The sequence below is a fragment of the Pelodiscus sinensis genome, chromosome 4, assembly GCF_049634645.1.
Source record: "Pelodiscus sinensis isolate JC-2024 chromosome 4, ASM4963464v1, whole genome shotgun sequence".
Taxonomy (NCBI): domain Eukaryota; kingdom Metazoa; phylum Chordata; order Testudines; family Trionychidae; genus Pelodiscus; species Pelodiscus sinensis.
Genome location: NC_134714.1, coordinates 86,361,144 through 86,429,372, shown reverse-complemented (window position 1 = coordinate 86,429,372; position 68,229 = coordinate 86,361,144).

Here is a 68,229-nt window from a genome sequence, read left to right as displayed (position 1 = left end):
GGTGTCTTGGGAGGGGGAGAGTACGTCTGTGTGCGCCGTAAGGTGAGGTAAGCTCGAGTGTAGTATCCGCCCGGGGTCCTGTTTGAAGATCGCCTGATTAAGCAACCGCCTGGGATCGAATCCTTTGCTCCCTGGGACCCGGTCTGATCCAGCCCTTTTTAGGGCTTCTGACACCAAAACTCTGCAATCAACAGCCTTATTTCTAGGCCCCTTGGAAACCGCTCCGGAGCCTTAAAGGCTCCAGTTGTGTGCGGTTTCTTTTTTTTAGCCTGGAAGGGATTTAAACCCCTACCGCGGTTTTTCTGCCGGCCGCTCTACAGCTGATCTGCAATCAGCTGTTCAGGCCCCGCCCAGGCACGTCCTTTGAGACTGCCTATTGGCGGAGGCTCTTCTGTTGCCTTAAAGCAACAGCTGCTCTTTCCTTTTTGCTGCACTGGATCCTCTGCTATCGGCTGTGGATCTGCTCCGTTGAATCTGGATCTGGATCTGGATCTGGACATTTGCTCTGCGTCTGCCTGGTCTACTGGCCCCCTGCCGCCCCCCCCCCCGTCTGCTGCCCCCCCAGCAGACCAGGGAGACTCCGAGCAATGCTGCAGGGAGCAAAGCCACTCCGCGTCTCCCTGGTCCGCTGGGGGGAACCCCCAGCGGACCAGGGAGACGCGGAGCGTACTTTCTCGCTGCGGCATTGCTCTGCCTCTCCCTGGTCTCCTGGGGGAGGTTTTTCCAAAGGCAGCATTGGCAAGCCGCCGCTTTTTTTCATTTTCATTTTCCTTTTTTTTTTTTTTTTTTTTTTTTTTTAAATCAGGAACGGGAGTGAGGGCTCGGAAGAGCAGAGGCAAAGACAAAAAGACTGTGGGGAGAGGGGGCGGAGCCTGTCTGCAGATGAGCCCCGGGGGCTGCCGGGAAGGGAGGAAGGCAGGAGGGAGGGAGGGAGGAGAGCTGGGCGCCGCCCAGAGGGACCCCGGCGCCCCACCACCACCTGGGCCTCCCTGGGGCGAGGGAGGGTAGGCCGGAAGAGGCACGCGGGGTGGGTGAGTCGGTCGGTCTTGCTCCGGTCGCCGTGAGCCAGGAGAGGGTGGCGGACGGTGAGCGAGCGGGCGGGACTTAGAAAATTTCTATTCCCCCGCGCTGGGGGGTGTCTTGGGAGGGGGAGAGTACGTCTGTGTGCGCCGTAAGGTGAGGTAAGCTCGAGTGTAGTATCCGCCCGGGGTCCTGTTTGAAGATCGCCTGATTAAGCGACCGCCTGGGATCGAATCCTTTGCTCCCTGGGACCCGGTCTGATCCAGCCCTTTTTAGGGCTTCTGACACCAAAACTCTGCAATCAACAGCCTTATTTCTAGGCCCCTTGGAAACCGCTCCGGAGCCTTAAAGGCTCCAGTTGTGTGCGGTTTCTTTTTTTTAGCCTGGAAGGGATTTAAACCCCTACCGCGGTTTTTCTGCCGGCCGCTCTACAGCTGATCTGCAATCAGCTGTTCAGGCCCCGCCCAGGCACGTCCTTTGAGACTGCCTATTGGCGGAGGCTCTTCTGTTGCCTTAAAGCAACAGCTGCTCTTTCCTTTTTGCTGCACTGGATCCTCTGCTATCGGCTGTGGATCTGCTCCGTTGGATCTGGATCTGGATCTGGATCTGGACATTTGCTCTGCGTCTGCCTGGTCTACTGGCCCCCTGCCGCCCCCCCCCCGTCTGCTGCCCCCCCAGCAGACCAGGGAGACTCCGAGCAATGCTGCAGGGAGCAAAGCCACTCCGCGTCTCCCTGGTCCGCTGGGGGGAACCCCCAGCGGACCAGGGAGACGCGGAGCGTACTTTCTCGCTGCGGCATTGCTCTGCCTCTCCCTGGTCTCCTGGGGGAGGTTTTTCCAAAGGCAGCATTGGCAAGCCGCCGCTTTTTTTCATTTTCATTTTCCTTTTTTTTTTTTTTTTTTTTTTTTTTTTTTTTAAATCAGGAACGGGAGTGAGGGCTCGGAAGAGCAGAGGCAAAGACAAAAAGACTGTGGGGAGAGGGGGCGGAGCCTGTCTGCAGATGAGCCCCGGGGGCTGCCGGGAAGGGAGGAAGGCAGGAGGGAGGGAGGGAGGAGAGCTGGGCGCCGCCCAGAGGGACCCCGGCGCCCCACCACCACCTGGGCCTCCCTGGGGCGAGGGAGGGTAGGCCGGAAGAGGCACGCGGGGTGGGTGAGTCGGTCGGTCTTGCTCCGGTCGCCGTGAGCCAGGAGAGGGTGGCGGACGGTGAGCGAGCGGGCGGGACTTAGAAAATTTCTATTCCCCCGCGCTGGGGGGTGTCTTGGGAGGGGGAGAGTACGTCTGTGTGCGCCGTAAGGTGAGGTAAGCTCGAGTGTAGTATCCGCCCGGGGTCCTGTTTGAAGATCGCCTGATTAAGCAACCGCCTGGGATCGAATCCTTTGCTCCCTGGGACCCGGTCTGATCCAGCCCTTTTTAGGGCTTCTGACACCAAAACTCTGCAATCAACAGCCTTATTTCTAGGCCCCTTGGAAACCGCTCCGGAGCCTTAAAGGCTCCAGTTGTGTGCGGTTTCTTTTTTTTAGCCTGGAAGGGATTTAAACCCCTACCGCGGTTTTTCTGCCGGCCGCTCTACAGCTGATCTGCAATCAGCTGTTCAGGCCCCGCCCAGGCACGTCCTTTGAGACTGCCTATTGGCGGAGGCTCTTCTGTTGCCTTAAAGCAACAGCTGCTCTTTCCTTTTTGCTGCACTGGATCCTCTGCTATCGGCTGTGGATCTGCTCCGTTGGATCTGGATCTGGATCTGGATCTGGATCTGGATCTGGACATTTGCTCTGCGTCTGCCTGGTCTACTGGCCCCCTGCCGCCCCCCCCCCCCCGTCTGCTGCCCCCCCAGCAGACCAGGGAGACTCCGAGCAATGCTGCAGGGAGCAAAGCCACTCCGCGTCTCCCTGGTCCGCTGGGGGGAACCCCCAGCGGACCAGGGAGACGCGGAGCGTACTTTCTCGCTACGGCATTGCTCTGCCTCTCCCTGGTCTCCTGGGGGAGGTTTTTCCAAAGGCAGCATTGGCAAGCCGCCGCTTTTTTTCATTTTCCATTTTTTTTTTTTTTAAATCAGGAACGGGAGTGAGGGCTCGGAAGAGCAGAGGCAAAGACAAAAAGACTGTGGGGAGAGGGGGCGGAGCCTGTCTGCAGATGAGCCCCGGGGGCTGCCGGGAAGGGAGGAAGGCAGGAGGGAGGGAGGGAGGAGAGCTGGGCGCCGCCCAGAGGGACCCCGGCGCCCCACCACCACCTGGGCCTCCCTGGGGCGAGGGAGGGTAGGCCGGAAGAGGCACGCGGGGTGGGTGAGTCGGTCGGTCTTGCTCCGGTCGCCGTGAGCCAGGAGAGGGTGGCGGACGGTGAGCGAGCGGGCGGGACTTAGAAAATTTCTATTCCCCCGCGCTGGGGGGTGTCTTGGGAGGGGGAGAGTACGTCTGTGTGCGCCGTAAGGTGAGGTAAGCTCGAGTGTAGTATCCGCCCGGGGTCCTGTTTGAAGATCGCCTGATTAAGCAACCGCCTGGGATCGAATCCTTTGCTCCCTGGGACCCGGTCTGATCCAGCCCTTTTTAGGGCTTCTGACACCAAAACTCTGCAATCAACAGCCTTATTTCTAGGCCCCTTGGAAACCGCTCCGGAGCCTTAAAGGCTCCAGTTGTGTGCGGTTTCTTTTTTTTAGCCTGGAAGGGATTTAAACCCCTACCGCGGTTTTTCTGCCGGCCGCTCTACAGCTGATCTGCAATCAGCTGTTCAGGCCCCGCCCAGGCACGTCCTTTGAGACTGCCTATTGGCGGAGGCTCTTCTGTTGCCTTAAAGCAACAGCTGCTCTTTCCTTTTTGCTGCACTGGATCCTCTGCTATCGGCTGTGGATCTGCTCCGTTGGATCTGGATCTGGATCTGGATCTGGATCTGGACATTTGCTCTGCGTCTGCCTGGTCTACTGGCCCCCTGCCGCCCCCCCCCCCCGTCTGCTGCCCCCCCCAGCAGACCAGGGAGACTCCGAGCAATGCTGCAGGGAGCAAAGCCACTCCGCGTCTCCCTGGTCCGCTGGGGGGAACCCCCAGCGGACCAGGGAGACGCGGAGCGTACTTTCTCGCTGCGGCATTGCTCTGCCTCTCCCTGGTCTCCTGGGGGAGGTTTTTCCAAAGGCAGCATTGGCAAGCCGCCGCTTTTTTTCATTTTCCATTTTTTTTTTTTTAAATCAGGAACGGGAGTGAGGGCTCGGAAGAGCAGAGGCAAAGACAAAAAGACTGTGGGGAGAGGGGGCGGAGCCTGTCTGCAGATGAGCCCCGGGGGCTGCCGGGAAGGGAGGAAGGCAGGAGGGAGGGAGGGAGGAGAGCTGGGCGCCGCCCAGAGGGACCCCGGCGCCCCACCACCACCTGGGCCTCCCTGGGGCGAGGGAGGGTAGGCCGGAAGAGGCACGCGGGGTGGGTGAGTCGGTCGGTCTTGCTCCGGTCGCCGTGAGCCAGGAGAGGGTGGCGGACGGTGAGCGAGCGGGCGGGACTTAGAAAATTTCTATTCCCCCGCGCTGGGGGGTGTCTTGGGAGGGGGAGAGTACGTCTGTGTGCGCCGTAAGGTGAGGTAAGCTCGAGTGTAGTATCCGCCCGGGGTCCTGTTTGAAGATCGCCTGATTAAGCAACCGCCTGGGATCGAATCCTTTGCTCCCTGGGACCCGGTCTGATCCAGCCCTTTTTAGGGCTTCTGACACCAAAACTCTGCAATCAACAGCCTTATTTCTAGGCCCCTTGGAAACCGCTCCGGAGCCTTAAAGGCTCCAGTTGTGTGCGGTTTCTTTTTTTTAGCCTGGAAGGGATTTAAACCCCTACCGCGGTTTTTCTGCCGGCCGCTCTACAGCTGATCTGCAATCAGCTGTTCAGGCCCCGCCCAGGCACGTCCTTTGAGACTGCCTATTGGCGGAGGCTCTTCTGTTGCCTTAAAGCAACAGCTGCTCTTTCCTTTTTGCTGCACTGGATCCTCTGCTATCGGCTGTGGATCTGCTCCGTTGGATCTGGATCTGGATCTGGATCTGGACATTTGCTCTGCGTCTGCCTGGTCTACTGGCCCCCTGCCGCCCTCCCCCCCGTCTGCTGCCCCCCCAGCAGACCAGGGAGACTCCGAGCAATGCTGCAGGGAGCAAAGCCACTCCGCGTCTCCCTGGTCCGCTGGGGGAAACCCCCAGCGGACCAGGGAGACGCGGAGCGTACTTTCTCGCTGCGGCATTGCTCTGCCTCTCCCTGGTCTCCTGGGGGAGGTTTTTCCAAAGGCAGCATTGGCAAGCCGCCGCTTTTTTTCATTTTCATTTTCCTTTTTTTTTTTTTTTTTAAAATCAGGAACGGGAGTGAGGGCTCGGAAGAGCAGAGGCAAAGACAAAAAGACTGTGGGGAGAGGGGGCGGAGCCTGTCTGCAGATGAGCCCCGGGGGCTGCCGGGAAGGGAGGAAGGCAGGAGGGAGGGAGGGAGGAGAGCTGGGCGCCGCCCAGAGGGACCCCGGCGCCCCACCACCACCTGGGCCTCCCTGGGGCGAGGGAGGGTAGGCCGGAAGAGGCACGCGGGGTGGGTGAGTCGGTCGGTCTTGCTCCGGTCGCCGTGAGCCAGGAGAGGGTGGCGGACGGTGAGCGAGCGGGCGGGACTTAGAAAATTTCTATTCCCCCGCGCTGGGGGGTGTCTTGGGAGGGGGAGAGTACGTCTGTGTGCGCCGTAAGGTGAGGTAAGCTCGAGTGTAGTATCCGCCCGGGGTCCTGTTTGAAGATCGCCTGATTAAGCAACCGCCTGGGATCGAATCCTTTGCTCCCTGGGACCCGGTCTGATCCAGCCCTTTTTAGGGCTTCTGACACCAAAACTCTGCAATCAACAGCCTTATTTCTAGGCCCCTTGGAAACCGCTCCGGAGCCTTAAAGGCTCCAGTTGTGTGCGGTTTCTTTTTTTTAGCCTGGAAGGGATTTAAACCCCTACCGCGGTTTTTCTGCCGGCCGCTCTACAGCTGATCTGCAATCAGCTGTTCAGGCCCCGCCCAGGCACGTCCTTTGAGACTGCCTATTGGCGGAGGCTCTTCTGTTGCCTTAAAGCAACAGCTGCTCTTTCCTTTTTGCTGCACTGGATCCTCTGCTATCGGCTGTGGATCTGCTCCGTTGGATCTGGATCTGGATCTGGATCTGGATCTGGATCTGGACATTTGCTCTGCGTCTGCCTGGTCTACTGGCCCCCTGCCGCCCCCCCCCCCCCGTCTGCTGCCCCCCCAGCAGACCAGGGAGACTCCGAGCAATGCTGCAGGGAGCAAAGCCACTCCGCGTCTCCCTGGTCCGCTGGGGGGAACCCCCAGCGGACCAGGGAGACACGGAGCGTACTTTCTCGCTGCGGCATTGCTCTGCCTCTCCCTGGTCTCCTGGGGGAGGTTTTTCCAAAGGCAGCATTGGCAAGCCGCCGCTTTTTTTCATTTTCATTTTCCTTTTTTTTTTTTTTTTTTTAAATCAGGAACGGGAGTGAGGGCTCGGAAGAGCAGAGGCAAAGACAAAAAGACTGTGGGGAGAGGGGGCGGAGCCTGTCTGCAGATGAGCCCCGGGGGCTGCCGGGAAGGGAGGAAGGCAGGAGGGAGGGAGGGAGGAGAGCTGGGCGCCGCCCAGAGGGACCCCGGCGCCCCACCACCACCTGGGCCTCCCTGGGGCGAGGGAGGGTAGGCCGGAAGAGGCACGCGGGGTGGGTGAGTCGGTCGGTCTTGCTCCGGTCGCCGTGAGCCAGGAGAGGGTGGCGGACGGTGAGCGAGCGGGCGGGACTTAGAAAATTTCTATTCCCCCGCGCTGGGGGGTGTCTTGGGAGGGGGAGAGTACGTCTGTGTGCGCCGTAAGGTGAGGTAAGCTCGAGTGTAGTATCCGCCCGGGGTCCTGTTTGAAGATCGCCTGATTAAGCAACCGCCTGGGATCGAATCCTTTGCTCCCTGGGACCCGGTCTGATCCAGCCCTTTTTAGGGCTTCTGACACCAAAACTCTGCAATCAACAGCCTTATTTCTAGGCCCCTTGGAAACCGCTCCGGAGCCTTAAAGGCTCCAGTTGTGTGCGGTTTCTTTTTTTTAGCCTGGAAGGGATTTAAACCCCTACCGCGGTTTTTCTGCCGGCCGCTCTACAGCTGATCTGCAATCAGCTGTTCAGGCCCCGCCCAGGCACGTCCTTTGAGACTGCCTATTGGCGGAGGCTCTTCTGTTGCCTTAAAGCAACAGCTGCTCTTTCCTTTTTGCTGCACTGGATCCTCTGCTATCGGCTGTGGATCTGCTCCGTTGGATCTGGATCTGGATCTGGATCTGGATCTGGACATTTGCTCTGCGTCTGCCTGGTCTACTGGCCCCCTGCCGCCCCCCCCCCCCCGTCTGCTGCCCCCCCCAGCAGACCAGGGAGACTCCGAGCAATGCTGCAGGGAGCAAAGCCACTCCGCGTCTCCCTGGTCCGCTGGGGGGAACCCCCAGCGGACCAGGGAGACGCGGAGCGTACTTTCTCGCTGCGGCATTGCTCTGCCTCTCCCTGGTCTCCTGGGGGAGGTTTTTCCAAAGGCAGCATTGGCAAGCCGCCGCTTTTTTTCATTTTCCATTTTTTTTTTTTTTAAATCAGGAACGGGAGTGAGGGCTCGGAAGAGCAGAGGCAAAGACAAAAAGACTGTGGGGAGAGGGGGCGGAGCCTGTCTGCAGATGAGCCCCGGGGGCTGCCGGGAAGGGAGGAAGGCAGGAGGGAGGGAGGGAGGAGAGCTGGGCGCCGCCCAGAGGGACCCCGGCGCCCCACCACCACCTGGGCCTCCCTGGGGCGAGGGAGGGTAGGCCGGAAGAGGCACGCGGGGTGGGTGAGTCGGTCGGTCTTGCTCCGGTCGCCGTGAGCCAGGAGAGGGTGGCGGACGGTGAGCGAGCGGGCGGGACTTAGAAAATTTCTATTCCCCCGCGCTGGGGGGTGTCTTGGGAGGGGGAGAGTACGTCTGTGTGCGCCGTAAGGTGAGGTAAGCTCGAGTGTAGTATCCGCCCGGGGTCCTGTTTGAAGATCGCCTGATTAAGCAACCGCCTGGGATCGAATCCTTTGCTCCCTGGGACCCGGTCTGATCCAGCCCTTTTTAGGGCTTCTGACACCAAAACTCTGCAATCAACAGCCTTATTTCTAGGCCCCTTGGAAACCGCTCCGGAGCCTTAAAGGCTCCAGTTGTGTGCGGTTTCTTTTTTTTAGCCTGGAAGGGATTTAAACCCCTACCGCGGTTTTTCTGCCGGCCGCTCTACAGCTGATCTGCAATCAGCTGTTCAGGCCCCGCCCAGGCACGTCCTTTGAGACTGCCTATTGGCGGAGGCTCTTCTGTTGCCTTAAAGCAACAGCTGCTCTTTCCTTTTTGCTGCACTGGATCCTCTGCTATCGGCTGTGGATCTGCTCCGTTGGATCTGGATCTGGATCTGGATCTGGATCTGGACATTTGCTCTGCGTCTGCCTGGTCTACTGGCCCCCTGCCGCCCCCCCCCCCCCCCGTCTGCTGCCCCCCCAGCAGACCAGGGAGACTCCGAGCAATGCTGCAGGGAGCAAAGCCACTCCGCGTCTCCCTGGTCCGCTGGGGGGAACCCCCAGCGGACCAGGGAGACGCGGAGCGTACTTTCTCGCTGCGGCATTGCTCTGCCTCTCCCTGGTCTCCTGGGGGAGGTTTTTCCAAAGGCAGCATTGGCAAGCCGCCGCTTTTTTTCATTTTCATTTTCCTTTTTTTTTTTTTTTTTTTAAATCAGGAACGGGAGTGAGGGCTCGGAAGAGCAGAGGCAAAGACAAAAAGACTGTGGGGAGAGGGGGCGGAGCCTGTCTGCAGATGAGCCCCGGGGGCTGCCGGGAAGGGAGGAAGGCAGGAGGGAGGGAGGGAGGAGAGCTGGGCGCCGCCCAGAGGGACCCCGGCGCCCCACCACCACCTGGGCCTCCCTGGGGCGAGGGAGGGTAGGCCGGAAGAGGCACGCGGGGTGGGTGAGTCGGTCGGTCTTGCTCCGGTCGCCGTGAGCCAGGAGAGGGTGGCGGACGGTGAGCGAGCGGGCGGGACTTAGAAAATTTCTATTCCCCCGCGCTGGGGGGTGTCTTGGGAGGGGGAGAGTACGTCTGTGTGCGCCGTAAGGTGAGGTAAGCTCGAGTGTAGTATCCGCCCGGGGTCCTGTTTGAAGATCGCCTGATTAAGCGACCGCCTGGGATCGAATCCTTTGCTCCCTGGGACCCGGTCTGATCCAGCCATTTTTAGGGCTTCTGACACCAAAACTCTGCAATCAACAGCCTTATTTCTAGGCCCCTTGGAAACCGCTCCGGAGCCTTAAAGGCTCCAGTTGTGTGCGGTTTCTTTTTTTTAGCCTGGAAGGGATTTAAACCCCTACCGCGGTTTTTCTGCCGGCCGCTCTACAGCTGATCTGCAATCAGCTGTTCAGGCCCCGCCCAGGCACGTCCTTTGAGACTGCCTATTGGCGGAGGCTCTTCTGTTGCCTTAAAGCAACAGCTGCTCTTTCCTTTTTGCTGCACTGGATCCTCTGCTATCGGCTGTGGATCTGCTCCGTTGGATCTGGATCTGGATCTGGATCTGGACATTTGCTCTGCGTCTGCCTGGTCTACTGGCCCCCTGCCGCCCCCCCCCGTCTGCTGCCCCCCCCAGCAGACCAGGGAGACTCCGAGCAATGCTGCAGGGAGCAAAGCCACTCCGCGTCTCCCTGGTCCGCTGGGGGGAACCCCCAGCGGACCAGGGAGACGCGGAGCGTACTTTCTCGCTGCGGCATTGCTCTGCCTCTCCCTGGTCTCCTGGGGGAGGTTTTTCCAAAGGCAGCATTGGCAAGCCGCCGCTTTTTTTCATTTTCCATTTTTTTTTTTTTTAAATCAGGAACGGGAGTGAGGGCTCGGAAGAGCAGAGGCAAAGACAAAAAGACTGTGGGGAGAGGGGGCGGAGCCTGTCTGCAGATGAGCCCCGGGGGCTGCCGGGAAGGGAGGAAGGCAGGAGGGAGGGAGGGAGGAGAGCTGGGCGCCGCCCAGAGGGACCCCGGCGCCCCACCACCACCTGGGCCTCCCTGGGGCGAGGGAGGGTAGGCCGGAAGAGGCACGCGGGGTGGGTGAGTCGGTCGGTCTTGCTCCGGTCGCCGTGAGCCAGGAGAGGGTGGCGGACGGTGAGCGAGCGGGCGGGACTTAGAAAATTTCTATTCCCCCGCGCTGGGGGGTGTCTTGGGAGGGGGAGAGTACGTCTGTGTGCGCCGTAAGGTGAGGTAAGCTCGAGTGTAGTATCCGCCCGGGGTCCTGTTTGAAGATCGCCTGATTAAGCAACCGCCTGGGATCGAATCCTTTGCTCCCTGGGACCCGGTCTGATCCAGCCCTTTTTAGGGCTTCTGACACCAAAACTCTGCAATCAACAGCCTTATTTCTAGGCCCCTTGGAAACCGCTCCGGAGCCTTAAAGGCTCCAGTTGTGTGCGGTTTCTTTTTTTTAGCCTGGAAGGGATTTAAACCCCTACCGCGGTTTTTCTGCCGGCCGCTCTACAGCTGATCTGCAATCAGCTGTTCAGGCCCCGCCCAGGCACGTCCTTTGAGACTGCCTATTGGCGGAGGCTCTTCTGTTGCCTTAAAGCAACAGCTGCTCTTTCCTTTTTGCTGCACTGGATCCTCTGCTATCGGCTGTGGATCTGCTCCGTTGGATCTGGATCTGGATCTGGATCTGGATCTGGACATTTGCTCTGCGTCTGCCTGGTCTACTGGCCCCCTGCCGCCCCCCCCCCCGTCTGCTGCCCCCCCCAGCAGACCAGGGAGACTCCGAGCAATGCTGCAGGGAGCAAAGCCACTCCGCGTCTCCCTGGTCCGCTGGGGGGAACCCCCAGCGGACCAGGGAGACGCGGAGCGTACTTTCTCGCTGCGGCATTGCTCTGCCTCTCCCTGGTCTCCTGGGGGAGGTTTTTCCAAAGGCAGCATTGGCAAGCCGCCGCTTTTTTTCATTTTCCATTTTTTTTTTTTTTAAATCAGGAACGGGAGTGAGGGCTCGGAAGAGCAGAGGCAAAGACAAAAAGACTGTGGGGAGAGGGGGCGGAGCCTGTCTGCAGATGAGCCCCGGGGGCTGCCGGGAAGGGAGGAAGGCAGGAGGGAGGGAGGGAGGAGAGCTGGGCGCCGCCCAGAGGGACCCCGGCGCCCCACCACCACCTGGGCCTCCCTGGGGCGAGGGAGGGTAGGCCGGAAGAGGCACGCGGGGTGGGTGAGTCGGTCGGTCTTGCTCCGGTCGCCGTGAGCCAGGAGAGGGTGGCGGACGGTGAGCGAGCGGGCGGGACTTAGAAAATTTCTATTCCCCCGCGCTGGGGGGTGTCTTGGGAGGGGGAGAGTACGTCTGTGTGCGCCGTAAGGTGAGGTAAGCTCGAGTGTAGTATCCGCCCGGGGTCCTGTTTGAAGATCGCCTGATTAAGCAACCGCCTGGGATCGAATCCTTTGCTCCCTGGGACCCGGTCTGATCCAGCCCTTTTTAGGGCTTCTGACACCAAAACTCTGCAATCAACAGCCTTATTTCTAGGCCCCTTGGAAACCGCTCCGGAGCCTTAAAGGCTCCAGTTGTGTGCGGTTTCTTTTTTTTAGCCTGGAAGGGATTTAAACCCCTACCGCGGTTTTTCTGCCGGCCGCTCTACAGCTGATCTGCAATCAGCTGTTCAGGCCCCGCCCAGGCACGTCCTTTGAGACTGCCTATTGGCGGAGGCTCTTCTGTTGCCTTAAAGCAACAGCTGCTCTTTCCTTTTTGCTGCACTGGATCCTCTGCTATCGGCTGTGGATCTGCTCCGTTGAATCTGGATCTGGATCTGGATCTGGACATTTGCTCTGCGTCTGCCTGGTCTACTGGCCCCCTGCCGCCCCCCCCCCCGTCTGCTGCCCCCCCAGCAGACCAGGGAGACTCCGAGCAATGCTGCAGGGAGCAAAGCCACTCCGCGTCTCCCTGGTCCGCTGGGGGGAACCCCCAGCGGACCAGGGAGACGCGGAGCGTACTTTCTCGCTGCGGCATTGCTCTGCCTCTCCCTGGTCTCCTGGGGGAGGTTTTTCCAAAGGCAGCATTGGCAAGCCGCCGCTTTTTTTCATTTTCATTTTCCTTTTTTTTTTTTTTTTTTTTTTTTTTTAAATCAGGAACGGGAGTGAGGGCTCGGAAGAGCAGAGGCAAAGACAAAAAGACTGTGGGGAGAGGGGGCGGAGCCTGTCTGCAGATGAGCCCCGGGGGCTGCCGGGAAGGGAGGAAGGCAGGAGGGAGGGAGGGAGGAGAGCTGGGCGCCGCCCAGAGGGACCCCGGCGCCCCACCACCACCTGGGCCTCCCTGGGGCGAGGGAGGGTAGGCCGGAAGAGGCACGCGGGGTGGGTGAGTCGGTCGGTCTTGCTCCGGTCGCCGTGAGCCAGGAGAGGGTGGCGGACGGTGAGCGAGCGGGCGGGACTTAGAAAATTTCTATTCCCCCGCGCTGGGGGGTGTCTTGGGAGGGGGAGAGTACGTCTGTGTGCGCCGTAAGGTGAGGTAAGCTCGAGTGTAGTATCCGCCCGGGGTCCTGTTTGAAGATCGCCTGATTAAGCGACCGCCTGGGATCGAATCCTTTGCTCCCTGGGACCCGGTCTGATCCAGCCCTTTTTAGGGCTTCTGACACCAAAACTCTGCAATCAACAGCCTTATTTCTAGGCCCCTTGGAAACCGCTCCGGAGCCTTAAAGGCTCCAGTTGTGTGCGGTTTCTTTTTTTTAGCCTGGAAGGGATTTAAACCCCTACCGCGGTTTTTCTGCCGGCCGCTCTACAGCTGATCTGCAATCAGCTGTTCAGGCCCCGCCCAGGCACGTCCTTTGAGACTGCCTATTGGCGGAGGCTCTTCTGTTGCCTTAAAGCAACAGCTGCTCTTTCCTTTTTGCTGCACTGGATCCTCTGCTATCGGCTGTGGATCTGCTCCGTTGGATCTGGATCTGGATCTGGATCTGGACATTTGCTCTGCGTCTGCCTGGTCTACTGGCCCCCTGCCGCCCCCCCCCCCCCCGTCTGCTGCCCCCCCCAGCAGACCAGGGAGACTCCGAGCAATGCTGCAGGGAGCAAAGCCACTCCGCGTCTCCCTGGTCCGCTGGGGGGAACCCCCAGCGGACCAGGGAGACGCGGAGCGTACTTTCTCGCTGCGGCATTGCTCTGCCTCTCCCTGGTCTCCTGGGGGAGGTTTTTCCAAAGGCAGCATTGGCAAGCCGCCGCTTTTTTTCATTTTCCATTTTTTTTTTTTTAAATCAGGAACGGGAGTGAGGGCTCGGAAGAGCAGAGGCAAAGACAAAAAGACTGTGGGGAGAGGGGGCGGAGCCTGTCTGCAGATGAGCCCCGGGGGCTGCCGGGAAGGGAGGAAGGCAGGAGGGAGGGAGGGAGGAGAGCTGGGCGCCGCCCAGAGGGACCCCGGCGCCCCACCACCACCTGGGCCTCCCTGGGGCGAGGGAGGGTAGGCCGGAAGAGGCACGCGGGGTGGGTGAGTCGGTCGGTCTTGCTCCGGTCGCCGTGAGCCAGGAGAGGGTGGCGGACGGTGAGCGAGCGGGCGGGACTTAGAAAATTTCTATTCCCCCGCGCTGGGGGGTGTCTTGGGAGGGGGAGAGTACGTCTGTGTGCGCCGTAAGGTGAGGTAAGCTCGAGTGTAGTATCCGCCCGGGGTCCTGTTTGAAGATCGCCTGATTAAGCGACCGCCTGGGATCGAATCCTTTGCTCCCTGGGACCCGGTCTGATCCAGCCCTTTTTAGGGCTTCTGACACCAAAACTCTGCAATCAACAGCCTTATTTCTAGGCCCCTTGGAAACCGCTCCGGAGCCTTAAAGGCTCCAGTTGTGTGCGGTTTTTTTTTTTTAGCCTGGAAGGGATTTAAACCCCTACCGCGGTTTTTCTGCCGGCCGCTCTACAGCTGATCTGCAATCAGCTGTTCAGGCCCCGCCCAGGCACGTCCTTTGAGACTGCCTATTGGCGGAGGCTCTTCTGTTGCCTTAAAGCAACAGCTGCTCTTTCCTTTTTGCTGCACTGGATCCTCTGCTATCGGCTGTGGATCTGCTCCGTTGGATCTGGATCTGGATCTGGATCTGGACATTTGCTCTGCGTCTGCCTGGTCTACTGGCCCCCTGCCGCCCCCCCCCCCCCGTCTGCTGCCCCCCCCAGCAGACCAGGGAGACTCCGAGCAATGCTGCAGGGAGCAAAGCCACTCCGCGTCTCCCTGGTCCGCTGGGGGGAACCCCCAGCGGACCAGGGAGACGCGGAGCGTACTTTCTCGCTGCGGCATTGCTCTGCCTCTCCCTAGTCTCCTGGGGGAGGTTTTTCCAAAGGCAGCATTGGCAAGCCGCCGCTTTTTTTCATTTTCCATTTTTTTTTTTTTAAATCAGGAACGGGAGTGAGGGCTCGGAAGAGCAGAGGCAAAGACAAAAAGACTGTGGGGAGAGGGGGCGGAGCCTGTCTGCAGATGAGCCCCGGGGGCTGCCGGGAAGGGAGGAAGGCAGGAGGGAGGGAGGGAGGAGAGCTGGGCGCCGCCCAGAGGGACCCCGGCGCCCCACCACCACCTGGGCCTCCCTGGGGCGAGGGAGGGTAGGCCGGAAGAGGCACGCGGGGTGGGTGAGTCGGTCGGTCTTGCTCCGGTCGCCGTGAGCCAGGAGAGGGTGGCGGACGGTGAGCGAGCGGGCGGGACTTAGAAAATTTCTATTCCCCCGCGCTGGGGGGTGTCTTGGGAGGGGGAGAGTACGTCTGTGTGCGCCGTAAGGTGAGGTAAGCTCGAGTGTAGTATCCGCCCGGGGTCCTGTTTGAAGATCGCCTGATTAAGCAACCGCCTGGGATCGAATCCTTTGCTCCCTGGGACCCGGTCTGATCCAGCCCTTTTTAGGGCTTCTGACACCAAAACTCTGCAATCAACAGCCTTATTTCTAGGCCCCTTGGAAACCGCTCCGGAGCCTTAAAGGCTCCAGTTGTGTGCGGTTTCTTTTTTTTAGCCTGGAAGGGATTTAAACCCCTACCGCGGTTTTTCTGCCGGCCGCTCTACAGCTGATCTGCAATCAGCTGTTCAGGCCCCGCCCAGGCACGTCCTTTGAGACTGCCTATTGGCGGAGGCTCTTCTGTTGCCTTAAAGCAACAGCTGCTCTTTCCTTTTTGCTGCACTGGATCCTCTGCTATCGGCTGTGGATCTGCTCCGTTGGATCTGGATCTGGATCTGGATCTGGACATTTGCTCTGCGTCTGCCTGGTCTACTGGCCCCCTGCCGCCCTCCCCCCCGTCTGCTGCCCCCCCAGCAGACCAGGGAGACTCCGAGCAATGCTGCAGGGAGCAAAGCCACTCCGCGTCTCCCTGGTCCGCTGGGGGAAACCCCCAGCGGACCAGGGAGACGCGGAGCGTACTTTCTCGCTGCGGCATTGCTCTGCCTCTCCCTGGTCTCCTGGGGGAGGTTTTTCCAAAGGCAGCATTGGCAAGCCGCCGCTTTTTTTCATTTTCATTTTCCTTTTTTTTTTTTTTTTTAAAATCAGGAACGGGAGTGAGGGCTCGGAAGAGCAGAGGCAAAGACAAAAAGACTGTGGGGAGAGGGGGCGGAGCCTGTCTGCAGATGAGCCCCGGGGGCTGCCGGGAAGGGAGGAAGGCAGGAGGGAGGGAGGGAGGAGAGCTGGGCGCCGCCCAGAGGGACCCCGGCGCCCCACCACCACCTGGGCCTCCCTGGGGCGAGGGAGGGTAGGCCGGAAGAGGCACGCGGGGTGGGTGAGTCGGTCGGTCTTGCTCCGGTCGCCGTGAGCCAGGAGAGGGTGGCGGACGGTGAGCGAGCGGGCGGGACTTAGAAAATTTCTATTCCCCCGCGCTGGGGGGTGTCTTGGGAGGGGGAGAGTACGTCTGTGTGCGCCGTAAGGTGAGGTAAGCTCGAGTGTAGTATCCGCCCGGGGTCCTGTTTGAAGATCGCCTGATTAAGCAACCGCCTGGGATCGAATCCTTTGCTCCCTGGGACCCGGTCTGATCCAGCCCTTTTTAGGGCTTCTGACACCAAAACTCTGCAATCAACAGCCTTATTTCTAGGCCCCTTGGAAACCGCTCCGGAGCCTTAAAGGCTCCAGTTGTGTGCGGTTTCTTTTTTTTAGCCTGGAAGGGATTTAAACCCCTACCGCGGTTTTTCTGCCGGCCGCTCTACAGCTGATCTGCAATCAGCTGTTCAGGCCCCGCCCAGGCACGTCCTTTGAGACTGCCTATTGGCGGAGGCTCTTCTGTTGCCTTAAAGCAACAGCTGCTCTTTCCTTTTTGCTGCACTGGATCCTCTGCTATCGGCTGTGGATCTGCTCCGTTGGATCTGGATCTGGATCTGGATCTGGACATTTGCTCTGCGTCTGCCTGGTCTACTGGCCCCCTGCCGCCCCCCCCCCCCCCCGTCTGCTGCCCCCCCCAGCAGACCAGGGAGACTCCGAGCAATGCTGCAGGGAGCAAAGCCACTCCGCGTCTCCCTGGTCCGCTGGGGGGAACCCCCAGCGGACCAGGGAGACGCGGAGCGTACTTTCTCGCTGCGGCATTGCTCTGCCTCTCCCTGGTCTCCTGGGGGAGGTTTTTCCAAAGGCAGCATTGGCAAGCCGCCGCTTTTTTTCATTTTCCATTTTTTTTTTTTTAAATCAGGAACGGGAGTGAGGGCTCGGAAGAGCAGAGGCAAAGACAAAAAGACTGTGGGGAGAGGGGGCGGAGCCTGTCTGCAGATGAGCCCCGGGGGCTGCCGGGAAGGGAGGAAGGCAGGAGGGAGGGAGGGAGGAGAGCTGGGCGCCGCCCAGAGGGACCCCGGCGCCCCACCACCACCTGGGCCTCCCTGGGGCGAGGGAGGGTAGGCCGGAAGAGGCACGCGGGGTGGGTGAGTCGGTCGGTCTTGCTCCGGTCGCCGTGAGCCAGGAGAGGGTGGCGGACGGTGAGCGAGCGGGCGGGACTTAGAAAATTTCTATTCCCCCGCGCTGGGGGGTGTCTTGGGAGGGGGAGAGTACGTCTGTGTGCGCCGTAAGGTGAGGTAAGCTCGAGTGTAGTATCCGCCCGGGGTCCTGTTTGAAGATCGCCTGATTAAGCGACCGCCTGGGATCGAATCCTTTGCTCCCTGGGACCCGGTCTGATCCAGCCCTTTTTAGGGCTTCTGACACCAAAACTCTGCAATCAACAGCCTTATTTCTAGGCCCCTTGGAAACCGCTCCGGAGCCTTAAAGGCTCCAGTTGTGTGCGGTTTTTTTTTTTTAGCCTGGAAGGGATTTAAACCCCTACCGCGGTTTTTCTGCCGGCCGCTCTACAGCTGATCTGCAATCAGCTGTTCAGGCCCCGCCCAGGCACGTCCTTTGAGACTGCCTATTGGCGGAGGCTCTTCTGTTGCCTTAAAGCAACAGCTGCTCTTTCCTTTTTGCTGCACTGGATCCTCTGCTATCGGCTGTGGATCTGCTCCGTTGGATCTGGATCTGGATCTGGATCTGGACATTTGCTCTGCGTCTGCCTGGTCTACTGGCCCCCTGCCGCCCCCCCCCCCCGTCTGCTGCCCCCCCCAGCAGACCAGGGAGACTCCGAGCAATGCTGCAGGGAGCAAAGCCACTCCGCGTCTCCCTGGTCCGCTGGGGGGAACCCCCAGCGGACCAGGGAGACGCGGAGCGTACTTTCTCGCTGCGGCATTGCTCTGCCTCTCCCTAGTCTCCTGGGGGAGGTTTTTCCAAAGGCAGCATTGGCAAGCCGCCGCTTTTTTTCATTTTCCATTTTTTTTTTTTTAAATCAGGAACGGGAGTGAGGGCTCGGAAGAGCAGAGGCAAAGACAAAAAGACTGTGGGGAGAGGGGGCGGAGCCTGTCTGCAGATGAGCCCCGGGGGCTGCCGGGAAGGGAGGAAGGCAGGAGGGAGGGAGGGAGGAGAGCTGGGCGCCGCCCAGAGGGACCCCGGCGCCCCACCACCACCTGGGCCTCCCTGGGGCGAGGGAGGGTAGGCCGGAAGAGGCACGCGGGGTGGGTGAGTCGGTCGGTCTTGCTCCGGTCGCCGTGAGCCAGGAGAGGGTGGCGGACGGTGAGCGAGCGGGCGGGACTTAGAAAATTTCTATTCCCCCGCGCTGGGGGGTGTCTTGGGAGGGGGAGAGTACGTCTGTGTGCGCCGTAAGGTGAGGTAAGCTCGAGTGTAGTATCCGCCCGGGGTCCTGTTTGAAGATCGCCTGATTAAGCAACCGCCTGGGATCGAATCCTTTGCTCCCTGGGACCCGGTCTGATCCAGCCCTTTTTAGGGCTTCTGACACCAAAACTCTGCAATCAACAGCCTTATTTCTAGGCCCCTTGGAAACCGCTCCGGAGCCTTAAAGGCTCCAGTTGTGTGCGGTTTCTTTTTTTTAGCCTGGAAGGGATTTAAACCCCTACCGCGGTTTTTCTGCCGGCCGCTCTACAGCTGATCTGCAATCAGCTGTTCAGGCCCCGCCCAGGCACGTCCTTTGAGACTGCCTATTGGCGGAGGCTCTTCTGTTGCCTTAAAGCAACAGCTGCTCTTTCCTTTTTGCTGCACTGGATCCTCTGCTATCGGCTGTGGATCTGCTCCGTTGGATCTGGATCTGGATCTGGATCTGGACATTTGCTCTGCGTCTGCCTGGTCTACTGGCCCCCTGCCGCCCTCCCCCCCGTCTGCTGCCCCCCCAGCAGACCAGGGAGACTCCGAGCAATGCTGCAGGGAGCAAAGCCACTCCGCGTCTCCCTGGTCCGCTGGGGGAAACCCCCAGCGGACCAGGGAGACGCGGAGCGTACTTTCTCGCTGCGGCATTGCTCTGCCTCTCCCTGGTCTCCTGGGGGAGGTTTTTCCAAAGGCAGCATTGGCAAGCCGCCGCTTTTTTTCATTTTCATTTTCCTTTTTTTTTTTTTTTTTAAAATCAGGAACGGGAGTGAGGGCTCGGAAGAGCAGAGGCAAAGACAAAAAGACTGTGGGGAGAGGGGGCGGAGCCTGTCTGCAGATGAGCCCCGGGGGCTGCCGGGAAGGGAGGAAGGCAGGAGGGAGGGAGGGAGGAGAGCTGGGCGCCGCCCAGAGGGACCCCGGCGCCCCACCACCACCTGGGCCTCCCTGGGGCGAGGGAGGGTAGGCCGGAAGAGGCACGCGGGGTGGGTGAGTCGGTCGGTCTTGCTCCGGTCGCCGTGAGCCAGGAGAGGGTGGCGGACGGTGAGCGAGCGGGCGGGACTTAGAAAATTTCTATTCCCCCGCGCTGGGGGGTGTCTTGGGAGGGGGAGAGTACGTCTGTGTGCGCCGTAAGGTGAGGTAAGCTCGAGTGTAGTATCCGCCCGGGGTCCTGTTTGAAGATCGCCTGATTAAGCAACCGCCTGGGATCGAATCCTTTGCTCCCTGGGACCCGGTCTGATCCAGCCCTTTTTAGGGCTTCTGACACCAAAACTCTGCAATCAACAGCCTTATTTCTAGGCCCCTTGGAAACCGCTCCGGAGCCTTAAAGGCTCCAGTTGTGTGCGGTTTCTTTTTTTTAGCCTGGAAGGGATTTAAACCCCTACCGCGGTTTTTCTGCCGGCCGCTCTACAGCTGATCTGCAATCAGCTGTTCAGGCCCCGCCCAGGCACGTCCTTTGAGACTGCCTATTGGCGGAGGCTCTTCTGTTGCCTTAAAGCAACAGCTGCTCTTTCCTTTTTGCTGCACTGGATCCTCTGCTATCGGCTGTGGATCTGCTCCGTTGGATCTGGATCTGGATCTGGATCTGGACATTTGCTCTGCGTCTGCCTGGTCTACTGGCCCCCTGCCGCCCCCCCCCCCCCCGTCTGCTGCCCCCCCAGCAGACCAGGGAGACTCCGAGCAATGCTGCAGGGAGCAAAGCCACTCCGCGTCTCCCTGGTCCGCTGGGGGGAACCCCCAGCGGACCAGGGAGACGCGGAGCGTACTTTCTCGCTGCGGCATTGCTCTGCCTCTCCCTGGTCTCCTGGGGGAGGTTTTTCCAAAGGCAGCATTGGCAAGCCGCCGCTTTTTTTCATTTTCATTTTCCTTTTTTTTTTTTTTTTTTTTTTTTAAAATCAGGAACGGGAGTGAGGGCTCGGAAGAGCAGAGGCAAAGACAAAAAGACTGTGGGGAGAGGGGGCGGAGCCTGTCTGCAGATGAGCCCCGGGGGCTGCCGGGAAGGGAGGAAGGCAGGAGGGAGGGAGGGAGGAGAGCTGGGCGCCGCCCAGAGGGACCCCGGCGCCCCACCACCACCTGGGCCTCCCTGGGGCGAGGGAGGGTAGGCCGGAAGAGGCACGCGGGGTGGGTGAGTCGGTCGGTCTTGCTCCGGTCGCCGTGAGCCAGGAGAGGGTGGCGGACGGTGAGCGAGCGGGCGGGACTTAGAAAATTTCTATTCCCCCGCGCTGGGGGGTGTCTTGGGAGGGGGAGAGTACGTCTGTGTGTGCCGTAAGGTGAGGTAAGCTCGAGTGTAGTATCCGCCCGGGGTCCTGTTTGAAGATCGCCTGATTAAGCAACCGCCTGGGATCGAATCCTTTGCTCCCTGGGACCCGGTCTGATCCAGCCCTTTTTAGGGCTTCTGACACCAAAACTCTGCAATCAACAGCCTTATTTCTAGGCCCCTTGGAAACCGCTCCGGAGCCTTAAAGGCTCCAGTTGTGTGCGGTTTCTTTTTTTTAGCCTGGAAGGGATTTAAACCCCTACCGCGGTTTTTCTGCCGGCCGCTCTACAGCTGATCTGCAATCAGCTGTTCAGGCCCCGCCCAGGCACGTCCTTTGAGACTGCCTATTGGCGGAGGCTCTTCTGTTGCCTTAAAGCAACAGCTGCTCTTTCCTTTTTGCTGCACTGGATCCTCTGCTATCGGCTGTGGATCTGCTCCGTTGGATCTGGATCTGGATCTGGATCTGGACATTTGCTCTGCGTCTGCCTGGTCTACTGGCCCCCTGCCGCCCCCCCCCCCCCCGTCTGCTGCCCCCCCAGCAGACCAGGGAGACTCCGAGCAATGCTGCAGGGAGCAAAGCCACTCCGCGTCTCCCTGGTCCGCTGGGGGGAACCCCCAGCGGACCAGGGAGACGCGGAGCGTACTTTCTCGCTGCGGCATTGCTCTGCCTCTCCCTGGTCTCCTGGGGGAGGTTTTTCCAAAGGCAGCATTGGCAAGCCGCCGCTTTTTTTCATTTTCATTTTCCTTTTTTTTTTTTTTAAATCAGGAACGGGAGTGAGGGCTCGGAAGAGCAGAGGCAAAGACAAAAAGACTGTGGGGAGAGGGGGCGGAGCCTGTCTGCAGATGAGCCCCGGGGGCTGCCGGGAAGGGAGGAAGGCAGGAGGGAGGGAGGGAGGAGAGCTGGGCGCCGCCCAGAGGGACCCCGGCGCCCCACCACCACCTGGGCCTCCCTGGGGCGAGGGAGGGTAGGCCGGAAGAGGCACGCGGGGTGGGTGAGTCGGTCGGTCTTGCTCCGGTCGCCGTGAGCCAGGAGAGGGTGGCGGACGGTGAGCGAGCGGGCGGGACTTAGAAAATTTCTATTCCCCCGCGCTGGGGGGTGTCTTGGGAGGGGGAGAGTACGTCTGTGTGCGCCGTAAGGTGAGGTAAGCTCGAGTGTAGTATCCGCCCGGGGTCCTGTTTGAAGATCGCCTGATTAAGCAACCGCCTGGGATCGAATCCTTTGCTCCCTGGGACCCGGTCTGATCCAGCCCTTTTTAGGGCTTCTGACACCAAAACTCTGCAATCAACAGCCTTATTTCTAGGCCCCTTGGAAACCGCTCCGGAGCCTTAAAGGCTCCAGTTGTGTGCGGTTTCTTTTTTTTAGCCTGGAAGGGATTTAAACCCCTACCGCGGTTTTTCTGCCGGCCGCTCTACAGCTGATCTGCAATCAGCTGTTCAGGCCCCGCCCAGGCACGTCCTTTGAGACTGCCTATTGGCGGAGGCTCTTCTGTTGCCTTAAAGCAACAGCTGCTCTTTCCTTTTTGCTGCACTGGATCCTCTGCTATCGGCTGTGGATCTGCTCCGTTGGATCTGGATCTGGATCTGGATCTGGACATTAGCTCTGCGTCTGCCTGGTCTACTGGCCCCCTGCCGCCCCCCCCACCCCCGTCTGCTGCCCCCCCAGCAGACCAGGGAGACTCCGAGCAATGCTGCAGGGAGCAAAGCCACTCCGCGTCTCCCTGGTCCGCTGGGGGGAACCCCCAGCGGACCAGGGAGACGCGGAGCGTACTTTCTCGCTGCGGCATTGCTCTGCCTCTCCCTGGTCTCCTGGGGGAGGTTTTTCCAAAGGCAGCATTGGCAAGCCGCCGCTTTTTTTCATTTTCATTTTCCTTTTTTTTTTTTTTTTTTTTTTTTTTAAATCAGGAACGGGAGTGAGGGCTCGGAAGAGCAGAGGCAAAGACAAAAAGACTGTGGGGAGAGGGGGCGGAGCCTGTCTGCAGATGAGCCCCGGGGGCTGCCGGGAAGGGAGGAAGGCAGGAGGGAGGGAGGGAGGAGAGCTGGGCGCCGCCCAGAGGGACCCCGGCGCCCCACCACCACCTGGGCCTCCCTGGGGCGAGGGAGGGTAGGCCGGAAGAGGCACGCGGGGTGGGTGAGTCGGTCGGTCTTGCTCCGGTCGCCGTGAGCCAGGAGAGGGTGGCGGACGGTGAGCGAGCGGGCGGGACTTAGAAAATTTCTATTCCCCCGCGCTGGGGGGTGTCTTGGGAGCGGGAGAGTACGTCTGTGTGCGCCGTAAGGTGAGGTAAGCTCGAGTGTAGTATCCGCCCGGGGTCCTGTTTGAAGATCGCCTGATTAAGCGACCGCCTGGGATCGAATCCTTTGCTCCCTGGGACCCGGTCTGATCCAGCCCTTTTTAGGGCTTCTGACACCAAAACTCTGCAATCAACAGCCTTATTTCTAGGCCCCTTGGAAACCGCTCCGGAGCCTTAAAGGCTCCAGTTGTGTGCGGTTTCTTTTTTTTAGCCTGGAAGGGATTTAAACCCCTACCGCGGTTTTTCTGCCGGCCGCTCTACAGCTGATCTGCAATCAGCTGTTCAGGCCCCGCCCAGGCATGTCCTTTGAGACTGCCTATTGGCGGAGGCTCTTCTGTTGCCTTAAAGCAACAGCTGCTCTTTCCTTTTTGCTGCACTGGATCCTCTGCTATCGGCTGTGGATCTGCTCCGTTGGATCTGGATCTGGATCTGGATCTGGATCTGGACATTTGCTCTGCGTCTGCCTGGTCTACTGGCCCCCTGCCGCCCCCCCCCCGTCTGCTGCCCCCCCAGCAGACCAGGGAGACTCCGAGCAATGCTGCAGGGAGCAAAGCCACTCCGCGTCTCCCTGGTCCGATGGGGGGAACCCCCAGCGGACCAGGGAGACGCGGAGCGTACTTTCTCGCTGCGGCATTGCTCTGCCTCTCCCTGGTCTCCTGGGGGAGGTTTTTCCAAAGGCAGCATTGGCAAGCCGCCGCTTTTTTTCATTTTCATTTTCCTTTTTTTTTTTTTTTTTTTTTTTTTTTTTTTTTTTTTTTAAATCAGGAACGGGAGTGAGGGCTCGGAAGAGCAGAGGCAAAGACAAAAAGACTGTGGGGAGAGGGGGCGGAGCCTGTCTGCAGATGAGCCCCGGGGGCTGCCGGGAAGGGAGGAAGGCAGGAGGGAGGGAGGGAGGAGAGCTGGGCGCCGCCCAGAGGGACCCCGGCACCCCACCACCACCTGGGCCTCCCTGGGGCGAGGGAGGGTAGGCCGGAAGAGGCACGCGGGGTGGGTGAGTCGGTCGGTCTTGCTCCGGTCGCCGTGAGCCAGGAGAGGGTGGCGGACGGTGAGCGAGCGGGCGGGACTTAGAAAATTTCTATTCCCCCGCACTGGGGGGTGTCTTGGGAGGGGGAGAGTACGTCTGTGTGCGCCGTAAGGTGAGGTAAGCTCGAGTGTAGTATCCGCCCGGGGTCCTGTTTGAAAATCGCCTGATTAAGCAACCGCCTGGGATCGAATCCTTTGCTCCCTGGGACCCAGTCTGATCCAGCCCTTTTTAGGGCTTCTGACACCAAAACTCTGCAATCAACAGCCTTATTTCTAGGCCCCTTAGAAACCGCTCCGGAGCCTTAAAGGCTCCAGTTGTGTGCGGTTTCTTTTTTTTAGCCTGGAAGGGATTTAAACCCCTACCGCGGTTTTTCTGCCGGCCGCTCTACAGCTGATCTGCAATCAGCTATTCAGGCCCCGCCCAGGCACGTCCTTTGAGACTGCCTATTGGCGGAGGCTCTTCTGTTGCCTTAAAGCAACAGCTGCTCTTTCCTTTTTGCTGCACTGGATCCTCTGCTATCGGCTGTGGATCTGCTCCGTTGGATCTGGATCTGGATCTGGATCTGGACATTTGCTCTGCGTCTGCCTGGTCTACTGGCCCCCTGCCGCCCCCCCCCCGTCTGCTGCCCCCCCAGCAGACCAGGGAGACTCCGAGCAATGCTGCAGGGAGCAAAGCCACTCCGCGTCTCCCTGGTCCGCTGGGGGGAACCCCCAGCGGACCAGGGAGACGCGGAGCGTACTTTCTCGCTGCGGCATTGCTCTGCCTCTCCCTGGTCTCCTGGGGGAGGTTTTTCCAAAGGCAGCATTGGCAAGCCGCCGCTTTTTTTCATTTTCATTTTCATTTTCCTTTTTTTTTTTTTTTTTTTTTTTAAATCAGGAACGGGAGTGAGGGCTCGGAAGAGCAGAGGCAAAGACAAAAAGACTGTGGGGAGAGGGGGCGGAGCCTGTCTGCAGATGAGCCCCGGGGGCTGCCGGGAAGGGAGGAAGGCAGGAGGGAGGGAGGGAGGAGAGCTGTGCGCCGCCCAGAGGGACCCCGGCGCCCCACCACCACCTGGGCCTCCCTGGGGCGAGGGAGGGTAGGCCGGAAGAGGCACGCGGGGTGGGTGAGTCGGTCGGTCTTGCTCCGGTCGCCGTGAGCCAGGAGAGGGTGGCGGACGGTGAGCGAGCGGGCGGGACTTAGAAAATTTCTATTCCCCCGCGCTGGGGGGTGTCTTGGGAGGGGGAGAGTACGTCTGTGTGCGCCGTAAGGTGAGGTAAGCTCGAGTGTAGTATCTGCCCGGGGTCCTGTTTGAAGATCGCCTGATTAAGCAACCGCCTGGGATCGAATCCTTTGCTCCCTGGGACCCGGTCTGATCCAGCCCTTTTTAGGGCTTCTGACACCAAAACTCTGCAATCAACAGCCTTATTTCTAGGCCCCTTGGAAACCGCTCCGGAGCCTTAAAGGCTCCAGTTGTGTGCGGTTTCTTTTTTTTAGCCTGGAAGGGATTTAAACCCCTACCGCGGTTTTTCTGCCGGCCGCTCTACAGCTGATCTGCAATCAGCTGTTCAGGCCCCGCCCAGGCACGTCCTTTGAGACTGCCTATTGGCGGAGGCTCTTCTGTTGCCTTAAAGCAACAGCTGCTCTTTCCTTTTTGCTGCACTGGATCCTCTGCTATCGGCTGTGGATCTGCTCCGTTGGATCTGGATCTGGATCTGGATCTGGATCTGGACATTTGCTCTGCGTCTGCCTGGTCTACTGGCCCCCTGCCGCCCCCCCCCCCCGTCTGCTGCCCCCCCCAGCAGACCAGGGAGACTCCGAGCAATGCTGCAGGGAGCAAAGCCACTCCGCGTCTCCCTGGTCCGCTGGGGGGAACCCCCAGCGGACCAGGGAGACGCGGAGCGTACTTTCTCGCTGCGGCATTGCTCTGCCTCTCCCTGGTCTCCTGGGGGAGGTTTTTCCAAAGGCAGCATTGGCAAGCCGCCGCTTTTTTTCATTTTCATTTTCCTTTTTTTTTTTTTTTTTTTTTTTAAATCAGGAACGGGAGTGAGGGCTCGGAAGAGCAGAGGCAAAGACAAAAAGACTGTGGGGAGAGGGGGCGGAGCCTGTCTGCAGATGAGCCCCGGGGGCTGCCGGGAAGGGAGGAAGGCAGGAGGGAGGGAGGGAGGAGAGCTGGGCGCCGCCCAGAGGGACCCCGGTGCCCCACCACCACCTGGGCCTCCCTGGGGCGAGGGAGGGTAGGCCGGAAGAGGCACGCGGGGTGGGTGAGTCGGTCGGTCTTGCTCCGGTCGCCGTGAGCCAGGAGAGGGTGGCGGACGGTGAGCGAGCGGGCGGGACTTAGAAAATTTCTATTCCCCCGCGCTGGGGGGTGTCTTGGGAGGGGGAGAGTACGTCTGTGTGCGCCGTAAGGTGAGGTAAGCTCGAGTGTAGTATCCGCCCGGGGTCCTGTTTGAAGATCGCCTGATTAAGCAACCGCCTGGGATCGAATCCTTTGCTCCCTGGGACCCGGTCTGATCCAGCCCTTTTTAGGGCTTCTGACACCAAAACTCTGCAATCAACAGCCTTATTTCTAGGCCCCTTGGAAACCGCTCCGGAGCCTTAAAGGCTCCAGTTGTGTGCGGTTTCTTTTTTTTAGCCTGGAAGGGATTTAAACCCCTACCGCGGTTTTTCTGCCGGCCGCTCTACAGCTGATCTGCAATCAGCTGTTCAGGCCCCGCCCAGGCACGTCCTTTGAGACTGCCTATTGGCGGAGGCTCTTCTGTTGCCTTAAAGCAACAGCTGCTCTTTCCTTTTTGCTGCACTGGATCCTCTGCTATCGGCTGTGGATCTGCTCCGTTGGATCTGGATCTGGATCTGGATCTGGACATTTGCTCTGCGTCTGCCTGGTCTACTGGCCCCCTGCCGCCCCCCCCCGTCTGCTGCCCCCCCAGCAGACCAGGGAGACTCCGAGCAATGCTGCAGGGAGCAAAGCCACTCCGCGTCTCCCTGGTCCGCTGGGGGGAACCCCCAGCGGACCAGGGAGACGCGGAGCGTACTTTCTCGCTGCGGCATTGCTCTGCCTCTCCCTGGTCTCCTGGGGGAGGTTTTTCCAAAGGCAGCATTGGCAAGCCGCCGCTTTTTTTCATTTTCATTTTCCTTTTTTTTTTTTTTTTTTTTTTTTTAAATCAGGAACGGGAGTGAGGGCTCGGAAGAGCAGAGGCAAAGACAAAAAGACTGTGGGGAGAGGGGGCGGAGCCTGTCTGCAGATGAGCCCCGGGGGCTGCCGGGAAGGGAGGAAGGCAGGAGGGAGGGAGGGAGGAGAGCTGGGCGCCGCCCAGAGGGACCCCGGCGCCCCACCACCACCTGGGCCTCCCTGGGGCGAGGGAGGGTAGGCCGGAAGAGGCACGCGGGGTGGGTGAGTCGGTCGGTCTTGCTCCGGTCGCCGTGAGCCAGGAGAGGGTGGCGGACGGTGAGCGAGCGGGCGGGACTTAGAAAATTTCTATTCCCCCGCGCTGGGGGGTGTCTTGGGAGGGGGAGAGTACGTCTGTGTGCGCCGTAAGGTGAGGTAAGCTCGAGTGTAGTATCCGCCCGGGGTCCTGTTTGAAGATCGCCTGATTAAGCAACCGCCTGGGATCGAATCCTTTGCTCCCTGGGACCCGGTCTGATCCAGCCCTTTTTAGGGCTTCTGACACCAAAACTCTGCAATCAACAGCCTTATTTCTAGGCCCCTTGGAAACCGCTCCGGAGCCTTAAAGGCTCCAGTTGTGTGCGGTTTCTTTTTTTTAGCCTGGAAGGGATTTAAACCCCTACCGCGGTTTTTCTGCCGGCCGCTCTACAGCTGATCTGCAATCAGCTGTTCAGGCCCCGCCCAGGCACGTCCTTTGAGACTGCCTATTGGCGGAGGCTCTTCTGTTGCCTTAAAGCAACAGCTGCTCTTTCCTTTTTGCTGCACTGGATCCTCTGCTATCGGCTGTGGATCTGCTCCGTTGGATCTGGATCTGGATCTGGATCTGGATCTGGATCTGGACATTTGCTCTGCGTCTGCCTGGTCTACTGGCCCCCTGCCGCCCCCCCCCCCCGTCTGCTGCCCCCCCCAGCAGACCAGGGAGACTCCGAGCAATGCTGCAGGGAGCAAAGCCACTCCGCGTCTCCCTGGTCCGCTGGGGGGAACCCCCAGCGGACCAGGGAGACGCGGAGCGTACTTTCTCGCTGCGGCATTGCTCTGCCTCTCCCTGGTCTCCTGGGGGAGGTTTTTCCAAAGGCAGCATTGGCAAGCCGCCGCTTTTTTTCATTTTCATTTTCCTTTTTTTTTTTTTTTTTTTTTTTTTTTAAATCAGGAACGGGAGTGAGGGCTCGGAAGAGCAGAGGCAAAGACAAAAAGACTGTGGGGAGAGGGGGCGGAGCCTGTCTGCAGATGAGCCCCGGGGGCTGCCGGGAAGGGAGGAAGGCAGGAGGGAGGGAGGGAGGAGAGCTGGGCGCCGCCCAGAGGGACCCCGGCGCCCCACCACCACCTGGGCCTCCCTGGGGCGAGGGAGGGTAGGCCGGAAGAGGCACGCGGGGTGGGTGAGTCGGTCGGTCTTGCTCCGGTCGCCGTGAGCCAGGAGAGGGTGGCGGACGGTGAGCGAGCGGGCGGGACTTAGAAAATTTCTATTCCCCCGCGCTGGGGGGTGTCTTGGGAGGGGGAGAGTACGTCTGTGTGCGCCGTAAGGTGAGGTAAGCTCGAGTGTAGTATCCGCCCGGGGTCCTGTTTGAAGATCGCCTGATTAAGCAACCGCCTGGGATCGAATCCTTTGCTCCCTGGGACCCGGTCTGATCCAGCCCTTTTTAGGGCTTCTGACACCAAAACTCTGCAATCAACAGCCTTATTTCTAGGCCCCTTGGAAACCGCTCCGGAGCCTTAAAGGCTCCAGTTGTGTGCGGTTTCTTTTTTTTAGCCTGGAAGGGATTTAAACCCCTACCGCGGTTTTTCTGCCGGCCGCTCTACAGCTGATCTGCAATCAGCTGTTCAGGCCCCGCCCAGGCACGTCCTTTGAGACTGCCTATTGGCGGAGGCTCTTCTGTTGCCTTAAAGCAACAGCTGCTCTTTCCTTTTTGCTGCACTGGATCCTCTGCTATCGGCTGTGGATCTGCTCCGTTGGATCTGGATCTGGATCTGGATCTGGACATTTGCTCTGCGTCTGCCTGGTCTACTGGCCCCCTGCCGCCCCCCCCCGTCTGCTGCCCCCCCAGCAGACCAGGGAGACTCCGAGCAATGCTGCAGGGAGCAAAGCCACTCCGCGTCTCCCTGGTCCGCTGGGGGGAACCCCCAGCGGACCAGGGAGACGCGGAGCGTACTTTCTCGCTGCGGCATTGCTCTGCCTCTCCCTGGTCTCCTGGGGGAGGTTTTTCCAAAGGCAGCATTGGCAAGCCGCCGCTTTTTTTCATTTTCATTTTCCTTTTTTTTTTTTTTTTTTTTTTAAATCAGGAACGGGAGTGAGGGCTCGGAAGAGCAGAGGCAAAGACAAAAAGACTGTGGGGAGAGGGGGCGGAGCCTGTCTGCAGATGAGCCCCGGGGGCTGCCGGGAAGGGAGGAAGGCAGGAGGGAGGGAGGGAGGAGAGCTGGGCGCCGCCCAGAGGGACCCCGGCGCCCCACCACCACCTGGGCCTCCCTGGGGCGAGGGAGGGTAGGCCGGAAGAGGCACGCGGGGTGGGTGAGTCGGTCGGTCTTGCTCCGGTCGCCGTGAGCCAGGAGAGGGTGGCGGACGGTGAGCGAGCGGGCGGGACTTAGAAAATTTCTATTCCCCCGCGCTGGGGGGTGTCTTGGGAGGGGGAGAGTACGTCTGTGTGCGCCGTAAGGTGAGGTAAGCTCGAGTGTAGTATCCGCCCGGGGTCCTGTTTGAAGATCGCCTGATTAAGCAACCGCCTGGGATCGAATCCTTTGCTCCCTGGGACCCGGTCTGATCCAGCCCTTTTTAGGGCTTCTGACACCAAAACTCTGCAATCAACAGCCTTATTTCTAGGCCCCTTGGAAACCGCTCCGGAGCCTTAAAGGCTCCAGTTGTGTGCGGTTTCTTTTTTTTAGCCTGGAAGGGATTTAAACCCCTACCGCGGTTTTTCTGCCGGCCGCTCTACAGCTGATCTGCAATCAGCTGTTCAGGCCCCGCCCAGGCACGTCCTTTGAGACTGCCTATTGGCGGAGGCTCTTCTGTTGCCTTAAAGCAACAGCTGCTCTTTCCTTTTTGCTGCACTGGATCCTCTGCTATCGGCTGTGGATCTGCTCCGTTGGATCTGGATCTGGATCTGGATCTGGACATTTGCTCTGCGTCTGCCTGGTCTACTGGCCCCCTGCCGCCCCCCCCCCCGTCTGCTGCCCCCCCAGCAGACCAGGGAGACTCCGAGCAATGCTGCAGGGAGCAAAGCCACTCCGCGTCTCCCTGGTCCGCTGGGGGGAACCCCCAGCGGACCAGGGAGACGCGGAGCGTACTTTCTCGCTGCGGCATTGCTCTGCCTCTCCCTGGTCTCCTGGGGGAGGTTTTTCCAAAGGCAGCATTGGCAAGCCGCCGCTTTTTTTCATTTTCATTTTCCTTTTTTTTTTTTTTTTTTTTTTTTAAATCAGGAACGGGAGTGAGGGCTCGGAAGAGCAGAGGCAAAGACAAAAAGACTGTGGGGAGAGGGGGCGGAGCCTGTCTGCAGATGAGCCCCGGGGGCTGCCGGGAAGGGAGGAAGACAGGAGGGAGGGAGGGAGGAGAGCTGGGCGCCGCCCAGAGGGACCCCGGCGCCCCACCACCACCTGGGCCTCCCTGGGGCGAGGGAGGGTAGGCCGGAAGAGGCACGCGGGGTGGGTGAGTCGGTCGGTCTTGCTCCGGTCGCCGTGAGCCAGGAGAGGGTGGCGGACGGTGAGCGAGCGGGCGGGACTTAGAAAATTTCTATTCCCCCGCGCTGGGGGGTGTCTTGGGAGGGGGAGAGTACGTCTGTGTGCGCCGTAAGGTGAGGTAAGCTCGAGTGTAGTATCCGCCCGGGGTCCTGTTTGAAGATCGCCTGATTAAGCAACCGCCTGGGATCGAATCCTTTGCTCCCTGGGACCCGGTCTGATCCAGCCCTTTTTAGGGCTTCTGACACCAAAACTCTGCAATCAACAGCCTTATTTCTAGGCCCCTTGGAAACCGCTCCGGAGCCTTAAAGGCTCCAGTTGTGTGCGGTTTCTTTTTTTTAGCCTGGAAGGGATTTAAACCCCTACCGCGGTTTTTCTGCCGGCCGCTCTACAGCTGATCTGCAATCAGCTGTTAAGGCCCCGCCCAGGCACGTCCTTTGAGACTGCCTATTGGCGGAGGCTCTTCTGTTGCCTTAAAGCAACAGCTGCTCTTTCCTTTTTGCTGCACTGGATCCTCTGCTATCGGCTGTGGATCTGCTCCGTTGGATCTGGATCTGGATCTGGATCTGGATCTGGACATTTGCTCTGCGTCTGCCTGGTCTACTGGCCCCCTGCCGCCCCCCCCCCCCCGTCTGCTGCCCCCCCCAGCAGACCAGGGAGACTCCGAGCAATGCTGCAGGGAGCAAAGCCACTCCGCGTCTCCCTGGTCCGCTGGGGGGAACCCCCAGCGGACCAGGGAGACGCGGAGCGTACTTTCTCGCTGCGGCATTGCTCTGCCTCTCCCTGGTCTCCTGGGGGAGGTTTTTCCAAAGGCAGCATTGGCAAGCCGCCGCTTTTTTTCATTTTCATTTTCCTTTTTTTTTTTTTTTTTTTTTTTTTAAATCAGGAACGGGAGTGAGGGCTCGGAAGAGCAGAGGCAAAGACAAAAAGACTGTGGGGAGAGGGGGCGGAGCCTGTCTGCAGATGAGCCCCGGGGGCTGCCGGGAAGGGAGGAAGGCAGGAGGGAGGGAGGGAGGAGAGCTGGGCGCCGCCCAGAGGGACCCCGGCGCCCCACCACCACCTGGGCCTCCCTGGGGCGAGGGAGGGTAGGCCGGAAGAGGCACGCGGGGTGGGTGAGTCGGTCGGTCTTGCTCCGGTCGCCGTGAGCCAGGAGAGGGTGGCGGACGGTGAGCGAGCGGGCGGGACTTAGAAAATTTCTATTCCCCCGCGCTGGGGGGTGTCTTGGGAGGGGGAGAGTACGTCTGTGTGCGCCGTAAGGTGAGGTAAGCTCGAGTGTAGTATCCGCCCGGGGTCCTGTTTGAAGATCGCCTGATTAAGCAACCGCCTGGGATCGAATCCTTTGCTCCCTGGGACCCGGTCTGATCCAGCCCTTTTTAGGGCTTCTGACACCAAAACTCTGCAATCAACAGCCTTATTTCTAGGCCCCTTGGAAACCGCTCCGGAGCCTTAAAGGCTCCAGTTGTGTGCGGTTTCTTTTTTTTAGCCTGGAAGGGATTTAAACCCCTACCGCGGTTTTTCTGCCGGCCGCTCTACAGCTGATCTGCAATCAGCTGTTCAGGCCCCGCCCAGGCACGTCCTTTGAGACTGCCTATTGGCGGAGGCTCTTCTGTTGCCTTAAAGCAACAGCTGCTCTTTCCTTTTTGCTGCACTGGATCCTCTGCTATCGGCTGTGGATCTGCTCCGTTGGATCTGGATCTGGATCTGGATCTGGACATTTGCTCTGCGTCTGCCTGGTCTACTGGCCCCCTGCCGCCCCCCCCCCCCGTCTGCTGCCCCCCCAGCAGACCAGGGAGACTCCGAGCAATGCTGCAGGGAGCAAAGCCACTCCGCGTCTCCCTGGTCCGCTGGGGGGAACCCCCAGCGGACCAGGGAGACGCGGAGCGTACTTTCTCGCTGCGGCATTGCTCTGCCTCTCCCTGGTCTCCTGGGGGAGGTTTTTCCAAAGGCAGCATTGGCAAGCCGCCGCTTTTTTTCATTTTCATTTTCCTTTTTTTTTAAATCAGGAACGGGAGTGAGGGCTCGGAAGAGCAGAGGCAAAGACAAAAAGACTGTGGGGAGAGGGGGCGGAGCCTGTCTGCAGATGAGCCCCGGGGGCTGCCGGGAAGGGAGGAAGGCAGGAGGGAGGGAGGGAGGAGAGCTGGGCGCCGCCCAGAGGGACCCCGGCGCCCCACCACCACCTGGGCCTCCCTGGGGCGAGGGAGGGTAGGCCGGAAGAGGCACGCGGGGTGGGTGAGTCGGTCGGTCTTGCTCCGGTCGCCGTGAGCCAGGAGAGGGTGGCGGACGGTGAGCGAGCGGGCGGGACTTAGAAAATTTCTATTCCCCCGCGCTGGGGGGTGTCTTGGGAGGGGGAGAGTACGTCTGTGTGCGCCGTAAGGTGAGGTAAGCTCGAGTGTAGTATCCGCCCGGGGTCCTGTTTGAAGATCGCCTGATTAAGCAACCGCCTGGGATCGAATCCTTTGCTCCCTGGGACCCGGTCTGATCCAGCCCTTTTTAGGGCTTCTGACACCAAAACTCTGCAATCAACAGCCTTATTTCTAGGCCCCTTGGAAACCGCTCCGGAGCCTTAAAGGCTCCAGTTGTGTGCGGTTTCTTTTTTTTAGCCTGGAAGGGATTTAAACCCCTACCGCGGTTTTTCTGCCGGCCGCTCTACAGCTGATCTGCAATCAGCTGTTCAGGCCCCGCCCAGGCACGTCCTTTGAGACTGCCTATTGGCGGAGGCTCTTCTGTTGCCTTAAAGCAACAGCTGCTCTTTCCTTTTTGCTGCACTGGATCCTCTGCTATCGGCTGTGGATCTGCTCCGTTGGATCTGGATCTGGATCTGGATCTGGACATTTGCTCTGCGTCTGCCTGGTCTACTGGCCCCCTGCCGCCCCCCCCCCCGTCTGCTGCCCCCCCAGCAGACCAGGGAGTCTCCGAGCAATGCTGCAGGGAGCAAAGCCACTCCGCGTCTCCCTGGTCCGCTGGGGGGAACCCCCAGCGGACCAGGGAGACGCGGAGCGTACTTTCTCGCTGCGGCATTGCTCTGCCTCTCCCTGGTCTCCTGGGGGAGGTTTTTCCAAAGGCAGCATTGGCAAGCCGCCGCTTTTTTTCATTTTCATTTTCATTTTCATTTTCCTTTTTTTTTTTTTTTTTTTTTTTTTTAAATCAGGAACGGGAGTGAGGGCTCGGAAGAGCAGAGGCAAAGACAAAAAGACTGTGGGGAGAGGGGGCGGAGCCTGTCTGCAGATGAGCCCCGGGGGCTGCCGGGAAGGGAGGAAGGCAGGAGGGAGGGAGGGAGGAGAGCTGGGCGCCGCCCAGAGGGACCCCGGCGCCCCACCACCACCTGGGCCTCCCTGGGGCGAGGGAGGGTAGGCCGGAAGAGGCACGCGGGGTGGGTGAGTCGGTCGGTCTTGCTCCGGTCGCCGTGAGCCAGGAGAGGGTGGCGGACGGTGAGCGAGCGGGCGGGACTTAGAAAATTTCTATTCCCCCGCGCTGGGGGGTGTCTTGGGAGGGGGAGAGTACGTCTGTGTGCGCCGTAAGGTGAGGTAAGCTCGAGTGTAGTATCCGCCCGGGGTCCTGTTTGAAGATCGCCTGATTAAGCAACCGCCTGGGATCGAATCCTTTGCTCCCTGGGACCCAGTCTGATCCAGCCCTTTTTAGGGCTTCTGACACCAAAACTCTGCAATCAACAGCCTTATTTCTAGGCCCCTTGGAAACCGCTCCGGAGCCTTAAAGGCTCCAGTTGTGTGCGGTTTCTTTTTTTTAGCCTGGAAGGGATTTAAACCCCTACCGCGGTTTTTCTGCCGGCCGCTCTACAGCTGATCTGCAATCAGCTATTCAGGCCCCGCCCAGGCACGTCCTTTGAGACTGCCTATTGGCGGAGGCTCTTCTGTTGCCTTAAAGCAACAGCTGCTCTTTCCTTTTTGCTGCACTGGATCCTCTGCTATCGGCTGTGGATCTGCTCCGTTGGATCTGGATCTGGATCTGGATCTGGACATTTGCTCTGCGTCTGCCTGGTCTACTGGCCCCCTGCCGCCCCGCCCCCCCGTCTGCTGCCCCCCCAGCAGACCAGGGAGACTCCGAGCAATGCTGCAGGGAGCAAAGCCACTCCGCGTCTCCCTGGTCCGCTGGGGGGAACCCCCAGCGGACCAGGGAGACGCGGAGCGTACTTTCTCGCTGCGGCATTGCTCTGCCTCTCCCTGGTCTCCTGGGGGAGGTTTTTCCAAAGGCAGCATTGGCAAGCCGCCGCTTTTTTTCATTTTCATTTTCCTTTTTTTTTTTTTTTTTTTTTTTAAATCAGGAACGGGAGTGAGGGCTCGGAAGAGCAGAGGCAAAGACAAAAAGACTGTGGGGAGAGGGGGCGGAGCCTGTCTGCAGATGAGCCCCGGGGGCTGCCGGGAAGGGAGGAAGGCAGGAGGGAGGGAGGGAGGAGAGCTGGGCGCCGCCCAGAGGGACCCCGGCGCCCCACCACCACCTGGGCCTCCCTGGGGCGAGGGAGGGTAGGCCGGAAGAGGCACGCGGGGTGGGTGAGTCGGTCGGTCTTGCTCCGGTCGCCGTGAGCCAGGAGAGGGTGGCGGACGGTGAGCGAGCGGGCGGGACTTAGAAAATTTCTATTCCCCCGCGCTGGGGGGTGTCTTGGGAGGGGGAGAGTACGTCTGTGTGCGCCGTAAGGTGAGGTAAGCTCGAGTGTAGTATCCGCCCGGGGTCCTGTTTGAAGATCGCCTGATTAAGCAACCGTCTGGGATCGAATCCTTTGCTCCCTGGGACCCGGTCTGATCCAGCCCTTTTTAGGGCTTCTGACACCAAAACTCTGCAATCAACAGCCTTATTTCTAGGCCCCTTGGAAACCGCTCCGGAGCCTTAAAGGCTCCAGTTGTGTGCGGTTTCTTTTTTTTAGCCTGGAAGGGATTTAAACCCCTACCGCGGTTTTTCTGCCGGCCGCTCTACAGCTGATCTGCAATCAGCTGTTCAGGCCCCGCCCAGGCACGTCCTTTGAGACTGCCTATTGGCGGAGGCTCTTCTGTTGCCTTAAAGCAACAGCTGCTCTTTCCTTTTTGCTGCACTGGATCCTCTGCTATCGGCTGTGGATCTGCTCCGTTGGATCTGGATCTGGATCTGGATCTGGATCTGGACATTTGCTCTGCGTCTGCCTGGTCTACTGGCCCCCTGCCGCCCCCCCCCCCGTCTGCTGCCCCCCCCCAGCAGACCAGGGAGACTCCGAGCAATGCTGCAGGGAGCAAAGCCACTCCGCGTCTCCCTGGTCCGCTGGGGGGAACCCCCAGCGGACCAGGGAGACGCGGAGCGTACTTTCTCGCTGCGGCATTGCTCTGCCTCTCCCTGGTCTCCTGGGGGAGGTTTTTCCAAAGGCAGCATTGGCAAGCCGCCGCTTTTTTTCATTTTCATTTTCCTTTTTTTTTTTTTTTTTTTTTAAATCAGGAACGGGAGTGAGGGCTCGGAAGAGCAGAGGCAAAGACAAAAAGACTGTGGGGAGAGGGGGCGGAGCCTGTCTGCAGATGAGCCCCGGGGGCTGCCAGGAAGGGAGGAAGGCAGGAGGGAGGGAGGGAGGAGAGCTGGGCGCCGCCCAGAGGGACCCCGGCGCCCCACCACCACCTGGGCCTCCCTGGGGCGAGGGAGGGTAGGCCGGAAGAGGCACGCGGGGTGGGTGAGTCGTTCGGTCTTGCTCCGGTCGCCGTGAGCCAGGAGAGGGTGGCGGACGGTGAGCGAGCGGGCGGGACTTAGAAAATTTCTATTCCCCCGCGCTGGGGGGTGTCTTGGGAGGGGGAGAGTACGTCTGTGTGCGCCGTAAGGTGAGGTAAGCTCGAGTGTAGTATCCGCCCGGGGTCCTGTTTGAAGATCGCCTGATTAAGCAACCACCTGGGATCGAATCCTTTGCTCCCTGGGACCCAGTCTGATCCAGCCCTTTTTAGGGCTTCTGACACCAAAACTCTGCAATCAACAGCCTTATTTCTAGGCCCCTTGGAAACCGCTCCGGAGCCTTAAAGGCTCCAGTTGTGTGCGGTTTCTTTTTTTTAGCCTGGAAGGGATTTAAACCCCTACCGCGGTTTTTCTGCCGGCCGCTCTACAGCTGATCTGCAATCAGCTATTCAGGCCCCGCCCAGGCACGTCCTTTGAGACTGCCTATTGGCGGAGGCTCTTCTGTTGCCTTAAAGCAACAGCTGCTCTTTCCTTTTTGCTGCACTGGATCCTCTGCTATCGGCTGTGGATCTGCTCCGTTGGATCTGGATCTGGATCTGGATCTGGATCTGGACATTTGCTCTGCGTCTGCCTGGTCTACTGGCCCCCTGCCGCCCCCCCCCCCCCCCGTCTGCTGCCCCCCCAGCAGACCAGGGAGACTCCGAGCAATGCTGCAGGGAGCAAAGCCACTCCGCGTCTCCCTGGTCCGCTGGGGGGAACCCCCAGCGGACCAGGGAGACGCGGAGCGTACTTTCTCGCTGCGGCATTGCTTTGCCTCTCCCTGGTCTCCTGGGGGAGGTTTTTCCAAAGGCAGCATTGGCAAGCCGCCGCTTTTTTTCATTTTCATTTTCCTTTTTTTTTTTTTTTTTTTTTTTTAAATCAGGAACGGGAGTGAGGGCTCGGAAGAGCAGAGGCAAAGACAAAAAGACTGTGGGGAGAGGGGGCGGAGCCTGTCTGCAGATGAGCCCCGGGGGCTGCCGGGAAGGGAGGAAGGCAGGAGGGAGGGAGGGAGGAGAGCTGGGCGCCGCCCAGAGGGACCCCGGCGCCCCACCACCACCTGGGCCTCCCTGGGGCGAGGGAGGGTAGGCCGGAAGAGGCACGCGGGGTGGGTGAGTCGGTCGGTCTTGCTCCGGTCGCCGTGAGCCAGGAGAGGGTGGCGGACGGTGAGCGAGCGGGCGGGACTTAGAAAATTTCTATTCCCCCGTGCTGGGGGGTGTCTTGGGAGGGGGAGAGTACGTCTGTGTGCGCCGTAAGGTGAGGTAAGCTCGAGTGTAGTATCCGCCCGGGGTCCTGTTTGAAGATCGCCTGATTAAGCAACCGCCTGGGATCGAATCCTTTGCTCCCTGGGACCCGGTCTGATCCAGCCCTTTTTAGGGCTTCTGACACCAAAACTCTGCAATCAACAGCCTTATTTCTAGGCCCCTTGGAAACCGCTCTGGAGCCTTAAAGGCTCCAGTTGTGTGCGGTTTCTTTTTTTTAGCCTGGAAGGGATTTAAACCCCTACCGCGGTTTTTCTGCCGGCCGCTCTACAGCTGATCTGCAATCAGCTGTTCAGGCCCCGCCCAGGCACGTCCTTTGAGACTGCCTATTGGCGGAGGCTCTTCTGTTGCCTTAAAGCAACAGCTGCTCTTTCCTTTTTGCTGCACTGGATCCTCTGCTATCGGCTGTGGATCTGCTCCGTTGGATCTGGATCTGGATCTGGATCTGGACATTTGCTCTGCGTCTGCCTGGTCTACTGGCCCCCTGCCGCCCCCCCCCGTCTGCTGCCCCCCCAGCCGCCCCCCCCCGTCTGCTGCCCCCCCAGCAGACCAGGGAGACTCCGAGCAATGCTGCAGGGAGCAAAGCCACTCCGCGTCTCCCTGGTCCGCTGGGGGGAACCCCCAGCGGACCAGGGAGACGCGGAGCGTACTTTCTCGCTGCGGCATTGCTCTGCCTCTCCCTGGTCTCCTGGGGGAGGTTTTTCCAAAGGCAGCATTGGCAAGCCGCCGCTTTTTTTCATTTTCATTTTCCTTTTTTTTTTTTTTTTTTTAAATCAGGAACGGGAGTGAGGGCTCGGAAGAGCAGAGGCAAAGACAAAAAGACTGTGGGGAGAGGGGGCGGAGCCTGTCTGCAGATAAGCCCCGGGGGCTGCCGGGAAGGGAGGAAGGCAGGAGGGAGGGAGGGAGGAGAGCTGGGCGCCGCCCAGAGGGACCCCGGCGCCCCACCACCACCTGGGCCTCCCTGGGGCGAGGGAGGGTAGGCCGGAAGAGGCACGCGGGGTGGGTGAGTCGGTCGGTCTTGCTCCGGTCGCGGTGAGCCAGGAGAGGGTGGCGGACGGTGAGCGAGCGGGCGGGACTTAGAAAATTTCTATTCCCCCGCGCTGGGGGGTGTCTTGGGAGGGGGAGAGTACGTCTGTGTGCGCCGTAAGGTGAGGTAAGCTCGAGTGTAGTATCCGCCCGGGGTCCTGTTTGAAGATCGCCTGATTAAGCGACCGCCTGGGATCGAATCCTTTGCTCCCTGGGACCCGGTCTGATCCAGCCCTTTTTAGGGCTTCTGACACCAAAACTCTGCAATCAACAGCCTTATTTCTAGGCCCCTTGGAAACCGCTCCGGAGCCTTAAAGGCTCCAGTTGTGTGCGGTTTCTTTTTTTTAGCCTGGAAGGGATTTAAACCCCTACCGCGGTTTTTCTGCCGGCCGCTCTACAGCTGATCTGCAATCAGCTGTTCAGGCCCCGCCCAGGCACGTCCTTTGAGACTGCCTATTGGCGGAGGCTCTTCTGTTGCCTTAAAGCAACAGCTGCTCTTTCCTTTTTGCTGCACTGGATCCTCTGCTATCGGCTGTGGATCTGCTCCGTTGGATCTGGATCTGGATCTGGATCTGGACATTTGCTCTGCGTCTGCCTGGTCTACTGGCCCCCTGCCGCCCCCCCCCCCGTCTGCTGCCCCCCCAGCCGCCCCCCCCCGTCTGCTGCCCCCCCAGCAGACCAGGGAGACTCCGAGCAATGCTGCAGGGAGCAAAGCCACTCCGCGTCTCCCTGGTCCGCTGGGGGGAACCCCCAGCGGACCAGGGAGACGCGGAGCGTACTTTCTCGCTGCGGCATTGCTCTGCCTCTCCCTGGTCTCCTGGGGGAGGTTTTTCCAAAGGCAGCATTGGCAAGCCGCCGCTTTTTTTCATTTTCATTTTCCTTTTTTTTTTTTTTTTTTTTTTTTTTTAAATCAGGAACGGGAGTGAGGGCTCGGAAGAGCAGAGGCAAAGACAAAAAGACTGTGGGGAGAGGGGGCGGAGCCTGTCTGCAGATGAGCCCCGGGGGCTGCCGGGAAGGGAGGAAGGCAGGAGGGAGGGAGGGAGGAGAGCTGGGCGCCGCCCAGAGGGACCCCGGCGCCCCACCACCACCTGGGCCTCCCTGGGGCGAGGGAGGGTAGGCCGGAAGAGGCACGCGGGGTGGGTGAGTCGGTCGGTCTTGCTCCGGTCGCCGTGAGCCAGGAGAGGGTGGCGGACGGTGAGCGAGCGGGCGGGACTTAGAAAATTTCTATTCCCCCGCACTGGGGGGTGTCTTGGGAGGGGGAGAGTACGTCTGTGTGCGCCGTAAGGTGAGGTAAGCTCGAGTGTAGTATCCGCCCGGGGTCCTGTTTGAAGATCGCCTGATTAAGCAACCGCCTGGGATCGAATCCTTTGCTCCCTGGGACCCGGTCTGATCCAGCCCTTTTTAGGGCTTCTGACACCAAAACTCTGCAATCAACAGCCTTATTTCTAGGCCCCTTGGAAACCGCTCCGGAGCCTTAAAGGCTCCAGTTGTGTGCGGTTTCTTTTTTTTAGCCTGGAAGGGATTTAATCCCCTACCGCGGTTTTTCTGCCGGCCGCTCTACAGCTGATCTGCAATCAGCTGTTCAGGCCCCGCCCAGGCACGTCCTTTGAGACTGTCTATTGGCGGAGGCTCTTCTGTTGCCTTAAAGCAACAGCTGCTCTTTCCTTTTTGCTGCACTGGATCCTCTGCTATCGGCTGTGGATCTGCTCCGTTGGATCTGGATCTGGATCTGGATCTGGACATTTGCTCTGCGTCTGCCTGGTCTACTGGCCCCCTGCCGCCCCCCCCCCCCCCCCCGTCTGCTGCCCCCCCAGCAGACCAGGGAGACTCCGAGCAATGCTGCAGGGAGCAAAGCCACTCCGCGTCTCCCTGGTCCGCTGGGGGGAACCCCCAGCGGACCAGGGAGACGCGGAGCGTACTTTCTCGCTGCGGCATTGCTCTGCCTCTCCCTGGTCTCCTGGGGGAGGTTTTTCCAAAGGCAGCATTGGCAAGCCGCCGCTCTTTTTCATTTTCATTTTCCTTTTTTTTTTTTTTTTTTTTAAATCAGGAACGGGAGTGAGGGCTCGGAAGAGCAGAGGCAAAGACAAAAAGACTGTGGGGAGAGGGGGCGGAGCCTGTCTGCAGATAAGCCCCGGGGGCTGCCGGGAAGGGAGGAAGGCAGGAGGGAGGGAGGGAGGAGAGCTGGGCGCCGCCCAGAGGGACCCCGGCGCCCCACCACCACCTGGGCCTCCCTGGGGCGAGGGAGGGTAGGCCGGAAGAGGCACGCGGGGTGGGTGAGTCGGTCGGTCTTGCTCCGGTCGCCGTGAGCCAGGAGAGGGTGGCGGACGGTGAGCGAGCGGGCGGGACTTAGAAAATTTCTATTCCCCCGCGCTGGGGGGTGTCTTGGGAGGGGGAGAGTACGTCTGTGTGCGCCGTAAGGTGAGGTAAGCTCGAGTGTAGTATCCGCCCGGGGTCCTGTTTGAAGATCGCCTGATTAAGCGACCGCCTGGGATCGAATCCTTTGCTCCCTGGGACCCGGTCTGATCCAGCCCTTTTTAGGGCTTCTGACACCAAAACTCTGCAATCAACAGCCTTATTTCTAGGCCCCTTGGAAACCGCTCCGGAGCCTTAAAGGCTCCAGTTGTGTGCGGTTTCTTTTTTTTAGCCTGGAAGGGATTTAAACCCCTACCGCGGTTTTTCTGCCGGCCGCTCTACAGCTGATCTGCAATCAGCTGTTCAGGCCCCGCCCAGGCACGTCCTTTGAGACTGCCTATTGGCGGAGGCTCTTCTGTTGCCTTAAAGCAACAGCTGCTCTTTCCTTTTTGCTGCACTGGATCCTCTGCTATCGGCTGTGGATCTGCTCCGTTGGATCTGGATCTGGATCTGGATCTGGACATTTGCTCTGCGTCTGCCTGGTCTACTGGCCCCCTGCCGCCCCCCCCCCCCGTCTGCTGCCCCCCCCAGCAGACCAGGGAGACTCCGAGCAATGCTGCAGGGAGCAAAGCCACTCCGCGTCTCCCTGGTCCGCTGGGGGGAACCCCCAGCGGACCAGGGAGACGCGGAGCGTACTTTCTCGCTGCGGCATTGCTCTGCCTCTCCCTGGTCTCCTGGGGGAGGTTTTTCCAAAGGCAGCATTGGCAAGCCGCCGCTTTTTTTCATTTTCATTTTCCTTTTTTTTTTTTTTTTTTTTTAAATCAGGAACGGGAGTGAGGGCTCGGAAGAGCAGAGGCAAAGACAAAAAGACTGTGGGGAGAGGGGGCGGAGCCTGTCTGCAGATGAGCCCCGGGGGCTGCCGGGAAGGGAGGAAGGCAGGAGGGAGGGAGGGAGGAGAGCTGGGCGCCGCCCAGAGGGACCCCGGCGCCCCACCACCACCTGGGCCTCCCTGGGGCGAGGGAGGGTAGGCCGGAAGAGGCACGCGGGGTGGGTCTTGCTCCGGTCGCCGTGAGCCAGGAGAGGGTGGCGGACGGTGAGCGAGCGGGCGGGACTTAGAAAATTTCTATTCCCCCGCGCTGGGGGGTGTCTTGGGAGGGGGAGAGTACGTCTGTGTGCGCCGTAAGGTGAGGTAAGCTCGAGTGTAGTATCCGCCCGGGGTCCTGTTTGAAGATCGCCTGATTAAGCAACCGCCTGGGATCGAATCCTTTGCTCCCTGGGACCCGGTCTGATCCAGCCCTTTTTAGGGCTTCTGACACCAAAACTCTGCAATCAACAGCCTTATTTCTAGGCCCCTTGGAAACCGCTCCGGAGCCTTAAAGGCTCCAGTTGTGTGCGGTTTCTTTTTTTTAGCCTGGAAGGGATTTAAACCCCTACCGCGGTTTTTCTGCCGGCCGCTCTACAGCTGATCTGCAATCAGCTGTTCAGGCCCCGCCCAGGCACGTCCTTTGAGACTGCCTATTGGCGGAGGCTCTTCTGTTGCCTTAAAGCAACAGCTGCTCTTTCCTTTTTGCTGCACTGGATCCTCTGCTATCGGCTGTGGATCTGCTCCGTTGGATCTGGATCTGGATCTGGATCTGGACATTTGCTCTGCGTCTGCCTGGTCTACTGGCCCCCTGCCGCCCCCCCCCCCCCCGTCTGCTGCCCCCCCAGCAGACCAGGGAGACTCCGAGCAATGCTGCAGGGAGCAAAGCCACTCCGCGTCTCCCTGGTCCGCTGGGGGGAACCCCCAGCGGACCAGGGAGACGCGGAGCGTACTTTCTCGCTGCGGCATTGCTCTGCCTCTCCCTGGTCTCCTGGGGGAGGTTTTTCCAAAGGCAGCATTGGCAAGCCGCCGCTTTTTTTCATTTTCATTTTCCTTTTTTTTTTTTTTTTTTTTTTTTTTAAATCAGGAACGGGAGTGAGGGCTCGGAAGAGCAGAGGCAAAGACAAAAAGACTGTGGGGAGAGGGGGCGGAGCCTGTCTGCAGATGAGCCCCGGGGGCTGCCGGGAAGGGAGGAAGGCAGGAGGGAGGGAGGGAGGAGAGCTGGGCGCCGCCCAGAGGGACCCCGGCACCCCACCACCACCTGGGCCTCCCTGGGGCGAGGGAGGGTAGGCCGGAAGAGGCACGCGGGGTGGGTGAGTCGGTCGGTCTTGCTCCGGTCGCCGTGAGCCAGGAGAGGGTGGCGGACGGTGAGCGAGCGGGCGGGACTTAGAAAATTTCTATTCCCCCGCGCTGGGGGGTGTCTTGGGAGGGGGAGAGTACGTCTGTGTGCGCCGTAAGGTGAGGTAAGCTCGAGTGTAGTATCCGCCCGGGGTCCTGTTTGAAGATCGCCTGATTAAGCAACCGCCTGGGATCGAATCCTTTGCTCCCTGGGACCCGGTCTGATCCAGCCCTTTTTAGGGCTTCTGACACTAAAACTCTGCAATCAACAGCCTTATTTCTAGGCCCCTTGGAAACCGCTCCGGAGCCTTAAAGGCTCCAGTTGTGTGCGGTTTCTTTTTTTTAGCCTGGAAGGGATTTAAACCCCTACCGCGGTTTTTCTGCCGGCCGCTCTACAGCTGATCTGCAATCAGCTGTTCAGGCCCCGCCCAGGCACGTCCTTTGAGACTGCCTATTGGCGGAGGCTCTTCTGTTGCCTTAAAGCAACAGCTGCTCTTTCCTTTTTGCTGCACTGGATCCTCTGCTATCGGCTGTGGATCTGCTCCGTTGGATCTGGATCTGGATCTGGATCTGGACATTTGCTCTGCGTCTGCCTGGTCTACTGGCCCCCTGCCGCCCCCCCCCCCCGTCTGCTGCCCCCCCAGCAGACCAGGGAGACTCCGAGCAATGCTGCAGGGAGCAAAGCCACTCCGCGTCTCCCTGGTCCGCTGGGGGGAACCCCCAGCGGACCAGGGAGACGCGGAGCGTACTTTCTCGCTGCGGCATTGCTCTGCCTCTCCCTGGTCTCCTGGGGGAGGTTTTTCCAAAGGCAGCATTGGCAAGCCGCCGCTTTTTTTCATTTTCATTTTCCTTTTTTTTTTTTTTTTTTTTTTTTTTTTTTTTTAAATCAGGAACGGGAGTGAGGGCTCGGAAGAGCAGAGGCAAAGACAAAAAGACTGTGGGGAGAGGGGGCGGAGCCTGTCTGCAGATGAGCCCCGGGGGCTGCCGGGAAGGGAGGAAGGCAGGAGGGAGGGAGGGAGGAGAGCTGGGCGCCGCCCAGAGGGACCCCGGCGCCCCACCACCACCTGGGCCTCCCTGGGGCGAGGGAGGGTAGGCCGGAAGAGGCACGCGGGGTGGGTGAGTCGGTCGGTCTTGCTCCGGTCGCCGTGAGCCAGGAGAGGGTGGCGGACGGTGAGCGAGCGGGCGGGACTTAGAAAATTTCTATTCCCCCGCGCTGGGGGGTGTCTTGGGAGGGGGAGAGTACGTCTGTGTGCGCCGTAAGGTGAGGTAAGCTCGAGTGTAGTATCCGCCCGGGGTCCTGTTTGAAGATCGCCTGATTAAGCAACCGCCTGGGATCGAATCCTTTGCTCCCTGGGACCCGGTCTGATCCAGCCCTTTTTAGGGCTTCTGACACCAAAACTCTGCAATCAACAGCCTTATTTCTAGGCCCCTTGGAAACCGCTCCGGAGCCTTAAAGGCTCCAGTTGTGTGCGGTTTCTTTTTTTTAGCCTGAAAGGGATTTAAACCCCTACCGCGGTTTTTCTGCCGGCCGCTCTACAGCTGATCTGCAATCAGCTGTTCAGGCCCCGCCCAGGCACGTCCTTTGAGACTGCCTATTGGCGGAGGCTCTTCTGTTGCCTTAAAGCAACAGCTGCTCTTTCCTTTTTGCTGCACTGGATCCTCTGCTATCGGCTGTGGATCTGCTCCGTTGGATCTGGATCTGGATCTGGATCTGGACATTTGCTCTGCGTCTGCCTGGTCTACTGGCCCCCTGCCCCCCCCCCGTCTGCTGCCCCCCCAGCAGACCAGGGAGACTCCGAGCAATGCTGCAGGGAGCAAAGCCACTCCGCGTCTCCCTGGTCCGCTGGGGGGAACCCCCAGCAGACCAGGGAGACGCGGAGCATACTTTCTCGCTGCGGCATTGCTCTGCCTCTCCCTGGTCTCCTGGGGGAGGTTTTTCCAAAGGCAGCATTGGCAAGCCGCCGCTTTTTTCATTTTCATTTTCCTTTTTTTTTTTTTTTTTTTTTTTTTTTTAAATCAGGAACGGGAGTGAGGGCTCGGAAGAGCAGAGGCAAAGACAAAAAGACTGTGGGGAGAGGGGGCGGAGCCTGTCTGCAGATGAGCCCCGGGGGCTGCCGGGAAGGGAGGAAGGCAGGAGGGAGGGAGGGAGGAGAGCTGGGCGCCGCCCAGAGGGACCCCGGCGCCCCACCACCACCTGGGCCTCCCTGGGGCGAGGGAGGGTAGGCCGGAAGAGGCACGCGGGGTGGGTGAGTCGGTCGGTCTTGCTCCGGTCGCCGTGAGCCAGGAGAGGGTGGCGGACGGTGAGCGAGCGGGCGGGACTTAGAAAATTTCTATTCCCCCGCGCTGGGGGGTGTCTTGGGAGGGGGAGAGTACGTCTGTGTGCGCCGTAAGGTGAGGTAAGCTCGAGTGTAGTATCCGCCCGGGGTCCTGTTTGAAGATCGCCTGATTAAGCAACCGCCTGGGATCGAATCCTTTGCTCCCTGGGACCCGGTCTGATCCAGCCCTTTTTAGGGCTTCTGACACCAAAACTCTGCAATCAACAGCCTTATTTCTAGGCCCCTTGGAAACCGCTCCGGAGCCTTAAAGGCTCCAGTTGTGTGCGGTTTCTTTTTTTTAGCCTGGAAGGGATTTAAACCCCTACCGCGGTTTTTCTGCCGGCCGCTCTACAGCTGATCTGCAATCAGCTGTTCAGGCCCCGCCCAGGCACGTCCTTTGAGACTGCCTATTGGCGGAGGCTCTTCTGTTGCCTTAAAGCAACAGCTGCTCTTTCCTTTTTGCTGCACTGGATCCTCTGCTATCGGCTGTGGATCTGCTCCGTTGGATCTGGATCTGGATCTGGACATTTGCTCTGCGTCTGCCTGGTCTACTGGCCCCCTGCCCCCCCTCCCCGTCTGCTGCCCCCCCAGCAGACCAGGGAGACTCCGAGCAATGCTGCAGGGAGCAAAGCCACTCCGCGTCTCCCTGGTCCGCTGGGGGGAACCCCCAGCAGACCAGGGAGACGCGGAGCATACTTTCTCGCTGCGGCATTGCTCTGCCTCTCCCTGGTCTCCTGGGGGAGGTTTTTCCAAAGGCAGCATTGGCAAGCCGCCGCTTTTTTCATTTTCATTTTCATTTTTTTTTTTTTTTTTTTTTTTTTTTTAAATCAGGAACGGGAGTGAGGGCTCGGAAGAGCAGAGGCAAAGACAAAAAGACTGTGGGGAGAGGGGGCGGAGCCTGTCTGCAGATGAGCCCCGGCGGCTGCCGGGAAGGGAGGAAGGCAGGAGGGAGGGAGGGAGGAGAGCTGGGCGCCGCCCAGAGGGACCCCGGCGCCCCACCACCACCTGGGCCTCCCTGGGGCGAGGGAGGGTAGGCCGGAAGAGGCACGCGGGGTGGGTGAGTCGGTCGGTCTTGCTCCGGTCGCCGTGAGCCAGGAGAGGGTGGCGGACGGTGAGCGAGCGGGCGGGACTTAGAAAATTTCTATTCCCCCGCGCTGGGGGGTGTCTTGGGAGGGGGAGAGTACGTCTGTGTGCGCCGTAAGGTGAGGTAAGCTCGAGTGTAGTATCCGCCCGGGGTCCTGTTTGAAGATCGCCTGATTAAGCGACCGCCTGGGATCGAATCCTTTGCTCCCTGGGACCCGGTCTGATCCAGCCCTTTTTAGGGCTTCTGACACTAAAACTCTGCAATCAACAGCCTTATTTCTAGGCCCCTTGGAAACCGCTCCGGAGCCTTAAAGGCTCCAGTTGTGTGCGGTTTCTTTTTTTTAGCCTGGAAGGGATTTAAACCCCTACCGCGGTTTTTCTGCCGGCCGCTCTACAGCTGATCTGCAATCAGCTGTTCAGGCCCCGCCCAGGCACGTCCTTTGAGACTGCCTATTGGCGGAGGCTCTTCTGTTGCCTTAAAGCAACAGCTGCTCTTTCCTTTTTGCTGCACTGGATCCTCTGCTATCGGCTGTGGATCTGCTCCGTTGGATCTGGATCTGGATCTGGATCTGGACATTTGCTCTGCGTCTGCCTGGTCTACTGGCCCCCTGCCGCCCCCCCCCCCCCGTCTGCTGCCCCCCCAGCAGACCAGGGAGACTCCGAGCAATGCTGCAGGGAGCAAAGCCACTCCGCGTCTCCCTGGTCCGCTGGGGGGAACCCCCAGCGGACCAGGGAGACGCGGAGCGTACTTTCTCGCTGCGGCATTGCTCTGCCTCTCCCTGGTCTCCTGGGGGAGGTTTTTCCAAAGGCAGCATTGGCAAGCCGCCGCTTTTTTTCATTTTCATTTTCCTTTTTTTTTTTTTTTTTTTTTTTTTTTTTTAAAATCAGGAACGGGAGTGAGGGCTCGGAAGAGCAGAGGCAAAGACAAAAAGACTGTGGGGAGAGGGGGCGGAGCCTGTCTGCAGATGAGCCCCGGGGGCTGCCGGGAAGGGAGGAAGGCAGGAGGGAGGGAGGGAGGAGAGCTGGGCGCCGCCCAGAGGGACCCCGGCGCCCCACCACCACCTGGGCCTCCCTGGGGCGAGGGAGGGTAGGCCGGAAGAGGCACGCGGGGTGGGTGAGTCGGTCGGTCTTGCTCCGGTCGCCGTGAGCCAGGAGAGGGTGGCGGACGGTGAGCGAGCGGGCGGGACTTAGAAAATTTCTATTCCCCCGCGCTGGGGGGTGTCTTGGGAGGGGGAGAGTACGTCTGTGTGCGCCGTAAGGTGAGGTAAGCTCGAGTGTAGTATCCGCCCGGGGTCCTGTTTGAAGATCGCCTGATTAAGCAACCGCCTGGGATCGAATCCTTTGCTCCCTGGGACCCGGTCTGATCCAGCCCTTTTTAGGGCTTCTGACACCAAAACTCTGCAATCAACAGCCTTATTTCTAGGCCCCTTGGAAACCGCTCCGGAGCCTTAAAGGCTCCAGTTGTGTGCGGTTTCTTTTTTTTAGCCTGGAAGGGATTTAAACCCCTACCGCGGTTTTTCTGCCGGCCGCTCTACAGCTGATCTGCAATCAGCTGTTCAGGCCCCGCCCAGGCACGTCCTTTGAGACTGCCTATTGGCGGAGGCTCTTCTGTTGCCTTAAAGCAACAGCTGCTCTTTCCTTTTTGCTGCACTGGATCCTCTGCTATCGGCTGTGGATCTGCTCCGTTGGATCTGGATCTGGATCTGGATCTGGACATTTGCTCTGCGTCTGCCTGGTCTACTGGCCCCCTGCCGCCCCCCCCCCCGTCTGCTGCCCCCCCAGCAGACCAGGGAGACTCCGAGCAATGCTGCAGGGAGCAAAGCCACTCCGCGTCTCCCTGGTCCGCTGGGGGGAACCCCCAGTGGACCAGGGAGACGCGGAGCGTACTTTCTCGCTGCGGCATTGCTCTGCCTCTCCCTGGTCTCCTGGGGGAGGTTTTTCCAAAGGCAGCATTGGCAAGCCGCCGCTTTTTTTCATTTTCATTTTCATTTTCCTTTTTTTTTTTTTTTTTTTTTTTTTTAAATCAGGAACGGGAGTGAGGGCTCGGAAGAGCAGAGGCAAAGACAAAAAGACTGTGGGGAGAGGGGGCGGAGCCTGTCTGCAGATGAGCCCCGGGGGCTGCCGGGAAGGGAGGAAGGCAGGAGGGAGGGAGGGAGGAGAGCTGGGCGCCGCCCAGAGGGACCCCGGCGCCCCACCACCACCTGGGCCTCCCTGGGGCGAGGGAGGGTAGGCCGGAAGAGGCACGCGGGGTGGGTGAGTCGGTCGGTCTTGCTCCGGTCGCCGTGAGCCAGGAGAGGGTGGCGGACGGTGAGCGAGCGGGCGGGACTTAGAAAATTTCTATTCCCCCGCGCTGGGGGGTGTCTTGGGAGGGGGAGAGTACGTCTGTGTGCGTCGTAAGGTGAGGTAAGCTCGAATGTAGTATCCGCCCGGGGTCCTGTTTGAAGATCGCCTGATTAAGCAACCGCCTGGGATCGAATCCTTTGCTCCCTGGGACCCGGTCTGATCCAGCCCTTTTTAGGGCTTCTGACACCAAAACTCTGCAATCAACAGCCTTATTTCTAGGCCCCTTGGAAACCGCTCCGGAGCCTTAAAGGCTCCAGTTGTGTGCGGTTTCTTTTTTTTAGCCTGGAAGGGATTTAAACCCCTACCGCGGTTTTTCTGCCGGCCGCTCTACAGCTGATCTGCAATCAGCTGTTCAGGCCCCGCCCAGGCACGTCCTTTGAGACTGCCTATTGGCGGAGGCTCTTCTGTTGCCTTAAAGCAACAGCTGCTCTTTCCTTTTTGCTGCACTGGATCCTCTGCTATCGGCTGTGGATCTGCTCCGTTGGATCTGGATCTGGATCTGGATCTGGACATTTGCTCTGCGTCTGCCTGGTCTACTGGCCCCCTGCCGCCCCCCCCCGTCTGCTGCCCCCCCAGCAGACCAGGGAGACTCCGAGCAATGCTGCAGGGAGCAAAGCCACTCCGCGTCTCCCTGGTCCGCTGGGGGGAACCCCCAGCGGACCAGGGAGACGCGGAGCGTACTTTCTCGCTGCGGCATTGCTCTGCCTCTCCCTGGTCTCCTGGGGGAGGTTTTTCCAAAGGCAGCATTGGCAAGCCGCCGCTTTTTTTCATTTTCATTTTCATTTTCCTTTTTTTTTTTTTTTTTTTTTTTTTTAAATCAGGAACGGGAGTGAGGGCTCGGAAGAGCAGAGGCAAAGACAAAAAGACTGTGGGGAGAGGGGGCGGAGCCTGTCTGCAGATGAGCCCCGGGGGCTGCCGGGAAGGGAGGAAGGCAGGAGGGAGGGAGGGAGGAGAGCTGGGCGCCGCCCAGAGGGACCCCGGCGCCCCACCACCACCTGGGCCTCCCTGGGGCGAGGGAGGGTAGGCCGGAAGAGGCACGCGGGGTGGGTGAGTCGGTCGGTCTTGCTCCGGTCGCCGTGAGCCAGGAGAGGGTGGCGGACGGTGAGCGAGCGGGCGGGACTTAGAAAATTTCTATTCCCCCGCGCTGGGGGGTGTCTTGGGAGGGGGAGAGTACGTCTGTGTGCGCCGTAAGGTGAGGTAAGCTCGAGTGTAGTATCCGCCCGGGGTCCTGTTTGAAGATCGCCTGATTAAGCAACCGCCTGGGATCGAATCCTTTGCTCCCTGGGACCCGGTCTGATCCAGCCCTTTTTAGGGCTTCTGACACCAAAACTCTGCAATCAACAGCCTTATTTCTAGGCCCCTTGGAAACCGCTCCGGAGCCTTAAAGGCTCCAGTTGTGTGCGGTTTCTTTTTTTTAGCCTGGAAGGGATTTAAACCCCTACCGCGGTTTTTCTGCCGGCCGCTCTACAGCTGATCTGCAATCAGCTGTTCAGGCCCCGCCCAGGCACGTCCTTTGAGACTGCCTATTGGCGGAGGCTCTTCTGTTGCCTTAAAGCAACAGCTGCTCTTTCCTTTTTGCTGCACTGGATCCTCTGCTATCGGCTGTGGATCTGCTCCGTTGGATCTGGATCTGGATCTGGATCTGGACATTTGCTCTGCGTCTGCCTGGTCTACTGGCCCCCTGCCGCCCCCCGCCCCCCCGTCTGCTGCCCCCCCAGCAGACCAGGGAGACTCCGAGCAATGCTGCAGGGAGCAAAGCCACTCCGCGTCTCCCTGGTCCGCTGGGGGGAACCCCCAGCGGACCAGGGAGACGCGGAGCGTACTTTCTCGCTGCGGCATTGCTCTGCCTCTCCCTGGTCTCCTGGGGGAGGTTTTTCCAAAGGCAGCATTGGCAAGCCGCCGCTTTTTTTCATTTTCATTTTCCTTTTTTTTTTTTTTTTTTTTTTTTTAAATCAGGAACGGGAGTGAGGGCTCGGAAGAGCAGAGGCAAAGACAAAAAGACTGTGGGGAGAGGGGGCGGAGCCTGTCTGCAGATGAGCCCCGGGGGCTGCCGGGAAGGGAGGAAGGCAGGAGGGAGGGAGGGAGGAGAGCTGGGCGCCGCCCAGAGGGACCCCGGCGCCCCACCACCACCTGGGCCTCCCTGGGGCGAGGGAGGGTAGGCCGGAAGAGGCACGCGGCGTGGGTGAGTCGGTCGGTCTTGCTCCGGTCGCCGTGAGCCAGGAGAGGGTGGCGGACGGTGAGCGAGCGGGCGGGACTTAGAAAATTTCTATTCCCCCGCGCTGGGGGGTGTCTTGGGAGGGGGAGAGTACGTCTGTGTGCGCCGTAAGGTGAGGTAAGCTCGAGTGTAGTATCCGCCCGGGGTCCTGTTTGAAGATCGCCTGATTAAGCAACCGCCTGGGATCGAATCCTTTGCTCCCTGGGACCCGGTCTGATCCAGCCCTTTTTAGGGCTTCTGACACCAAAACTCTGCAATCAACAGCCTTATTTCTAGGCCCCTTGGAAACCGCTCCGGAGCCTTAAAGGCTCCAGTTGTGTGCGGTTTCTTTTTTTTAGCCTGGAAGGGATTTAAACCCCTACCGCGGTTTTTCTGCTGGCCGCTCTACAGCTGATCTGCAATCAGCTGTTCAGGCCCCGCCCAGGCACGTCCTTTGAGACTGCCTATTGGCGGAGGCTCTTCTGTTGCCTTAAAGCAACAGCTGCTCTTTCCTTTTTGCTGCACTGGATCCTCTGCTATCGGCTGTGGATCTGCTCCGTTGGATCTGGATCTGGATCTGGATCTGGACATTTGCTCTGCGTCTGCCTGGTCTACTGGCCCCCTGCCGCCCCCCCCCCCCACCGTCTGCTGCCCCCCCAGCAGACCAGGGAGACTCCGAGCAATGCTGCAGGGAGCAAAGCCACTCCGCGTCTCCCTGGTCCGCTGGGGGGAACCCCCAGCAGACCAGGGAGACGCGGAGCGTACTTTCTCGCTGCGGCATTGCTCTGCCTCTCCCTGGTCTCCTGGGGGAGGTTTTTCCAAAGGCAGCATTGGCAAGCCGCCGCTTTTTTTCATTTTCATTTTCATTTTTTTTTTTCTTTTTTTTTTTTTAAATCAGGAACGGGAGTGAGGGCTCGGAAGAGCAGAGGCAAAGACAAAAAGACTGTGGGGAGAGGGGGCGGAGCCTGTCTGCAGATGAGCCCCGGGGGCTGCCGGGAAGGGAGGAAGGCAGGAGGGAGGGAGGGAGGAGAGCTGGGCACCGCCCAGAGGGAAGCCGGCGCCCCACCACCACCTGGGCCTCCCTGGGGCGAGGGAGGGTAGGCCGGAAGAGGCACGCGGGGTGGGTGAGTCGGTCGGTCTTGCTCCGGTCGCCGTGAGCCAGGAGAGGGTGGCGGACGGTGAGCGAGCGGGCGGGACTTAGAAAATTTCTATTCCCCCGCGCTGGGGGGTGTCTTGGGAGGGGGAGAGTACGTCTGTGTGCGCCGTAAGGTGAGGTAAGCTCGAGTGTAGTATCCGCCCGGGGTCCTGTTTGAAGATCGCCTGATTAAGCAACCGCCTGGGATCGAATCCTTTGCTCCCTGGGACCCGGTCTGATCCAGCCCTTTTTAGGGCTTCTGACACCAAAACTCTGCAATCAACAGCCTTATTTCTAGGCCCCTTGGAAACCGCTCCGGAGCCTTAAAGGCTCCAGTTGTGTGCGGTTTCTTTTTTTTAGCCTGGAAGAGATTTAAACCCCTACCGCGGTTTTTCTGCCGGCCGCTCTACAGCTGATCTGCAATCAGCTGTTCAGGCCCCGCCCAGGCACGTCCTTTGAGACTGCCTATTGGCGGAGGCTCTTCTGTTGCCTTAAAGCAACAGCTGCTCTTTCCTTTTTGCTGCACTGGATCCTCTGCTATCGGCTGTGGATCTGCTCCGTTGGATCTGGATCTGGATCTGGATCTGGACATTTGCTCTGCGTCTGCCTGGTCTACTGGCCCCCTGCCGCCCCCCCCCCCCCCGTCTGCTGCCCCCCCAGCAGACCAGGGAGACTCCGAGCAATGCTGCAGGGAGCAAAGCCACTCCGCGTCTCCCTGGTCCGCTGGGGGGAACCCCCAGCGGACCAGGGAGACGCGGAGCGTACTTTCTCGCTGCGGCATTGCTCTGCCTCTCCCTGGTCTCCTGGGGGAGGTTTTTCCAAAGGCAGCATTGGCAAGCCGCCGCTTTTTTTCATTTTCATTTTCCTTTTTTTTTTTTTTTTTTTTTTTTTTAAATCAGGAACGGGAGTGAGGGCTCGGAAGAGCAGAGGCAAAGACAAAAAGACTGTGGGGAGAGGGGGCGGAGCCTGTCTGCAGATGAGCCCCGGGGGCTGCCGGGAAGGGAGGAAGGCAGGAGGGAGGGAGGGAGGAGAGCTGGGCGCCGCCCAGAGGGACCCCGGCGCCCCACCACCACCTGGGCCTCCCTGGGGCGAGGGAGGGTAGGCCAGAAGAGGCACGCGGGGTGGGTGAGTCGGTCGGTCTTGCTCCGGTCGCCGTGAGCCAGGAGAGGGTGGCGGACGGTGAGCGAGCGGGCGGGACTTAGAAAATTTCTATTCCCCCGCGCTGGGGGGTGTCTTGGGAGGGGGAGAGTACGTCTGTGTGCGCCGTAAGGTGAGGTAAGCTCGAGTGTAGTATCCGCCCGGGGTCCTGTTTGAAGATCGCCTGATTAAGCAACCGCCTGGGATCGAATCCTTTGCTCCCTGGGACCCGGTCTGATCCAGCCCTTTTTAGGGCTTCTGACACCAAAACTCTGCAATCAACAGCCTTATTTCTAGGCCCCTTGGAAACCGCTCCGGAGCCTTAAAGGCTCCAGTTGTGTGCGGTTTCTTTTTTTTAGCCTGGAAGGGATTTAAACCCCTACCGCGGTTTTTCTGCCGGCCGCTCTACAGCTGATCTGCAATCAGCTGTTCAGGCCCCGCCCAGGCACGTCCTTTGAGACTGCCTATTGGCGGAGGCTCTTCTGTTGCCTTAAAGCAACAGCTGCTCTTTCCTTTTTGCTGCACTGGATCCTCTGCTATCGGCTGTGGATCTGCTCCGTTGGATCTGGATCTGGATCTGGATCTGGACATTTGCTCTGCGTCTGCCTGGTCTACTGGCCCCCTGCCGCCCCCCCCCCCACCGTCTGCTGCCCCCCCAGCAGACCAGGGAGACTCCGAGCAATGCTGCAGGGAGCAAAGCCACTCCGCGTCTCCCTGGTCCGCTGGGGGGAACCCCCAGCGGACCAGGGAGACGCGGAGCGTACTTTCTCGCTGCGGCATTGCTCTGCCTCTCCCTGGTCTCCTGGGGGAGGTTTTTCCAAAGGCAGCATTGGCAAGCCGCCGCTTTTTTTCATTTTCATTTTCATTTTTTTTTTTCTTTTTTTTTTTTTAAATCAGGAACGGGAGTGAGGGCTCGGAAGAGCAGAGGCAAAGACAAAAAGACTGTGGGGAGAGGGGGCGGAGCCTGTCTGCAGATGAGCCCCGGGGGCTGCCGGGAAGGGAGGAAGGCAGGAGGGAGGGAGGGAGGAGAGCTGGGCACCGCCCAGAGGGAAGCCGGCGCCCCACCACCACCTGGGCCTCCCTGGGGCGAGGGAGGGTAGGCCGGAAGAGGCACGCGGGGTGGGTGAGTCGGTCGGTCTTGCTCCGGTCGCCGTGAGCCAGGAGAGGGTGGCGGACGGTGAGCGAGCGGGCGGGACTTAGAAAATTTCTATTCCCCCGCGCTGGGGGGTGTCTTGGGAGGGGGAGAGTACGTCTGTGTGCGCCGTAAGGTGAGGTAAGCTCGAGTGTAGTATCCGCCCGGGGTCCTGTTTGAAGATCGCCTGATTAAGCAACCGCCTGGGATCGAATCCTTTGCTCCCTGGGACCCGGTCTGATCCAGCCCTTTTTAGGGCTTCTGACACCAAAACTCTGCAATCAACAGCCTTATTTCTAGGCCCCTTGGAAACCGCTCCGGAGCCTTAAAGGCTCCAGTTGTGTGCGGTTTCTTTTTTTTAGCCTGGAAGAGATTTAAACCCCTACCGCGGTTTTTCTGCCGGCCGCTCTACAGCTGATCTGCAATCAGCTGTTCAGGCCCCGCCCAGGCACGTCCTTTGAGACTGCCTATTGGCGGAGGCTCTTCTGTTGCCTTAAAGCAACAGCTGCTCTTTCCTTTTTGCTGCACTGGATCCTCTGCTATCGGCTGTGGATCTGCTCCGTTGGATCTGGATCTGGATCTGGATCTGGACATTTGCTCTGCGTCTGCCTGGTCTACTGGCCCCCTGCCGCCCCCCCCCCCCCCCGTCTGCTGCCCCCCCAGCAGACCAGGGAGACTCCGAGCAATGCTGCAGGGAGCAAAGCCACTCCGCGTCTCCCTGGTCCGCTGGGGGGAACCCCCAGCGGACCAGGGAGACGCGGAGCGTACTTTCTCGCTGCGGCATTGCTCTGCCTCTCCCTGGTCTCCTGGGGGAGGTTTTTCCAAAGGCAGCATTGGCAAGCCGCCGCTTTTTTTCATTTTCATTTTCCTTTTTTTTTTTTTTTTTTTTTTTTTTAAATCAGGAACGGGAGTGAGGGCTCGGAAGAGCAGAGGCAAAGACAAAAAGACTGTGGGGAGAGGGGGCGGAGCCTGTCTGCAGATGAGCCCCGGGGGCTGCCGGGAAGGGAGGAAGGCAGGAGGGAGGGAGGGAGGAGAGCTGGGCGCCGCCCAGAGGGACCCCGGCGCCCCACCACCACCTGGGCCTCCCTGGGGCGAGGGAGGGTAGGCCAGAAGAGGCACGCGGGGTGGGTGAGTCGGTCGGTCTTGCTCCGGTCGCCGTGAGCCAGGAGAGGGTGGCGGACGGTGAGCGAGCGGGCGGGACTTAGAAAATTTCTATTCCCCCGCGCTGGGGGGTGTCTTGGGAGGGGGAGAGTACGTCTGTGTGCGCCGTAAGGTGAGGTAAGCTCGAGTGTAGTATCCGCCCGGGGTCCTGTTTGAAGATCGCCTGATTAAGCAACCGCCTGGGATCGAATCCTTTGCTCCCTGGGACCCGGTCTGATCCAGCCCTTTTTAGGGCTTCTGACACCAAAACTCTGCAATCAACAGCCTTATTTCTAGGCCCCTTGGAAACCGCTCCGGAGCCTTAAAGGCTCCAGTTGTGTGCGGTTTCTTTTTTTTAGCCTGGAAGGGATTTAAACCCCTACCGCGGTTTTTCTGCCGGCCGCTCTACAGCTGATCTGCAATCAGCTCTTCAGGCCCCGCCCAGGCACGTCCTTTGAGACTGCCTATTGGCGGAGGCTCTTCTGTTGCCTTAAAGCAACAGCTGCTCTTTCCTTTTTGCTGCACTGGATCCTCTGCTATCGGCTGTGGATCTGCTCCGTTGGATCTGGATCTGGATCTGGATCTGGACATTTGCTCTGCGTCTGCCTGGTCTACTGGCCCCCTGCCGCCCCCCCGTCTGCTGCCCCCCCAGCAGACCAGGGAGACTCCGAGCAATGCTGCAGGGAGCAAAGCCACTCCGCGTCTCCCTGGTCCGCTGGGGGGAACCCCCAGCGGACCAGGGAGACGCGGAGCGTACTTTCTCGCTGCGGCATTGCTCTGCCTCTCCCTGGTCTCCTGGGGGAGGTTTTTCCAAAGGCAGCATTGGCAAGCCGCCGCTTTTTTTCATTTTCATTTTCATTTTCATTTTCCTTTTTTTTTTTTTTTTTTTTTTTTAAATCAGGAACGGGAGTGAGGGCTCGGAAGAGCAGAGGCAAAGACAAAAAGACTGTGGGGAGAGGGGGCGGAGCCTGTCTGCAGATGAGCCCCGGGGGCTGCCGGGAAGGGAGGAAGGCAGGAGGGAGGGAGGGAGGAGAGCTGGGCGCCGCCCAGAGGGACCCCGGCGCCCCACCACCACCTGGGCCTCCCTGGGGCGAGGGAGGGTAGGCCGGAAGAGGCACGCGGGGTGGGTGAGTCGGTCGGTCTTGCTCCGGTCGCCGTGAGCCAGGAGAGGGTGGCGGACGGTGAGCGAGCGGGCGGGACTTAGAAAATTTCTATTCCCCCGCGCTGGGGGGTGTCTTGGGAGGGGGAGAGTACGTCTGTGTGCGCCGTAAGGTGAGGTAAGCTCGAGTGTAGTATCCGCCCGGGGTCCTGTTTGAAGATCGCCTGATTAAGCAACCGCCTGGGATCGAATCCTTTGCTCCCTGGGACCCGGTCTGATCCAGCCCTTTTTAGGGCTTCTGACACCAAAACTCTGCAATCAACAGCCTTATTTCTAGGCCCCTTGGAAACCGCTCCGGAGCCTTAAAGGCTCCAGTTGTGTGCGGTTTCTTTTTTTTAGCCTGGAAGGGATTTAAACCCCTACCGCGGTTTTTCTGCCGGCCGCTCTACAGCTGATCTGCAATCAGCTGTTCAGGCCCCGCCCAGGCACGTCCTTTGAGACTGCCTATTGGCGGAGGCTCTTCTGTTGCCTTAAAGCAACAGCTGCTCTTTCCTTTTTGCTGCACTGGATCCTCTGCTATTGGCTGTGGATCTGCTCCGTTGGATCTGGATCTGGATCTGGATCTGGACATTTGCTCTGCGTCTGCCTGGTCTACTGGCCCCCTGCCGCCCCCCCCCCCCCCCCGTCTGCTGCCCCCCCAGCAGACCAGGGAGACTCCGAGCAATGCTGCAGGGAGCAAAGCCACTCCGCGTCTCCCTGGTCCGCTGGGGGGAACCCCCAGCGGACCAGGGAGACGCGGAGCGTACTTTCTCGCTGCGGCATTGCTCTGCCTCTCCCTGGTCTCCTGGGGGAGGTTTTTCCAAAGGCAGCATTGGCAAGCCGCCGCTTTTTTTCATTTTCATTTTCCTTTTTTTTTTTTTTTTTTTTTTTTAAATCAGGAACGGGAGTGAGGGCTCGGAAGAGCAGAGGCAAAGACAAAAAGACTGTGGGGAGAGGGGGCGGAGCCTGTCTGCAGATGAGCCCCGGGGGCTGCCGGGAAGGGAGGAAGGCAGGAGGGAGGGAGGGAGGAGAGCTGGGCGCCGCCCAGAGGGACCCCGGCGCCCCACCACCACCTGGGCCTCCCTGGGGCGAGGGAGGGTAGGCCGGAAGAGGCACGCAGGGTGGGTGAGTCGGTCGGTCTTGCTCCGGTCGCCGTGAGCCGGGAGAGGGTGGCGGACGGTGAGCGAGCGGGCGGGACTTAGAAAATTTCTATTCCCCCGCGCTGGGGGGTGTCTTGGGAGGGGGAGAGTACGTCTGTGTGCGCCGTAAGGTGAGGTAAGCTCGAGTGTAGTATCCGCCCGGGGTCCTGTTTGAAGATCGCCTGATTAAGCAACCGCCTGGGATCGAATCCTTTGCTCCCTGGGACCCGGTCTGATCCAGCCCTTTTTAGGGCTTCTGACACCAAAACTCTGCAATCAACAGCCTTATTTCTAGGCCCCTTGGAAACCGCTCCGGAGCCTTAAAGGCTCCAGTTGTGTGCGGTTTCTTTTTTTTAGCCTGGAAGGGATTTAAACCCCTACCGCGGTTTTTCTGCCGGCCGCTCTACAGCTGATCTGCAATCAGCTGTTCAGGCCCCGCCCAGGCACGTCCTTTGAGACTGCCTATTGGCGGAGGCTCTTCTGTTGCCTTAAAGCAACAGCTGCTCTTTCCTTTTTGCTGCACTGGATCCTCTGCTATCGGCTGTGGATCTGCTCCGTTGGATCTGGATCTGGATCTGGATCTGGACATTTGCTCTGCGTCTGCCTGGTCTACTGGCCCCCTGCCGCCCCCCCCTCCCCCGTCTGCTGCCCCCCCAGCAGACCAGGGAGACTCCGAGCAATGCTGCAGGGAGCAAAGCCACTCCGCGTCTCCCTGGTCCGCTGGGGGGAACCCCCAGCGGACCAGGGAGACGCGGAGCGTACTTTCTCGCTGCGGCATTGCTCTGCCTCTCCCTGGTCTCCTGGGGGAGGTTTTTCCAAAGGCAGCATTGGCAAGCCGCCGCTTTTTTTCATTTTCATTTTCCTTTTTTTTTTTTTTAAAATCAGGAACGGGAGTGAGGGCTCGGAAGAGCAGAGGCAAAGACAAAAAGACTGTGGGGAGAGGGGGCGGAGCCTGTCTGCAGATGAGCCCCGGGGGCTGCCGGGAAGGGAGGAAGGCAGGAGGGAGGGAGGGAGGAGAGCTGGGCGCCGCCCAGAGGGACCCCGGCGCCCCACCACCACCTGGGCCTCCCTGGGGCGAGGGAGGGTAGGCCGGAAGAGGCATGCGGGGTGGGTGAGTCGGTCGGTCTTGCTCCGGTCTTGCTCCGGTCGCCGTGAGCCAGGAGAGGGTGGCGGACGGTGAGCGAGCGGGCGGGACTTAGAAAATTTCTATTCCCCCGCGCTGGGGGGTGTCTTGGGAGGGGGAGAGTACGTCTGTGTGCGCCGTAAGGTGAGGTAAGCTCGAGTGTAGTATCCGCCCGGGGTCCTGTTTGAAGATCGCCTGATTAAGCAACCGCCTGGGATCGAATCCTTTGCTCCCTGGGACCCGGTCTGATCCAGCCCTTTTTAGGGCTTCTGACACCAAAACTCTGCAATCAACAGCCTTATTTCTAGGCCCCTTGGAAACCGCTCCGGAGCCTTAAAGGCTCCAGTTGTGTGCGGTTTCTTTTTTTTAGCCTGGAAGGGATTTAAACCCCTACCGCGGTTTTTCTGCCGGCCGCTCTACAGCTGATCTGCAATCAGCTGTTCAGGCCCCGCCCAGGCACGTCCTTTGAGACTGCCTATTGGCTGTTTCCTTAAAGCAACAGCTGCTCTTTCCTTTTTGCTGCACTGGATCCTCTGCTATCGGCTGTGGATCTGCTCCGTTGGATCTGGATCTGGATCTGGATCTGGACATTTGCTCTGCGTCTGCCTGGTCTACTGGCCCCCTGCCGCCCCCCCCCCCGTCTGCTGCCCCCCCAGCAGACCAGGGAGACTCCGAGCAATGCTGCAGGGAGCAAAGCCACTCCGCGTCTCCCTGGTCCGCTGGGGGGAACCCCCAGTGGACCAGGGAGACGCGGAGCGTACTTTCTCGCTGCGGCATTGCTCTGCCTCTCCCTGGTCTCCTGGGGGAGGTTTTTCCAAAGGCAGCATTGGCAAGCCGCCGCTTTTTTTCATTTTCATTTTCATTTTCCTTTTTTTTTTTTTTTTTTTTTTTAAATCAGGAACGGGAGTGAGGGCTCGGAAGAGCAGAGGCAAAGACAAAAAGACTGTGGGGAGAGGGGGCGGAGCCTGTCTGCAGATGAGCCCCGGGGGCTGCCGGGAAGGGAGGAAGGGAGGAGGGAGGGAGGGAGGAGAGCTGGGCGCCGCCCAGAGGGACCCCGGCGCCCCACCACCACCTGGGCCTCCCTGGGGCGAGGGAGGGTAGGCCGGAAGAGGCACGCGGGGTGGGTGAGTCGTTCGGTCTTGCTCCGGTCGCCGTGAGCCAGGAGAGGGTGGCGGACGGTGAGCGAGCGGGCGGGACTTAGAAAATTTCTATTCCCCCGCGCTGGGGGGTGTCTTGGGAGGGGGAGAGTACGTCTGTGTGCGCCGTAAGGTGAGGTAAGCTCGAGTGTAGTATCCGCCCGGGGTCCTGTTTGAAGATCGCCTGATTAAGCAACCGCCTGGGATCGAATCCTTTGCTCCCTGGGACCCGGTCTGATCCAGCCCTTTTTAGGGCTTCTGACACCAAAACTCTGCAATCAACAGCCTTATTTCTAGGCCCCTTGGAAACCGCTCCGGAGCCTTAAAGGCTCCAGTTGTGTGCGGTTTCTTTTTTTTAGCCTGGAAGGGATTTAAACCCCTACCGCGGTTTTTCTGCCGGCCGCTCTACAGCTGATCTGCAATCAGCTGTTCAGGCCCCGCCCAGGCACGTCCTTTGAGACTGCCTATTGGCGGAGGCTCTTCTGTTGCCTTAAAGCAACAGCTGCTCTTTCCTTTTTGCTGCACTGGATCCTCTGCTATCGGCTGTGGATCTGCTCCGTTGGATCTGGATCTGGATCTGGATCTGGACATTTGCTCTGCGTCTGCCTGGTCTACTGGCCCCCTGCCGCCCCCCCCCCCCGTCTGCTGCCCCCCCAGCAGACCAGGGAGACTCCGAGCAATGCTGCAGGGAGCAAAGCCACTCCGCGTCTCCCTGGTCCGCTGGGGGGAACCCCCAGCGGACCAGGGAGACGCGGAGCATACTTTCTCGCTGCGGCATTGCTCTGCCTCTCCCTGGTCTCCTGGGGGAGGTTTTTCCAAAGGCAGCATTGGCAAGCCGCCGCTTTTTTTCATTTTCATTTTCCTTTTTTTTTAAATCAGGAACGGGAGTGAGGGCTCGGAAGAGCAGAGGCAAAGACAAAAAGACTGTGGGGAGAGGGGGCGGAGCCTGTCTGCAGATGAGCCCCGGGGGCTGCCGGGAAGGGAGGAAGGCAGGAGGGAGGGAGGGAGGAGAGCTGGGCGCCGCCCAGAGGGACCCCGGCGCCCCACCACCACCTGGGCCTCCCTGGGGTGAGGGAGGGTAGGCCGGAAGAGGCACGCGGGGTGGGTGAGTCGGTCGGTCTTGCTCCCGTCGCCGTGAGCCAGGAGAGGGTGGCGGACGGTGAGCGAGCGGGCGGGACTTAGAAAATTTCTATTCCCCCGCGCTGGGGGGTGTCTTGGGAGGGGGAGAGTACGTCTGTGTGCGCCGTAAGGTGAGGTAAGCTCGAGTGTAGTATCCGCCCGGGGTCCTGTTTGAAGATCGCCTGATTAAGCAACCGCCTGGGATCGAATCCTTTGCTCCCTGGGACCCGGTCTGATCCAGCCCTTTTTAGGGCTTCTGACACCAAAACTCTGCAATCAACAGCCTTATTTCTAGGCCCCTTGGAAACCGCTCCGGAGCCTTAAAGGCTCCAGTTGTGTGCGGTTTCTTTTTTTTAGCCTGGAAGGGATTTAAACCCCTACCGCGGTTTTTCTGCCGGCCGCTCTACAGCTGATCTGCAATCAGCTGTTCAGGCCCCGCCCAGGCACGTCCTTTGAGACTGCCTATTGGCGGAGGCTCTTCTGTTGCCTTAAAGCAACAGCTGCTCTTTCCTTTTTGCTGCACTGGATCCTCTGCTATCGGCTGTGGATCTGCTCCGTTGGATCTGGATCTGGATCTGGATCTGGACATTTGCTCTGCGTCTGCCTGGTCTACTGGCCCCCTGCCGCCCCCCCCCCCCCCGTCTGCTGCCCCCCCAGCAGACCAGGGAGACTCCGAGCAATGCTGCAGGGAGCAAAGCCACTCCGCGTCTCCCTGGTCCGCTGGGGGGAACCCCCAGCGGACCAGGGAGACGCGGAGCGTACTTTCTCGCTGCGGCATTGCTCTGCCTCTCCCTGGTCTCCTGGGGGAGGTTTTTCCAAAGGCAGCATTGGCAAGCCGCCGCTTTTTTTCATTTTCATTTTCCTTTTTTTTTAAATCAGGAACGGGAGTGAGGGCTCGGAAGAGCAGAGGCAAAGACAAAAAGACTGTGGGGAGAGGGGGCGGAGCCTGTCTGCAGATGAGCCCCGGGGGCTGCCGGGAAGGGAGGAAGGCAGGAGGGAGGGAGGGAGGAGAGCTGGGCGCCGCCCAGAGGGACCCCGGCGCCCCACCACCACCTGGGCTTCCCTGGGGCGAGGGAGGGTAGGCCGGAAGAGGCACGCGGGGTGGGTGAGTCGGTCGGTCTTGCTCCGGTCGCCGTGAGCCAGGAGAGGGTGGCGGACGGTGAGCGAGCGGGCGGGACTTAGAAAATTTCTATTCCCCCGCACTGGGGGGTGTCTTGGGAGGGGGAGAGTACGTCTGTGTGCGCCGTAAGGTGAGGTAAGCTCGAGTGTAGTATCCGCCCGGGGTCCTGTTTGAAGATCGCCTGATTAAGCGACCGCCTGGGATCGAATCCTTTGCTCCCTGGGACCCGGTCTGATCCAGCCCTTTTTAGGGCTTCTGACACCAAAACTCTGCAATCAACAGCCTTATTTCTAGGCCCCTTGGAAACCGCTCCGGAGCCTTAAAGGCTCCAGTTGTGTGCGGTTTCTTTTTTTTAGCCTGGAAGGGATTTAAACCCCTACCGCGGTTTTTCTGCCGGCCGCTCTACAGCTGATCTGCAATCAGCTGTTCAGGCCCCGCCCAGGCACGTCCTTTGAGACTGCCTATTGGCGGAGGCTCTTCTGTTGCCTTAAAGCAACAGCTGCTCTTTCCTTTTTGCTGCACTGGATCCTCTGCTATCGGCTGTGGATCTGCTCCGTTGGATCTGGATCTGGATCTGGATCTGGACATTTGCTCTGCGTCTGCCTGGTCTACTGGCCCCCTGCCACCCCACCCCCCGTCTGCTGCCCCCCCAGCAGACCAGGGAGACTCCGAGCAATGCTGCAGGGAGCAAAGCCACTCCGCGTCTCCCTGGTCCGCTGGGGGGAACCCCCAGCGGACCAGGGAGACGCGGAGCGTACTTTCTCGCTGCGGCATTGCTCTGCCTCTCCCTGGTCTCCTGGGGGAGGTTTTTCCAAAGGCAGCATTGGCAAGCCGCCGCTTTTTTTCATTTTCATTTTCCTTTTTTTTTAAATCAGGAACGGGAGTGAGGGCTCGGAAGAGCAGAGGCAAAGACAAAAAGACTGTGGGGAGAGGGGGCGGAGCCTGTCTGCAGATGAGCCCCGGGGGCTGCCGGGAAGGGAGGAAGGCAGGAGGGAGGGAGGGAGGAGAGCTGGGCGCCGCCCAGAGGGACCCCGGCGCCCCACCACCACCTGGGCCTCCCTGGGGCGAGGGAGGGTAGGCCGGAAGAGGCACGCGGGGTGGGTGAGTCGGTCGGTCTTGCTCCGGTCGCCGTGAGCCAGGAGAGGGTGGCGGACGGTGAGCGAGCGGGCGGGACTTAGAAAATTTCTATTCCCCCGCACTGGGGGGTGTCTTGGGAGGGGGAGAGTACGTCTGTGTGCGCCGTAAGGTGAGGTAAGCTCGAGTGTAGTATCCGCCCGGGGTCCTGTTTGAAGATCGCCTGATTAAGCAACCGCCTGGGATCGAATCCTTTGCTCCCTGGGACCCGGTCTGATCCAGCCCTTTTTAGGGCTTCTGACACCAAAACTCTGCAATCAACAGCCTTATTTCTAGGCCCCTTGGAAACCGCTCCGGAGCCTTAAAGGCTCCAGTTGTGTGCGGTTTCTTTTTTTTAGCCTGGAAGGGATTTAAACCCCTACCGCGGTTTTTCTGCCGGCCGCTCTACAGCTGATCTGCAATCAGCTGTTCAGGCCCCGCCCAGGCACGTCCTTTGAGACTGCCTATTGGCGGAGGCTCTTCTGTTGCCTTAAAGCAACAGCTGCTCTTTCCTTTTTGCTGCACTGGATCCTCTGCTATCGGCTGTGGATCTGCTCCGTTGGATCTGGATCTGGATCTGGATCTGGACATTTGCTCTGCGTCTGCCTGGTCTACTGGCCCCCTGCCGCCCCCCCCCCCGTCTGCTGCCCCCCCAGCAGACCAGGGAGACTCCGAGCAATGCTGCAGGGAGCAAAGCCACTCCGCGTCTCCCTGGTCCGCTGGGGGGAACCCCCAGCGGACCAGGGAGACGCGGAGCGTACTTTCTCGCTGCGGCATTGCTCTGCCTCTCCCTGGTCTCCTGGGGGAGGTTTTTCCAAAGGCAGCATTGGCAAGCCGCCGCTTTTTTTCATTTTCATTTTCCTTTTTTTTTTTTTTTTAAATCAGGAACGGGAGTGAGGGCTCGGAAGAGCAGAGGCAAAGACAAAAAGACTGTGGGGAGAGGGGGCGGAGCCTGTCTGCAGATGAGCCCCGGGGGCTGCCGGGAAGGGAGGAAGGCAGGAGGGAGGGAGGGAGGAGAGCTGGGCGCCGCCCAGAGGGACCCCGGCGCCCCACCACCACCTGGGCCTCCCTGGGGCGAGGGAGGGTAGGCCGGAAGAGGCACGCGGGGTGGGTGAGTCGGTCGGTCTTGCTCCGGTCGCCGTGAGCCAGGAGAGGGTGGCGGACGGTGAGCGAGCGGGCGGGACTTAGAAAATTTCTATTCCCCCGCACTGGGGGGTGTCTTGGGAGGGGGAGAGTACGTCTGTGTGCGCCGTAAGGTGAGGTAAGCTCGAGTGTAGTATCCGCCCGGGGTCCTGTTTGAAGATCGCCTGATTAAGCGACCGCCTGGGATCGAATCCTTTGCTCCCTGGGACCCGGTCTGATCCAGCCCTTTTTAGGGCTTCTGACACCAAAACTCTGCAATCAACAGCCTTATTTCTAGGCCCCTTGGAAACCGCTCCGGAGCCTTAAAGGCTCCAGTTGTGTGCGGTTTCTTTTTTTTAGCCTGGAAGGGATTTAAACCCCTACCGCGGTTTTTCTGCCGGCCGCTCTACAGCTGATCTGCAATCAGCTGTTCAGGCCCCGCCCAGGCACGTCCTTTGAGACTGCCTATTGGCGGAGGCTCTTCTGTTGCCTTAAAGCAACAGCTGCTCTTTCCTTTTTGCTGCACTGGATCCTCTGCTATCGGCTGTGGATCTGCTCCGTTGGATCTGGATCTGGATCTGGATCTGGACATTTGCTCTGCGTCTGCCTGGTCTACTGGCCCCCTGCCACCCCACCCCCCGTCTGCTGCCCCCCCAGCAGACCAGGGAGACTCCGAGCAATGCTGCAGGGAGCAAAGCCACTCCGCGTCTCCCTGGTCCGCTGGGGGGAACCCCCAGCGGACCAGGGAGACGCGGAGCGTACTTTCTCGCTGCGGCATTGCTCTGCCTCTCCCTGGTCTCCTGGGGGAGGTTTTTCCAAAGGCAGCATTGGCAAGCCGCCGCTTTTTTTCATTTTCATTTTCCTTTTTTTTTTTTTTTTAAATCAGGAACGGGAGTGAGGGCTCGGAAGAGCAGAGGCAAAGACAAAAAGACTGTGGGGAGAGGGGGCGGAGCCTGTCTGCAGATGAGCCCCGGGGGCTGCCGGGAAGGGAGGAAGGCAGGAGGGAGGGAGGGAGGAGAGCTGGGCGCCGCCCAGAGGGACCCCGGCGCCCCACCACCACCTGGGCCTCCCTGGGGCGAGGGAGGGTAGGCCGGAAGAGGCACGCGGGGTGGGTGAGTCGGTCGGTCTTGCTCCGGTCACCGTGAGCCAGGAGAGGGTGGCGGACGGTGAGCGAGCGGGCGGGACTTAGAAAATTTCTATTCCCCCGCGCTGGGGGGTGTCTTGGGAGGGGGAGAGTACGTCTGTGTGCGCCGTAAGGTGAGGTAAGCTCGAGTGTAGTATCCGCCCGGGGTCCTGTTTGAAGATCGCCTGATTAAGCAACCGCCTGGGATCGAATCCTTTGCTCCCTGGGACCCGGTCTGATCCAGCCCTTTTTAGGGCTTCTGACACCAAAACTCTGCAATCAACAGCCTTATTTCTAGGCCCCTTGGAAACCGCTCCGGAGCCTTAAAGGCTCCAGTTGTGTGCGGTTTCTTTTTTTTAGCCTGGAAGGGATTTAAACCCCTACCGCGGTTTTTCTGCCGGCCGCTCTACAGCTGATCTGCAATCAGCTGTTCAGGCCCCGCCCAGGCACGTCCTTTGAGACTGCCTATTGGCGGAGGCTCTTCTGTTGCCTTAAAGCAACAGCTGCTCTTTCCTTTTTGCTGCACTGGATCCTCTGCTATCGGCTGTGGATCTGCTCCGTTGGATCTGGATCTGGATCTGGATCTGGACATTTGCTCTGCGTCTGCCTGGTCTACTGGCCCCCTGCCGCCCCCCCCCCCCGTCTGCTGCCCCCCCAGCAGACCAGGGAGACTCCGAGCAATGCTGCAGGGAGCAAAGCCACTCCGCGTCTCCCTGGTCCGCTGGGGGGAACCCCCAGCGGACCAGGGAGACGCGGAGCGTACTTTCTCGCTGCGGCATTGCTCTGCCTCTCCCTGGTCTCCTGGGGGAGGTTTTTCCAAAGGCAGCATTGGCAAGCCGCCGCTTTTTTTCATTTTCATTTTCCTTTTTTTTTAAATCAGGAACGGGAGTGAGGGCTCGGAAGAGCAGAGGCAAAGACAAAAAGACTGTGGGGAGAGGGGGCGGAGCCTGTCTGCAGATGAGCCCCGGGGGCTGCCGGGAAGGGAGGAAGGCAGGAGGGAGGGAGGGAGGAGAGCTGGGCGCCGCCCAGAGGGACCCCGGCGCCCCACCACCACCTGGGCCTCCCTGGGGCGAGGGAGGGTAGGCCGGAAGAGGCACGCGGGGTGGGTGAGTCGGTCGGTCTTGCTCCGGTCGCCGTGAGCCAGGAGAGGGTGGCGGACGGTGAGCGAGCGGGCGGGACTTAGAAAATTTCTATTCCCCCGCACTGGGGGGTGTCTTGGGAGGGGGAGAGTACGTCTGTGTGCGCCGTAAGGTGAGGTAAGCTCGAGTGTAGTATCCGCCCGGGGTCCTGTTTGAAGATCGCCTGATTAAGCGACCGCCTGGGATCGAATCCTTTGCTCCCTGGGACCCGGTCTGATCCAGCCCTTTTTAGGGCTTCTGACACCAAAACTCTGCAATCAACAGCCTTATTTCTAGGCCCCTTGGAAACCGCTCCGGAGCCTTAAAGGCTCCAGTTGTGTGCGGTTTCTTTTTTTTAGCCTGGAAGGGATTTAAACCCCTACCGCGGTTTTTCTGCCGGCCGCTCTACAGCTGATCTGCAATCAGCTGTTCAGGCCCCGCCCAGGCACGTCCTTTGAGACTGCCTATTGGCGGAGGCTCTTCTGTTGCCTTAAAGCAACAGCTGCTCTTTCCTTTTTGCTGCACTGGATCCTCTGCTATCGGCTGTGGATCTGCTCCGTTGGATCTGGATCTGGATCTGGATCTGGACATTTGCTCTGCGTCTGCCTGGTCTACTGGCCCCCTGCCACCCCACCCCCCGTCTGCTGCCCCCCCAGCAGACCAGGGAGACTCCGAGCAATGCTGCAGGGAGCAAAGCCACTCCGCGTCTCCCTGGTCCGCTGGGGGGAACCCCCAGCGGACCAGGGAGACGCGGAGCGTACTTTCTCGCTGCGGCATTGCTCTGCCTCTCCCTGGTCTCCTGGGGGAGGTTTTTCCAAAGGCAGCATTGGCAAGCCGCCGCTTTTTTTCATTTTCATTTTCCTTTTTTTTTAAATCAGGAACGGGAGTGAGGGCTCGGAAGAGCAGAGGCAAAGACAAAAAGACTGTGGGGAGAGGGGGCGGAGCCTGTCTGCAGATGAGCCCCGGGGGCTGCCGGGAAGGGAGGAAGGCAGGAGGGAGGGAGGGAGGAGAGCTGGGCGCCGCCCAGAGGGACCCCGGCGCCCCACCACCACCTGGGCCTCCCTGGGGCGAGGGAGGGTAGGCCGGAAGAGGCACGCGGGGTGGGTGAGTCGGTCGGTCTTGCTCCGGTCGCCGTGAGCCAGGAGAGGGTGGCGGACGGTGAGCGAGCGGGCGGGACTTAGAAAATTTCTATTCCCCCGCACTGGGGGGTGTCTTGGGAGGGGGAGAGTACGTCTGTGTGCGCCGTAAGGTGAGGTAAGCTCGAGTGTAGTATCCGCCCGGGGTCCTGTTTGAAGATCGCCTGATTAAGCAACCGCCTGGGATCGAATCCTTTGCTCCCTGGGACCCGGTCTGATCCAGCCCTTTTTAGGGCTTCTGACACCAAAACTCTGCAATCAACAGCCTTATTTCTAGGCCCCTTGGAAACCGCTCCGGAGCCTTAAAGGCTCCAGTTGTGTGCGGTTTCTTTTTTTTAGCCTGGAAGGGATTTAAACCCCTACCGCGGTTTTTCTGCCGGCCGCTCTACAGCTGATCTGCAATCAGCTGTTCAGGCCCCGCCCAG